Below are 72,089 nucleotides of genomic sequence, written 5' to 3'. Positions count from 1 at the left end.
CCTTTGGCTTTGATTTTCTTCCACTCTTAGGTACGTAACTCTACTAACCACACAAGTAGGTGTTGTACTCTTGCCTGAAAACCAGTGCCTTCTCAGCTTTCTTTCTTTCTTCTTCTTTTCCTATAAATCTCAGCTTTCTTTTGTTCTTCTTCTTTTCCTATAAGTGAAGAGAAAATGACTCCATAAACAAACCCAAGGAATTTGGCTACCTCTTAGGAGACTCCTAGCAAAGTCCATTCCTAAAAAATCGTTCCATACTAGTGTCATCATCCTGTTCCTAACGCTTTAAGTCCCAGAAAACAATGCACTGTGTTAAAAGAGCTGATCATGAGATCAGCATGGAAAAGATTTTGTTTCTGAAATTAATTTTTAAACCAAACCAAAAACTTTTAAGCTGATCAAAGCATCTTGTGCACATATTAGAAATATTTTGTTCCATTGTCAAGTCACTAATAATGCTTTTAAACATAGAATTAATCAAACATAGAAGGCAGAAAGAAAGGGCTTTTTTTTTTTGACTAGAAAATCTAAAGATGGAAGGGATCAGGAAGTCCAACTTATCAACTTAAGTTGGACTTAATGCAATGGTGATGTTAGTTAGACACATCCTTCAGGCTTCAGAACCCTTCAGAATTTCATCATGGAGGGCAGAAGTGCCCAGGTTGTTGTTAAGGTGTGCTGGGTGTCACTGTGCAGCAGCCCTGGCACACAGAGTACACGGACTCAGCTTCATCTCGTTACAAGCCATCAGTGGTTGGTTTACCAGGCACACTGAGACTGTGGCTTCTCCCACCTTTCTTCTCTCTTAGGTACTTAACACAATACTTTGGTCAGCTGCATCAAGTGCAATGTTTTATCCTATGCCAGAAATGGTATTAATCCTTACATCAGATGGAGAAATAACTTCATTCTGAGAGCAACAAAAGAGCAACTGTAGCTGGAAAATGCTTCCAAACGGTATTGCAAAAAGAACAGGAAGCATCATCTCACACAGGAAATTAATGTCTTAAAGATTGAACAAATTATGTCCATTAAAATTTTGCAAGGAAAAAAATCCTTCCAGTGTATCCTACAAAATGGTGTGAAGCTTCAGCTTCAAATAAGGTGAAAAATTGCTAAAGACCATTCCACATCCTGCTAAAGCCAACAGGCTGCAAAGAAAGCATTCACATTTAACATAGGTACCACAGATCCATAATAGTATTCTCAGAGAATCTAAATAGTCCTAGGGGAATGAGAAACTCTAGGCAAAGATCTTCCTGCCACTGGGTTTGAACAGGTAACTCTTGACAAATTTCCAGCCTCCTAGACAGAAGAAAATCCCAACTATCACCTTACTGCTGTTAGACCCAGACTGCCTGCAAGAGATCAGGTAGCAAAGCACTGCTCAAATGAGCCTTGACATTATAGATTAAAAATATTGTGTGCAATTAAAAAAAAGGCTTATTCAGCTAAGAGGCTGAAAGTTTAATTTGAATGTTGCTTCCTAGATTTAAAAGCTCCACTGTCCTTACAGAGACACTTCAGCAAAACTGGAAGTTGATTCTGTGTTTCACGGTGTATCCATATGCACAAGAGTTTACTGTACCAGAGTAACTGTGTACACCATACTAAGACCAGTGTAGTAATAAATTTTAAAGAAGATTAGTTTACTTAGTTGGCATATATGAGATAATAAATACAGAGCATGTTTTCCAAATGAGAACTGGATAATCTCTGATTACATGGGTTTATCCTGGTAATGAAGGGCAGATAGTGAATATCTTAGACAATTAATATGCAAATGTAAAGTCTTATTTCTAGGAACACTGAGGCAACTTTGAGCCTTAGCTCCACTGACTGCAACTCACCATCACCTAACAGCTATAGAGTACTCTTCAACCTGTGCTGTAGTTCAGTGGCTTCCTATTAGACAGCTGCCATCAAACCACAATATTGCCTTCCAGAAAGGCAGCTCTTTATAGTCACATTGAATGGCCTAATTTCCAGATTTCCATGGAGGTGAATGCAGCTAAATTACTCAAGCTGTATTCAGAAGATCACACTGGAGAGGTACTCAACCCAGAGATTTTTATGAGACCATCTTTCTTTACCCAGGAGGAAAGTAATGGGTGTGGTTTTGGATAATTTTAGGTAAATTTGGAGCTCATTTCCTGACCAGAAGCCTGTGTTAATGACGCTTGCAGTGGTAAGGCCATTGCTGAAGGCCTCAGCAGTGTTATGGCTGGCTCAGTTGCACACTTGTAGCCATGACCATGTTCTAGGCTTGCTGCCTTCTCCCAGCTGGCCTGTTCTGCAGCAGCAGTGAATAGTCACAAAAGTCAGCTTCAGAGCTCAGAGCAGACACCTGGGCTGGGGGACCATATTCCCTCTGAAGTTACAGGGACTCAAGCAAGGGAATCAGGCTCCTCCTGGGGAATATTTACAGCATCAAACTTGACATCCTGCTGTTCTCCCCTAGAGATACAGCTACATGTATATTGTATAAAGGACACAAGCACATGGTGTCCTTTGCAAGTATCTGGCATTGTCTATAGAGGCAGAGGTAGAAGGACACAAATTCTCTATTCATAATGCTCAGGTAGCCTGGGATATTTAAAGGGGCACTTTTTCATTTGCACTGTGTCTAGGCAACTAAATCGTACATCTGGGGGTCTAAAGAATGATGTCCAAAATAAGGCTGTGCCTGGGAGTCCCCAGTGCTTCCAGAGGCAAGAAGATAAACTCCTAAGGAACATCAGTTCAGTGAGACCATGAGTTCATGACAAGTAGTCATTCATGTCTTATGAGTGAGACATCTGCTCTGTTCATGAAACAGTGAATTCCCATGGGCTTTGAAATCCCCTTGGACATGGGCAGGCACATCACTGGTTCACACTTGCTGAGCTTTAATTCTCATCACAAGTACAAGCCCATTCCTTGTACAGTCTGGAAAACTCTTTCTGTAGCCCCTGACAGAACCGCAATAGTATCCATGGTCTTTTATATTTATCCCATGAAAATATAAATAAGTTGCATCTACATCAATAAAGCTTGTAATATGAAATTATAAGTATTTGTGAAAAACCAGGTAACAAGCAATACCTTTTCCCTTCTCTTATACCAATAAAATAATAAAAGTCAGTGTTCCAGTCTTTGATAAGTGGCAAATGGAAAAATCAATGAACAACCCCATATGTAATTGTTTTAGAATAATCAGTGGAAAAGGGCTTAAAAACTTTTTATAATGAAATTAAGGTAACTGAAATATTTTTATATTTGGTAAAAAACTGGATTACCTCTCTTTTCAAATGAGAACAGCCCCCTTTTATTTTTTTAATCTGCAGGGCTGCTTCCCTTATTTGGGTTGTGGGGTCATGCGGTTTATGTGATTCGACTCCACCACTATCATGCCTGCCTTTATCAAGGCTGTGCAGCTCACCCCCTGTTTGTACATAAAGCAATAGGTGGTGTGGCTGTCACTTACTTGCTGCACAGCTGCTCCTTGTGGCTTCAAGGGAATGGAGCCAAATAGGAACAACCTTGAATGTGGACTGTGCCAACAGGATGCAAGTGGCCCACCTCCATGGACATCTTCTTTTTTGCTTTTGTTTCCAGAGAATTGATGTACAGTCCATGTTACCATGTTGGTTTGCCACTGGCCACGGGCACAGATGAGCTGACCAACTGACCCCATGGGTTCTGACTGCTGACACCAGCCACGCAGAATTGAATCTTGTGATCTCCCAAAATGTGTCCACCTCCCTGTGAACCTGGAGTGATGGGAGTCCTGTTGGTGGGCATTCCCAGGTGGATCAGCAATAGAGTCCCTGAAAGTATAATGAGAGAGAAGCCTTTGCTACTTAGGACTAAATAGGAATGAGCTCTTATTACTGACTTAGTCAATACTTGACTAAGCTTGAGTCAATACTTCAGAGAGATGACTTTATACAGCTGGTTAAAAAAATATATGAAATGGAAAACTCAAGAAAATTTTTGTCTTCTGGCACCACAGTTCCTGTAATACATTTTATATGCTGTCAGAAATACAGACTTTTAAAACCTGATCTGGAAGCTTGATTTGGGGCACTAGAAAAATATCTGGAAAATGCTAACAATGCTGTTCAGTGTGTGGTGGGTTCATCACCTTCTCTCTCATGGGATCATGTGAAGGGTACCAGGTAGCTTGTGCCCACTCCCATGATTTCCCCAAGCAAGTATAATGTGTTTGAGTGCAGACTATCACTGCTGATACTCCCCTACTTGCTATCAGGAAGGGGCTGAATGGGCACACAAAAAATGGCCTGAGCTGCATTCCTCATTCCCTACAGCACCTGCTTAGTCAGACTATGCTACAAGAGACTTGGGGTGGGTAGTAAAATCATGTAAGTAGCAATGGGAAGTAAAGGGAGGGTTTGAAGAGGGAGAAAATGCAGGCTGTTTGTTTATTTTTTCATGTAGCCAGGGACATCAAACAAATATAATAACTGACCCAGAGATTTGTTGATCTGGGACATCTCCCAGAGTTGGATTTCAGCACCAGTACAGGAAAAAGTCAGATTGAACCAATAAGTTTGAATGGCTTCCCATTTCTCTGGTTATTAACTGGCATCTGAGAACTGCTAAATCAGTAAATTGCTAGCATTTCTGGATCTGAACTCAACAAGCTTGACTTGCTCATCCAGTTACTGTTGCACATGCTTTGACATCAACTTTAGCAAGGAGGAGGATTTGAACCAGGAACTCCTATAAACAATTTTTCTTTGAAATCAGATTAGCAAGTCAGAAATGCCAAGTGATAAGAGAGGACTTTCCTTCACAAGAATTCCTTTAGCAACCCTGAGTCAATGGCATTGGGAGGACGTTAGCCTTCACATCCACCCTACACAGGGTAGAAAAATTGATTCATTGTCATCATGAAAGTTACTTAACTTCGCTTCAGCAAGCTATGGAATATAATTAGAGATGTATTAAAACCACACATACCTTCCCTATTTTAAAAAGATAGGAAAAGGAAAAGGTATTATGCACCTGGATGAAAAGTTTGCCCAAAATCTGGATTTTAAAAAAAGGGTAAATTTAAAAAAAAAAGGGAGAAAATCAACCTGCAGTGTCTTTGCTTGCTAGTTTTCACATTAAGATCTTTTGTAGGCCAAAAGTGAGCCTTCCAAGTGAGTAGATGGAAAGCTACTTCTTGGGGTGAAGAGATAGAGGTGGAGAGATATTTCTTTTTTGGAAGCTGACTGATCACTTGAAAGATCATTTTGGCAAATTTATCCTGGCATAATATTCCTGACTAATTCTTCCAGTAGCAACCCTTGTATAGATTGGAGTAAATCAAGAAGGCCCTTGCTTTTAGGTGTGCACAGCTGCACGTTGGCATCCAACCTACAAAATACACTCTTTGGAGAGTCAGATACACTGAAGCCTGTGGTTCCTCATCAAGCAGGCACGCAAGATGTACTGAGGGAGGAGTACTTGGTGAACTTGTAGGAGAGCAGTTTCTCTTCTAAAAATAACGAACAGTTTCCCTTTCTTTTCTTCTGTTAAACCATAATGATATGGTCTGTCTCAGACTCAACAGCTTTTTTGGGAATAGAGCTCTAGAATGAAAAGTCAGATTGAAAGCAGGGTGATATTATAAACAATTTAGGAACCTGCAAGTATCCAAACTACTACCAGCAGAAAAGTAATCATTAAACCTAAGAGATTTTATACTTAGGTCTGTTCTTAAGGCCATTACCCAAAAGATTTGCATTACTAATATCTTCAGACCATTGCTATTAATAGTAATATTATTAAAATATTACTGCATCACATCATATCTACATCTACAAAACTGGATGGGTTATTCTCCAAAAAGCAGTTTTCAGGTAGGTATTCACATGCTGGTTCACTGATCTAACAAAACCTCTTACACCTAGCATGTAGCTCCTAGCTAAAATAGAATCCAAGGAGGTGAAAAACTCAGTGTGAAATGCACTCACTGGATGTCTTAAATCCAGCAGTGAGTTTCGTGGTCCTTCTCTATTGAGAGTGGAGAGAAGCACCCTGAGAGCATCATTCAGCCCACCTAGAATCTGACTGGAACAGGTAGAATAGCTCCACCTGAGGTAACACCATTCTGTAGCAAACACCATTAAAAAGCAGCATTCAGAAGTAGCTTCTGACAGCTGACCCAAAAAGATCAGTATCATTCCTTTGTCTTGATCAATTTTAATGCAAAAGAAGAAAACTCGTTATACTGCAGGGGAAATGGAGCCAAGCTCTGTACATCCAGGGTTTTCATGCACAGGCTCTAGTCAGGGCTGTGATCTGTCATCACTGTGGTGGGTCATTACCCACAGGTATGAAGTTGCTTCTGTCAATATTTGCTCAAGTCTGCAAATAAATGGATTACCTGAATGTATATGTCTCTGCAAAGATTTACATGTTAGATTTGTCATTATCAGATCACAGAGGGTGTAACACAAATTTGACCACAATCATGTCAAAGAGCTAAGCTTCTTTCTCACCCTGGCATTTTACCACAGGTTTCAGAGTAATATCATCAGCAGGACAGAGACAAGATCAAAATACATAAAATAAATGCAGAGCAAGCAAAAATTCTGCTTCTCTTACTTTTTTTAGGTTTAGTACGGAAGCACAATTAAATTAGTATGACACCACAATTAAAAGATTTCTCATCTGAAACAGTTTTAAAGATGAAAATGGCTTTGTAAGCTAATGTGAATGCACTTTTCAAAAAACACAACTCCAAAGGAAATGAAAATCAAAAACCCCAGGAGAAATGAGTTCTTTTTTCCATTCTCATTTTCATAAATGTCTAAAAGGTCAGGGAGGAGAATGTACTGAAAATTGATTTGACTCTCCTTACATATCTTTGCTACATATCTGGTGGAAAAGTGTTTTTTCACTCACTGTATGAATTTTCTTGCAGCAGTGGTTCCTACTTTAAAGTGGATAAAAGGGAAAGTGCCACAGAGGTGAACAAAAGAGTGCAGATTTTTCTATCATACCTGAAAAATTACCTGTAGCACCTACCTTATTAAGCTGTCATGGAAGCCAAGACTGTGTTGAATCATTACATCAGGATGTTCCAGTCACTGGGAGAGTTCAGGTTCCTTTGAGGTTCATGGTTCAGGGTTCAGCTCAGACAGAGAATTGTGAGGTTTCCTGACTGAAAGGAAGTAAGTATTTTTATTCATAGGCTAGTGCAGGAATAGTATGTTCCACTGATAGGGAGGGAAACTCTTGTTGGACTTGGCTGACAATATTAATTCTTTTGAACCTATAAATTAGACTTTAAGAGATGCTCTCAAACTAAAAGCTTCCTTGAGCAACATGTGTTCATATTCAAAAGTAAAGCCAAGGAATTTGGCTCTTACAAGGCACATGAAATGAGCAGCAGGTTGAGAATTTGAGTTCCAAGTGGGTGATAAGCTCCATTTTTATTGTTACACAGTACTACAGTCAGAGCTACCAGCAGTGGGGATTCATAGCACTGGCATGTATTTGCACTAAATTATAATAGCATTGAATATTTAAAAACCCGACCCGACCTCAAACAGCTATGCATTTCAAAATTAATCAGGTCAAAGGATTGGAGGAATGAGGGATTTTGAAAGTCTGTAAAGGAAAAAGAGTCATAACTCTAACTATCATCTTTACTCCTGAACATTATTTTATATATTTGCTTTTAGTATTTCTTCACTTCCTGTTTGCATGAAAATAATGTCTTTCACAAACCATCTCCATTAGGCTTGTTCCCAAAGGATTTCAAATCAAACTATATTACTGCTCTTTTTACCCTTTTTTCTTCCTCTGTGTGCATTTTCTTTAAAAAAATATTAATTTATATTTTATTTTAAACCCAGCAATTTTCTGCTTGATATTTTCTCAGCTAATGCCAGACAATTTTTTTCTCCTCCTTCTTATAAGTTCCTTATTTTAAGAGCTTCTTGTTTGATTTCTTCTGATATACATACATCTATCTCAAGCCCTTTATTGTAATATTTATGGGTTTCATATACGTGTATTCTACTTTTTTAATATTGTTTCTATGTTCTCTTTAAAGGGAAGTACTACTCTTTAGTTTTCCACACACTGGTAATATTTTTATTGGCCAGTTAGAGAATATAAGCTCACACATTAATGTGTCAGAGGGAAGAGTAACGAGTTTGCTTTTGTTTTATTAGATGTTAAAAAATGGCTTACCAGTTTCTGAGAATTAGTTGACACTTTTTTCCTCTATACCTCATCCCATTATAATTATCTATGAGGTGTCCATGCTGCTCTGGTTTCATATCTCTTCTGGTTTTGGCTGCAATTCTAACATGCAAATGGCCAAACAACAATGGCCAATTTATCCCCCAAAATCAGTTGAAACAATGTCCATGAGGCAGCAAAACTTTTATCTTTTTAGAGATATTTTAGCACATTTACAAAACCAATTACTCAGTGAAGGGCCTAAATGCTTCAAGATTTTTTTTTCTGCTTTCTTCCTTCTCATAACTAGTGATGCAGCTTTCCCTCTTCACTGGGTGCACACATAAAATCTAAGGTTTGCGCAGATGGGGACAAACCTTATGTTTGGGTGAACTCCACAACCTCCAGGACAGCAGGAACCTGTCACTGGATGCTGTATCAGGTAATGGGGCTGACATGTTTCTTCTGCTCCTCTGCACAGCAGACACAGAAATACAACATAGTTCTGCATCCTTGGGGAGCTAAAACTGCTTTATCCAATAGCTTTGGGCATTGGACCTGAATTTTAGGAGGAGCTGCTGGCCATGAGACTCTAACTCTGGGAAGTGCAACTATAAAATCAGAGGTACTTTGGATGAAATTAAACTGGAGAGTGTTATATCTGTTAATGTCTAGCACCTTTTTGTTCCTGGCAGCATTACTTGGGGATTGCTGCAGATTCCAAAGGAGTAAACCATCTCAACTTCTTCCCAGAGAGCTATGTTCGATCTATCACCCATCTGAATAGACACAGGACTAATAGCAAAATAAAGTCCCAAGCTGACATGGAAAAGAGATCCTTATTTTATCCTGGAACTGATACAATATTTCAGAAAGCCACTGAGAAGAGCAAGGATTCCGAACACTTAAAGGTGACCTCGGACTGTATCTCTGTATACAGGGGGAGATGAGCTATTTCTTTGAGTCACTCTCATAATTAGTCTTTACCATCAAAAGATATTATCAGAGCCGGCTGGTCACTGGTGAACATCTCCTTTCCCACCCCAATATAAAACCAGCTAGTTTCCAGCCTTTCTCACTGCTACCATGTTCTTCTCTTTATTCTTGCTCCTTCCAAACGAGTCGCTTCTTCCTTCTTGGTGATCTCTGTGGCACTGCTCTAAGGACCATACTGAAAAAAAATGTAAAAGGGTCATTGTCAAGACTATTCTCTGCTCTGAACACTGCTTCTGTTGCCATGACTGCTGAAGTAGCAATATATAGTGTCTGTCACTGTAAGCAGTGACTGAAAGCCTCTGCCATCAGCACCACCACACAGTGGATGCATCCTGAAGGAGGTTCTCATGGACCTCCTCATGCCCTAAAGAGCTTTTCCTACAAATGGTACATCTTGGGTAGCTCGGGTCTGTCATAACAAAGATAAAAGAAGGAGAAACATTAGCTGTGTGCAACTGACTGAACACAAATAACTAGAGGGTACAGAGGTTTAAAATGCAGCTTACTTCCCTCCTTGACCTAGTCCCAGCCTTAACTGTAACATCTTGAAGGTAAATGTTAGAGGGGGCAGACATTTTTCCTGCAGGGTATTTCCATCTTGCACACAGCTTCATGAAGTTCTTCTTTTATGATCGCCTTGTGCAATGCTGTGAGCCCAGCAGAACGGGCTGTGGCAGGGTGTTTTGGCATTTCAGTCTTGCACTTGGTCCTTCCAGTCCATGGAATGCCTCCAAGAGAACAGGTGAGTAGTGGCTGAGCAGATCAGCTGATTTCACACACGTATCCACTTTCCTTGACCTGGATGAATATCTGCAGTAATTCTTTGCTAATATTTACTCAAAGAGTTGCACTCTGTGTATGTTGTACTATATCCTGCTTCCACACTTTCTGCTTTTTTCCTATACATTATTACCTGGGCCTGTTTTGCTGTCTGTCGATTTGTTCTTTTGTTGCAGTCCACTCTGGAAATATTTTGCCCCATAATTACACTCCTAGAGTGGTTTGGTCTGAGATGAAGATATTTGCACTTATATATAAGGACAGCAGTTCAGCTTCTCTTTATATGTTCATGACTTCATACCACCTTCCACAGTCACCTACCTTCTCAAGACTGGCTTCAGGTCATCCAACACCTTCATTTTTCTTAGGTCATTGTTCCTATACTGGCCCATCTTCCCTAAATTCCCAACATTTCATTTTTACTAACATAAGGTCTGAGCCATGTATTGTAAAATAACAGATTTTGCCTGCTACAAACAGGCAAAGCCCAGTTTGTAATCAGAGGAAAGAGAAAAGAATGTGATCCAGATCCAAATTTTTTCAGGCTTTTGGAAGATATAAGTTATGGTTTTGGTGTTAATGTTTAGATGTACATCTGAGTGGCCTCAGTGGAGGGCAGAGAATCCCAGTTTAATATCTCTTTTCCGGGGAACACCAGTGGCTGTGTGCTCCTCTCTTACAGGTCATCATGAAGCCAACTCATTAAATCAAGAGAGCCACGTGGAAGTAAGAACAAGAGGGCTGACTCACAGAACCCAAGTATTTACCTCTACTAATTTTTGGTAACACAATAGAAATTTTCCAGTTAGGTGTACCCAAACAATGGCTTCCTATGAGACATTTGATGCAAACATTTATTTAAATTTATGTCAAATTTTCAAGGGTTTAGGGAGAATTTGTACCAGACCAGTGATAGAGGACTGTCAAGGGTGTTCAAATAATAGATGCTTTTTCTCATTAGCTTAAATTAAATTATCATGGATAGATAACAAAGAATAAATACCCAGCTAGAATTCTTGCTTTAACTTAAGTATTTAGAGAGTTTAAATGTGAGACTGAAGTGTAGCACAAGCTCTGTCCTGAAACCTCATTTAAAGGACCAATGTGATCCCATTTGAGGACATAATTTACAAGAAATACAGGTCTTTAATAGCTAGATGTTCACATGCACTGATTTTGGAATAAAGGATTCCTATCCCACCTAAAGCATTATATCTGGTTTAAAAATTGTCTATACACTGATATAATGAGCATTCCTCTCTACAGAACAGGCTGAATGCAAACCTAATGCTATGTGTTCATTTATCAAAGTCAGTGGGGTTACGCTCATTTATTAAAATTTGAGCTGGCTAGTAATTACTCCACCAGGTCTATGACATAAGTTTAACTGAACATTACCTCAGATCCTAATTTGACTTACTTTTTTTTCCCTTTTAAAGAGACTTTTCCAGTCTTCCCAAAGGACTCATGCACATTATAAATATCTTTATCTTATTTTTAAGTCTTACATTATTACATAATATTAAAACAAATTAAATACTGGCAACAGAATTTCCTCTAAGTCACTCTCTGTAAAAATTCAGTAATGGCTTCAGAGGCAGCAGCAGCTTTGCAAAGGTTACTGTCTTCTGCCTGGATGGCTGAAGAACTACTGCAGTGGTCAGATACCTCTGGAAGTCTGGTTATCAAAAGATATATTAAGTGAGATCATCAAATGTTTCAGGAAACAGTTTCACAGGGGAGCCAGAGGGTCTGACCTGGCAGAAAAAGCCAGTATTAGCTGGTCCAGGACACTGCCTTCTTTACTTCATCTAGATAATCAAACAGCAGATGAAATCAGAAATATTAAAGAGTTCTGAAAAAAACCTATTTTCATCCCACCATTCATATAAAAAGGGTAATTTTTCTAAGCAATACTTTTCTGTGCTTTCATATGAAAACAGAATTTGTCTAAGGTTTACATATTCACTTTGTATTGAGACCCAGATGGGATTTTTTTCTCCTTCAGCAATAGATCTGCAGATGCACCTCGAGGCAGTTTTTCTTTGGGTGTTTAGAGCTGTCTTTCCAATCCTTTGCACCACTTGTTGCTACACAAAGCAAGAGACACAGATGAAGCACTAAGGACTCCAGCATCCCTGTCCTTAATTGAGTGGAGATGTGTAGCACTTTCAGGAAATTCACCTTTTGACTTGGAAATCTCTGCTGTGCTACTCCTCTTCTTTCATTTTGATCTTGAACTGGCTAATTCTGTTTTCCTCTTAAACAGCTTTATATCTGACTATCCTACATAATCCCAAAATAGCATCACAGTGTGAAAACCATCACTTTCAATCATTTCCCCAATGTAACAATCATGCTGAAAATGCAACACAATTTTTTTCCTACAGTAGGGTAGGTGTTACTTTCTAAACTTAGCAACGCAACTTCCCAGCTGGCCTCTTGAACAAATATGGAAAACCAAACAAGTAGGTTGGATTCAATGATCTCAGAGGTCTTTTCCAATCTAATTGATTCTGTGATTCTGTGAAATAAAAGTAGACAGACATTCTGCAACTCCCAAAAATGGCAGATACAAACAAGTGATCTAGAAGCTGTTTGTTGAAACAAATAATTGTCAGAATAAGTATCTCTAACCACAACCATAAGTCATTAAGTTCATGAAAATGCAGAATTCAACTTTAACTTGTATTTGCATATATTAATTTATATAATAATAATTAATTATAATTAATAATGAGAAGGGTCAAAATCTTCCTCCCTTATTTTCTGACTCTACTAATTCAAAAAATGGGCCTTTCCCCCTCTGTGCACCAAAGAACTCTTTCATCCAAACTGCCTCAGAATCCTCACTCCATTCTCACATTAGCTTTGCTCCTTGAATCCCTACTTTGCTACTTGCCAGCATAGAAAAGGAGCTAAAGGGACACTCTGCCTTTCCTCAGCTGCAGAGTCTTGTTGCCCCCGCTGTACTCTGCTAGGAGAAATAGTCAGGAGTCATCAGCCAAATCTCTGCCTAACAAGTGGGAAATGGGACTTGGAACCAAGCCCTGATTTGGACAGCATCTTAGTATTTTCAGAATATAAAGTATTAAATTTATGAGATGTGAAAATGTGTGGTTTTGTCAACAGGATGTCGCACTTGCAGGTATCCATGGTCTCAAACAGCCAAGCAAACAATCACAAGCCACAGGATAATTGCACAGAAGTTTGTGCAATAATTAATTACAGGGACTACAGGGTCAATATATTTCATTAATTCAATTGAAGGTTCTACTATATAAAGACAGAATATACTTCAGAATCTGGGTTTTGACCTGACTGGAGTGTTTTTGTTCAAAATAGAGTTAAATTTCCTGGCTGAAATGTGTTATCTATGAAAATATAATTATGGAAAGAATCGCATTGGCAACACGAATTTCTGAGGGCTCTGCTTATTTCCTGCTGTTGCTGCACCATAGATCTCAATAAGAACATGCCCTTTCAGGTGTGTTGCTCCCTGTTTAGTGAGTCAAGAGCGAAGCTCTTAGATTCAGGGTTTTTTCCAAGGACCTGTGACAGGTACAGTAATATTTGTCTCTTCCATTATGGAAAAGGTCTGTCTGTCACCTGCAGAAGCCCTGTGTAAATTGGCATGCTCCTCATACGTGCAGGCTGGTGCTCAGCCCAGTATACTTAAACTCCTTAGTACACAGCAACACCCACCAAGAATAAATTACTCTTCTATCCACATTAGATGAACCAGGAGACCTCTCCAGGTGAAAGTGCAATTTTGTTTTTTTGCAGTCATTGCAGAAACAAATACATTCTTTGTGTATTTGGATTTAACCTTGTAGGTCTTCATAGGAAACATTTTGGCTGAACAAAAATTCCAAATTTGGGACCTGTGTGATTATAGGTAAAAAGCTTTGAATTAATCTCAGACAAAATAAAGTGAGAGTTCTCTACTTTGTTCTTACTTAATATGAAAAATTTTCTTTCAGACACCTCTCTGCAGAGCTTAGTATTAAGCATGCACTTCTGGGTGGAAACCAACTACAAAATTGTATTCTTTGCTGTAGTTCTTGTTCTCTTAGATAATGGTTGAACAAACTAGTCTTTGTTTTCGATGATGCTTGACTTGAAGTTGTTCGTTTAGTGTTTTGGCACTAAACAGAACAACCTTTTGGCAATCTCTCTGACTGTGTACTTGCTCAATATTTTGTTTAAAAATACTGTCATGATAAAATCTGCTCTTCACTCTAATAGAAAATACTGACATATTCAAACAGCACAGATTTTGTACTGATACCTAAGAGAATGGGAAATTGCTAAGATAGGAATTCTATACATTAATAGTTTATTAAATTAATATAGCAAGTTATTATTATATATTATATTGATATCACAAATCATTCTAGTTCTTTGTATGAACATATAAATATGTATCTATTGTGGACATAAAGCCATTCAATGTTTCATTCATGGTTTTGGTAACGCTGCTTCTTGACAATATCAACCTTGGATGGGCAACAAGTATTCAGAAATTGCAGAGGGAAATAGATGCCAGAAGCCAGCCAGGAAAGTGCATACAGTTTGCTATAATATCCAGTTAGCAGGTCTGTAAAATAGCATCCTTTTACTTCCTCTTTCACATGAGGTAGGCTTACAAGTCTTATGCTTACAGAGCATTGCTGCACATCCTTATGCATGTCATGTCAGCTGCCAGGAATTTTTACTGCAGTTTCATCCCGATCAGAGAGATTTTCAAATCAGACTTCAGTTTGTAACTACCAGTGGTTCTTAAGATGACTACATTTCCTTCTAGCAATAGGAAAAGACCCATGGCTATCCTCAAATAATGCAGTCAAGGATATGCTAGACAGAGTTTAGGTGTTGAGGATGAAAAAACCAATTGCCAATAACTGGGACAGCTGCAAAACTCTCTAAATACGTAGAGAGGGTAAGTCTTTAAATACACTGTAGAGGATAAAGGATAACCCTTCTCTTTAGGCTCAGTGACCTTGCAGATGATGGTTGTGGCACATGAAGGAAGCACTCTGTCCATAACACTTCCTGCTCAGCCCAGCCCCTCTCAATGCCATTTCCAGCTCTTTTAGCTCACCTTAACCAGAGTTGCAATGTCTTCAAGAAACAGTGAGCTGTAAGCAAATCTGGTTTGGGATTGTGGCCAGAATTTAAGGTGCAGCATTACCATTGTACAGCCTACTACTTACAATTACCATTCCTTCCATTTTTCCTCCTTAATCTCCCAACATTCCCATGAGAGGGGGACAAGAAGATTCTCTGCATACCCACCAGGACACAGTATGGTGGCACTTCCATTGTGAGCAGTTTTATTTTTTGTAATTACTGGAATGAAGAGAAGTAGTAATGCAGGGGAGATCTGTCTGGAGCTGTTTCTCCAATATGCTGTGTTGCACCATTTCTTCCCTGCTTTGAACAAGCACATGTCAAGAAGGCTGCCAACAAAAGCATTGTTTCTGACTTTCAGTGTTTCAACAAATACTGTTTTGACACTATGAAATGTGGCTTTGAGTTTTAAATACCTTGTTTTCAGGGAATGGCATGGGCAGGAATGATTGAACTTGTGCACAGACTGTGGGCACTTAAAATCCTCACCAGTGCCATGGCCCTGGCCTCCACCCTTTCTTTGCACTTAACCTGACATTGTTATTAAATACTGAGCTTTGTTATACACTGCCCTAGACAGTGGCTAGGCTTGTTGTGTATTTAAGATTTTGATAGGATTTGTCCTGGCTAATCTTACATGTTGTAGCTGCACAGTGTAAAACTCACTGCTCTATATACAGGGAGAATGTCCTTAGACCCATTTATTTACTTATTCATGTATAGTTCTGGCTCTGATCTGCTTTTTCAGGCATTTCTATCCTATCCCTTTATTTACCAATGTGGGAACCAGCACAAACCATTGTCCCTTCAATTTCTCTGATTTTTAAACTTCTAAGCTAGGACCCTAATACATACCCATTTTTACGTAAAACACACACATACCAAAAAAAAAAGGGGGGTGGGGAAAGAAACTAAACCCCAAGCCTGCTTATCTCAGTTTAGAAGTTAAAACAATGCAAATTCTAAACCCAAGGAATTGTGCCCTAGCTTCTGTAAAAGTACATTGTCAAAGTACATTGCTTATCAAGGTGGATCATCTCCCAGGACCACTGAATTTAGTGGATTGTACAACACAGAGATAATCATTACTTCATAAGAGTTGAGAGAAATGCCTTTGCTTTGAGAACAGCATAGTAGGTTTTGTGATTATCTGCAAAGGAGTCCTTCAGTGGAAAAAGTTTAATTGAATATCAAGATTTTATAGGTCAGATACACTGGAACCTCTTTTTACTACTTAAGAATCTAGAATATTATAATGTTACATGAGAGAAAATGTACAAAATTTTATTATGAACTCTTAGTGATACTTATCAATTAAGCTTGGAACTGCTAGAAGGGAAAGTGATTTCGCATTATTAATGACAACATTGCATGTTGTATTCCCTCAGCCACCCTAATCAGTGTAAATGTAATGAATTCATGTGACCCACAACAAGCTGGTTCAAATGAGGATCTAGCTTGATGGAGCTTCAAGCCATACTGTGCGCAAAGCGCTCAGTACTAAGTGTTCTACAAATTATAAAAGAAAAAAATAATTTAAACCTTTCAATCTGCAGCAGTTACAGCAAAGTTGAAGTACACCACAGAGCCTAGAGAACAGGCTGAAGTGACTCTTGTATAGCTCCAATGTGGCTACATGCAACCCAAACAATTCCGTGAAAGGCTTCTCTCACTTTTTTCACATGCAGTCAATATCTTCTCTTGATCTGATCCACCTTCACTTGTGTGGGATAAAACTGGACTGATTTCCTGGGAACTGAAACTCCGTATGAAAAACAAGCCTGTCAAACAGATTTTAACCAAATTTTGACATAAATCTTTCAGCAAACTGAGTTAGTGTTCAGCTGGGAAATGCTTCAGCTGCTGATGTATGCAGTGTAGGCTTTCCCCCCTTGATTCTTCCCTGAGAAAAGGAAGACTGTCATTTAGCAATGCTGAGTATATAACAAGGAAAACAGCTTTTCAACAGATGCAGGCAATTCTCTGTCATCGGGAATCTCTGAGCCAAGAAGGGATGTTTGCCTAAATGATTTGCCCTAAATGTAAATTGGACAGTTACATGGAAAAAGTACAGGATAAAATATGTATGAGAGCACGGTCTGGGACATAGAGGAGTCTGATTCAACAAAAGTGATTACCTGATAATTTCAAGTCTTTGAGTCAAGAAATGTAGTGTTTGCAATACCATTGACAAAGCATGCGACTTGCAGGTTTCCTTCCGTGCAGCCCAGCTGAGTTATGCTGAACCGCTTTGAAATTCACCAGCATAAGAGACTTGGATTTCCTGGAGCCTTGAATTCAATCCAAAACCTGCAAGAAAAGAAAGCACTCCCCACCTGTTTGCAAGAATGATTCAGAGAGAACAAATGAGCATACAAAGGAGTTCCAAAACTGCAGGATCCACACCATAAAAGCAAACTTACTTTTCCTGTTTCTCTTCTTGTTGGACAGAAACACAAAATGGAGATGAACAGCCTTCTGGATCATGTTTGTTTCAGAAGGCTTAAGAGCCCACTACATGCTATGAAACATATGTCAAACTTTAGATTGTAGAGAGTAATTTATTTGTTTATTCTTGTGAAGACAGGAAAAAAGTCTCCTCATTTCATGGCAATATTTTCTCTATCAAAAATGTTATTGCATTGATAAGGCTAATAATAGAAAACAGCCCTTTGTGTCAATATTAATCTGAGATAAATTTCAATAAGAAACCCTGCTTCACCTTCAATATCCAAAGGAGTCAGCTTTTTACAGAAATAATTTTAGCATCCATTTCCATGATCATATAATTAGTTCAGTAATGGACAATCTTTCTTCAAATCTCTTCAGCATCCACTGCATAGAGATTGTAAGCTTCTCAGTTCAGATCTGCATTTGATATGTTCATTACTGCCTATTTTAATTGATCCAGTGCAGTTTTCTATCTATAGAAGCCAAAATTCTTCCCAGAAACTTTAACAACATTCCTAAACTATTAAGAGCATATAAAATGAGACAACTGTGCTTTATTGTGTTGTATAAAAGAAATCATAGCTCTTCTACTCCAAATTTGTATAAAGGCATCAGCCCATAAGCATGTATTAGAACTAACCACACTCAGAATGTCACATCTAGCGTGACTATAGACAGTCACTTCTTACTTTCCTAATCAGCAGATAACAAAAATCAGTTTCAGATCTGAAATCTACATGTGATTCTCTCTGTTCAATTTATTATTAATGGTTCAGACTCTACCTTCATTTCATAAGAAATGTTGTTAGCACTCAAAAGAGGTGAAGAGTTAGAAGATGTACACTCAAAATTAGACATCATCTGCAACAATCACTACCAGCTTACAACATCAATCTCCTACTGAAGACTGACAGTGAAACTGCCATGGTCTGCTATTTGCTTGATGATCGCAACAGAAAAGAGCAGAATAATCTTCTTTTCATCCCTAACTCTGCAAGTCATTTCAGGTCATGGTAAGAAAGTTCAGTCCATACAATTCTTATTTTCAAAACATGAACACGCAACACCAGTTTTCAGCCATTTGCAGCAACTGACCAAAGCAGATAAGGATTTTCATAGTTTTCAGATCAATAAAGCCGAAAACTGACTATAAAAAGGTCAACAAGACAATTCATCCACTGACGTGTTGAATGTTCAATACAGTACAAGTCTAGCTGCTCAAGTTTGACAGCATTCTTGTTTTATATCATACTTCAGCACTGCAAAATGATAAGGAGTCTGACAGCTCAGCTTAGCAAACCCTGCAAGACCAATTAGTCATCTCCATGATGCATATTTAGAGAATATATCTAAAACCCATGGTCTGTGATAACTTACAACACAGAGCCCATGAGAATTTCTCATGAGTAGTTCTTCTGTCCCTGCTCAGACTCACCGAGGAAGGGTTACTTACGTGAGCAAGGACCGCAGGCTATCAGAAGTCACAACGTGCCATCTTTGTGCGTGTGCAGGATTGCACAACCCCGAGGCTCTGATTGGATCCTGCTGCTCTCCACTGGACTGTGTGCACATCAGGCTCCTGCTGCAGGCAGCTGAACCCGGATTCGAGGTTCAATGAGAGCAACGCTCCCAGCGTGATGGTTGTCCACAGTCCTCTCTCACTGCCTGGAGAATTTGGCCACGGCAGAGTGAAAGTGGCACACAGATGTCACCATGTCAAAATGGATTCAAATTCTCCCTTATTTTGAATAGTTTTAATGTTGCACAAATTTATTTAAACTGGAATTTTCACACTTGATGATTTTTTTCTTCTAGATTCTGTGCTGGACACTTCAACAGATCAGCTGCAGAATTGTAGGACCTTCACAGTTCTACTTGAACATGGCATACTAAACATGCAACTAACAAAATAAAGTTCAGTATTTTGAAAATTAATCCTAGGGGTGTTAGACCGCTTGCCCCTGAAATTACTATACCTTATTTAGCAATATGTAAAACAAAGATAATATATCCCAAGTACTTAAAAACATATTTTCAAAAGCAATACACTATTGATGAACTTCTCAGGGACTCCAGTCATGGGCACCACAGAAAAGTAAGTGAGGAAATTGCTGACTGTATTCAGTGAGGATTGAATAACACACAGTAACAAAGTGTTAGGACACATAGGTAAAAATAATTGAACACGAAAAACATTAATTATCTATGCTCTGTCTATAAAAAGCAAGAACCCTCTAAGAAACATAAAATTTCATCAATGTAATTTAAAACTATTTAATGAAACTGCACTGATGGTCTTAACATCAATACCTCCTAGTGTTTTGACATTGCAAAATTAATAATACTTTATAAAAATAAAGTAAGGTCTCCTTAAAATTTACTAAAATAAAAATAAAACCATAGATAAAAAACTATGAATACAATAAAGCCTCATATTAATAACTACATAAGTGAGCATCAGTAGTCACTGATTATGTATCAGTAGTCACAAGATTATGATTCTTATCCCTGCTACTGCAATAAGGTCTTATAGAAAGGATAGCAGTCTTTAATCTTAGCCAAATTTTCAAATGAAATTAATTTATGGCAAATTTGTACCTCCCTGCATTGTGTTCAACATTTTCCATTAGTTTAAGTCTTCATGCTGTACCATTATCCAAGTTCGTGAACTGCAATGCTGAATACAGAAAAGGAATTTTAAAAGTAACTTTCAAAAGTTACTTCACAATAGAGATTGAACACACATACACAGATATCCCCATGCAATATGCTCTCCCTTCAAGAAGGATGACATACCAGAATCTTAAATTATTAATGAGAATGGCAATATTTGAACTGAAATACTAAAGAGGTCTCTGCTAACTTTTATACCACTTCTATAAATTTAGTTAATTTCTCTAAGTGTTGAATAATACATGCACCAAAGGATTTTATTTCTTTTTCCATGTTTGTCCTTGCTTTTATGCATTTAATTATATCCTCCATACTTTTTTTTTGGAATAAGAATGTCTGCTACTGATTTAAGATAAGGCAATATACTCAAGGGTCTTATAATAGAACTTCTGACAAAACCTGCTAGTGGTAATAGTATATACACATATCTATCTCCATTTATACGCAGTCTGTAGTTTATATTATTACAAACAAACAAACAAATTTTCATTCAGCAGAATTTTGTCCACCAGAGTATATTAACCTAGATTTTTTTGAGCTTGTGCATCATCAACAGGTTCCTTTGAGAGTTTATAGGTACTGCTCAGCATAGCCCTTCATTTCACCCACTTTTTGACTAGTTGTACCATTTATTTCTCTGAGCCTGCAAACACCAATTGCTTCCAAAGACTGATTTTTGATTTGGGTCACGAAGGCACTGCATAACAGATCCCAGCTTTCAGCTGGCTTTAAACAGTGCTGCAGTGGCCCTATGGCATTGCATAGGTCTAGGTAGAGTTCTGATCCCAAACACAATGCTGCAGTGTCAATGCCTCAGAGAAAAGCAAATTCTCTTAGGTGCAACTTCATACTGATGCAGTGACACTATTTCCTACTATGAATTTACCTTGGCGGCGGCTAGCAGAGGGATCTCTGCAACACGCACCACTGCACAACGTAAATATGCCCTCCAGTATGTGTGTGTACATCAGATTTTTAGTCTATAATACCAATTGCAAATATTGGCATGCACAGTTGTGGTGTCTGTGTTTACAAACTGTAAAGAGGCTTAAGTGTTTATCCCCTTTACACACAGAGATATCCCGGACGTGTTCAGACAACATGGAAACCCTACTCTGGCCCCCATGTTCGTACTTCTCATGGTACAGGGTGCACACTGTTTTTCCTTTACTAACTTTGCATCAGATCTTTACTAGCTTTCTATAAGGAGAATGTCTTAATACATTACTCTAAGTTGTTCTCTGATGGATTTGCTTCCGAGAGGATAATGGTTAAATAATATGAGAGATATTATACTCAGTATCTTTTACTTCCTAATCTTATCGGTATTAACCGGCCTCTTATGTTGCAGCTAGTCAGTCTCTAGTGCCTGATTTAAAATGTTATACTTTGCTTGGGTTCTTCTAAATGACACTTCAAACTTTGAAATGAACAGATCAGTAACAGATCTTTATATCAAGTTACCTATTACTTGTTTCGAAGTAAAACATAGAGATTGCAATGGAGGTTAAAGCATTATGTATTGCACCTCTACAATGCACACGCTAAAAGACAGAAGGAGAACTGCTCATGTTAATGAAATGGCTAAAAATCTCAGTTACAATGTGATTTGATTTTCAATTAATGAGTTCTATCTAAGCACTTGGAAGTAAAGGAAGGAATGGATCAATGGCTCTGTGTTTGACTATAAAAGAGCATTAAAGGAGTTGTATCCCTTTTTTAGTCTTTAAATATAGCTTTACTTTAGATAGACTATGTTGTGTCATACTGTGAAATACTGCAGGTGATTGACATGTACTTCATCTTCACATAAGTAAGAGAACACCTATAATGTTAATGAACAACTTTTAAGCTGAAATTGATCAGTTACCTCACTTTTCCATAGAAGCTTTATGAGAAAAATAATGCATTTGAATTTGCACAGGTCAAAATTCAGGGACAATGAGAATGGTACTTCAGCTGAATTCCATGCCAAGTGTCCCAGCATCACTCTGGAGCTTAAACACGGCATCAGAAGTGACCAAATGACCAGCCAGAGAAAAGTCAAGCAGGCAGTGCCTTTTTAACTTGCATTTTAGCCCTCACACAGAGGAAGTGCTGTAATTCCTGACAATTACATGTTTTCCTCCTTCCCTTGAAATGAATACTCCCTACTCCAGTACGGTACCAGGTGGACTAGACAACGTTTTGCATGTCCCTCTGAGTTCATCATTCTGTCTTTTTTAACTATAAATGGAGACACTGATTTCAGCCATTATTGCACCCAAAAGTTAACCAAGTTTGCTATCACATTTTATTTGCATTCTACAGTGGGTATCTTTGAAGATAAGATATGATGGTCTCATTTTATTTTATGAAGAAGGAGATTCAGAAATCATGAGTAAGATGTGTAAATAGCATCACCACCATGTAGCATTTGATCATGTAAGGTTAAAAAGAATGGATCTGGAAATGCTAACAACTCTTTTGCTGAAATATTTCACTCAATTTAATATCTCGGATGCAGAGAGTAGGAATATGATCCTGTGAAAAAGGAAGAGAAACTAAAGAAAGAAATTACAGGGTTTTCAGATCAAATGCAATGGCAAAATCTTCTATCTTTTCTGTTTAAAAAAAAAGTAGGTACATCAATAAATTCTTCTAACATATTAATATTTCCATTTATGCAGTCAATTATATGGATTTGATCATAAGGAGGTACAGAAATCAGACATGTTACTCCCAACTAATTTTTAAAATATACTCTCCCATGTCACCTGTGTATGTCTATTGAGTGAATGAAGGGGAAATACAACTTGAAGAGGAATTATGTCTTTGAATAATTAATAATGCTACTAAATCAATTTATCATAAATATTTGAGATTAATTTTGCAAGTCTCATACATTTTAATACATTTTATAATAATTTCTGAGAAGGAATAGCACAAGACAAGAAATTTAATATGGCAGAGGTCATATGTCATAATCAATGAATTAACCACCTAGTAGTGTCAGGATAATTGATTCATAACATATATGAGATTTGAAAATTTCAGTCAAAAATACAGATATAGGAAATCACTTCTGATGGTGCCTTAAAGCTCAATTAAAGGGGTTAAACTGAACTGTAAACCAGTTTCAGACTAATTGTGATGACCAGACTGGGAAGTCTCAGAGATCACAGTGCTTCCCTGAACATGCAGGAAATGTATATGAAACCACAGCATAGCAACTGTTGATATTATTTGATTTTTAGTGGTAAGTAATACAATGATTCATAAAGTATATATTTCTTCTCACTAACATAATCTCTTTATAAGCTTATGTGTGTTACCCACATGAGTTTACCATACTATTTTATCATTACTTCAATTACATACGACTTAAATCCATTAATTTTTTTTTCTGAATCTTCATCCTGGAACTTTGATACTAACCATTAGAGACAAGGATACTTCCTTAAATTTTCGCTGCATTTATTTCTGTATGTACAAGTATCTTGTAGGCATCTTCTTTTCCTTGTTAAATAGTGCTAAGTAAATTCTGTAGACTTACACATCCATGAAGTTGCCAAAGGTATAACTCATGACTGAAACTGAACGATTCTTTTCCTCAAAACTTCCAATTCAATTTTGTTATGTCACCTTTATTTAAATAGTTGTACTTTTAAAATGTTCAGGACAAGCAGCATATTTCTTGCTTTTTTTCGCTGCTTAGGTAAAAATTGTGCCTTTTATTTCCCTCTTAGTGTTAAAGTTACTCATTCAAATCTAACAGAAATCAGATTTTTATTAGATATTAGGAAGAAAATCCTTTCTGTGAGGAGTGGGAACAGGTTGCCCAGAGAAGTTGTGGATGCTCCATTCCCTGAAAGTGTCCAAGACCAGGTTTGAGGGGGCTCTGAGCGAGCTGGTCTAGTGGAAGGTGTCCCTGTCCATGGCGGGGGGTTGGAACCAGGTGATCTTGAAGGTCCCTTCCAACACAAACCATTCTACAATTCTATGATTCCATGATAATTTTTCAAAAAACATAATATAAAATAATATTTGAGAGAATTTCAAATGGATATTTAGTCTATTCTCTTGCCCCAGAGCACTATCAACGGCACTTAGACCATTCTCATGTAGGTGTTTTACTAACCTAGTGATGGAAATTGGACAGTATTCCTAGGCAACCTGAGTACTTCACTACCTTTTCAATGCACATCTAACATCCCTCCATAACAGCTAAACTTCATTCCATTTTGAACATTGTTATGACTCCAAAGAATATGGAGACTATACCAGTACCTTCTTCCTTGCAGGAACTGTTTGAACCCATGTGGGATTATGGGATCTGCTCTCTTAGTGAAAGACTGTGTTCCTCTACACCCCAGGGTAAAACACTATAAAAGGTTAATTTCCCAAAGTGCTATAGCTGTAAATAACTATTTTAACATACTTAAAAAGCATTCTTCACTCCCTCATTGCTCCTAAGATAAGGAATATTCCAGAAAATATTCTTGCATATCTGTCCTTTAATATCTCTAGGGCTAGAAATCACATGGATTTTTTTTAATCATAGGTAGAATCCAACTAATTTTTAATGGTGAAATCATGTTCGAAGGAAAACAGCTGAAAAAACCCTAAAATCGCCCATATGAGAAGAGGAGACCCTCAAGGAAAAGGCCATATTACTGACTTGCTAACACAGAAGGGTTGTTCATTGTGTACACCTGTGTTGTGCTTGGCCAGTGGGATAACTGCTGACCTTAAATAGCATTTGATTTTTTCATTCTCACAAGCAAAGTAGCTACACAGGCAGGTGTAAACTCATTTAAAAAAATTTGTATCAGGTGGAACTTCTTTGGAGTTTTTTGAGAAGCTAATTATCATCACTTGCCCTAAAAAAAAAAAAAAAAAAAAAAAAAAAAAAGCAATTCACTCAAACTAACTTCCTGCTCAAAAGTCTCTTAAATTTTCTTTATCCCACAAGAAACAAAAATTTGGGAAGACTAAGCCTAAACAAAAATTCTTCTTGCTCACTTCATGACATTTCATCAAAAGTGTGGAAAGAAGACTCCTCCTAGAGTGTAAATAGCTGAGGGAAAGTCAGAGCATCCTCTATTTACCTCTGCACCTGCAAAAGAAAACGAAAATGTCTGAAGCCCCACCTTTTAAGAGCCTTGTGAAACAATCTGGGAACTGAGCCAACTTCTACTCTCTCACTATATAAGAGTTGGGAACAGACAGGTATTTCCTCAGAGGCAGGTTGTTCAGTGGTTTCTACTGGACCTCCAGAAGATGGGTAAAGGTGGTGGGACACGAATACCACTATGGATATCAATACTAGCCCTGGTCTTCATACAGATCAAAGGTAGGAAGATTCACTTGCTTGGCATTTTTACTGTTTTAAAGAATTTATAACTTGCTTTGTAGTTTGAAGCATTTTTTACTAGGCTTTGTGAAGTTAATGAACCTGTTACCTCTTTGAAAGATTTTATTTTCTGCTTAAAATACTTTCTTTCCTAAGAAGAGAAAATTAACTCTTTTGAAACTGTCATCCTGTTTTTCTCCAGCTGAAATCTGGAACAGCTCCACTGCATTGAGTGGAACTTTCTCTGAACTTGTATGTCTACAAAAATGCCTCAAGACTTGCATTTAGCTTTTAATATCCACTTTAAGGTGGTATAGCATTTCTAAATGTACAAACCAAAAGGTGCAAAGGTATCTCTAGAAAGGAACAAATCAGTGGAGGAGTATGTCTGCATGAATTATTAAAGACTATTTGTCAGGTGATGATAAAGTATTGAAGAAAGGGAGGATTTTGCTTTAAAATCATCAGGCAATAGGTTTTAAAAATTAATTTACTCTTGCTTATGAAGTTGCATAAAAGCTTAGCACACAGGGTTGGTTTGTAATGGGCTGAAAACAAATGGAACTGCTATAAATATTCTATTCACTTAATAGTCACAGATGGCTGGAGACCCCTTTAATTATTTTTTTTCTTTTTTCATCTGATAATTTCCCTTTAAGTTTAATGTAACAACAATGTTAATTTTAAATGCATTTTAATCTGTCATGCAGATCCTACTGCACGATTTCATATTTTTCCAGCTCCTAGGTAGTCCCACAGTAACTTACGTTAAGAAGTGGTAGTGTCAAAGAATAGCCTATGACAGGACTAGCTGTAGCATTAGTAAAACATGCACTGGCAGCAGGATCTGCAGTGTGTGTGTGGCATGAGACAGAGCAGAGTCACGCAGTTCATGGAGAGAGAAGCAGAAAACTCTCTGAGGCAGGGCACTGAAGGAGCCCAGAAGCACTGAATGGTTCCTACCTTAAAAAGGGACACACGTCCTCTAACCCCAGCTCTTTCCCCAGGAGGGGACTTGCAGAGTTCCCACAGCTCTGCTTTCAGCCTTAGCCCCTTCAGTGGTCTATCCACAGACTGCCCTTGTGAGGTGCAGCAGGGGGTGAACCTCCCCTCGCACTTTTCTCTGGCCCGAATAGTCTTCACCTCAGCCTGCCCTCTGATGAACTCTCACTAAACAGTGAGAGCATTGAAAGCCCATCTGGATAATGCATGCATTCTAATTCTGATGCTGTACTGGAATGGAATGAAAAATGGTTTCTTTGCTTTGGGGCAAAATCAACAGGCACAAATGTATCTATTGGAAAGACCTATTTCCATAGTGTGGCTTTTGCATTTATTTTCCTTCTGTGGCTTATTACAATGAATGCTTGAAACTAGAAAATACAGAGTAACTTTGGCTTTGACAAAGATCAGTCCTCTAACCCTAAAGTGAATTCTTCATGTACAAAAGGGACTTATTTGAAAGCCATCTAGCTAGAAAAAAAGGTTTTACTAATGCTTAAAGTACAGAGTGATCATAAAACCTAAGAAATTTAGGTCTTTTATCTGAAAAGCTTCTAAGGGAATCCAGGGGTATACTGTGACAGAACAAGGACCTGCTCAAATCACCACAGGCATGTTTTTGATGGCTTCCCTGCAGTAATTTATTACCCAAAAAATTAAAAAAGGAAAAGGCTGAAGGAGTGGTGTTTGGCCATCATTGCATGTAGCATGGGTCCTGATGCATTTCTGGCCTCTTGTACATAAATGTGTCTTTGATTTTTGATATACGGAATGATGCACATTTAAACAGATATAATTGAGACATTATGAGGGGATTCAAGAAAATTAGACATTCACATTTCCTTTACTACTCTTCTTGATCCAGTTCAAGCCCAGGGTGGTGAACAACCAACAAAATCAGAGTATGTTTCTCCATCTCTCCTGCAGCGACAAAAATGTAGGTATTTTTATGCTGATCTCTTTGTAAGGTTTTTTGTGAATAAAGGTGGTAAACAGTAAGATTACGAGAATATTTTGATTCCTAGCTACACACATACCACACACAATAAAAGAGAAACCCTCTGTAAAATATATCCAGTTTTCAGACAAGCTCTGACTGCTCTAAACTTGGGAATTTCCTCTGAGATCTGGCCCAGTGGATCTGCTCTACTGATATTATACAGTTATCTAATCTTTGACTTCACAAAAGGTACATAATTTATATCTAAAAGTGTACTTTCAGAAGAGGTGTGTGTTTACATACATATCACAAAGGTACTTGATAGTAGGTAATTAAAGGCACATTTTTTTACACTATGTCAAGATGACTGCATCACTCACAAGAGAATAAGAAAGCTGTAACTACCTTAAGCATTAGAATAATTAAGTGCTACAAGATCCTGCATGAAACATAACTGGACAGTGCAAAATAAGGGTGGAAGGATCCAAAGCTGATGGTTGTATTAGTAATGACAGGCTGAAATAATTGATCATTAAGTCTGCCCTGCAAAATGTGTGCCACAGGTTATTTAAAAATATCTGTTGTAATCAGTACTACAATACAGTTCTCTGAGGATCATATTGCTCCTTTTGAGTTCAGAGTATCAGGCCCAGCATCAGATGGGAGTCTTGAACAAATGGTGGAAGAAAGTAGTACAGTCTGTGCAATTTAGCTGTTAGTGAAATTTATAGAAAGACAGAATACAAAGCATTGTGTAAAAACCACCAATAAAACCTTGTGGAAACTTTCCACTAGAGCGTAACTAGTAGTAGGAAATATTCACTAAAAAGACTAGGCAATCTCTACCCATATTCTAGGAATTCAGAAAAGATTAAACCTGGCCATTTTTTCTCCTTTCTATTTTTTACCAGCTTTCAAATCCCAAGGAGTGACAATCATTCCACCTTTTCCAAATGCACTGAAAGTAAAGGGTAAGTTAAGCAATGTCATGGCTCAGATATCTGTGCCCTTGTTAATGACAAAGAGCATGGAGTGACTGAAAAAAAAAAATCAATAAATTGTGTAAGAACCTTTAGCATCATAAACCAAAAAATTAACAGAGAATTAATTAATCAGGTAACAGAGATAATCTAAATGTGAATCCAGTGCTTTTGACTCACTGCTCTATGATGCAGCTGTAAGAAAAAAATTTAATATATACATTTAAACATGTATACCTATTGTACATGTTTTTCCCTGGTATTATATGTTTCCAGTAAAGAGAGGAAAATACTAGTGTGCTGAAAACTGTTGAGACACCTTATCCAAGGAAGAGGGTACAATTCAAGCAGGCTGAGAGTAAATGTGGAAAGGGATGGGGAAGATAAGGGATTATAGAGAGTATCCTTGCAAGGAAAGGAAGACTGAAAAGAAAGAAGAGCTTTCTAAAATGGGCTGGGAGAGGAGTAGGGAGGTGGAACCCCTTCAAGGTGAAGTGTAATTTTGGCACAAGAACAACCAAGGACATGGGATATATGGGACAGGAATATGTTTCAGATGATGTTGACAAAAGTCTTCCAGCCATTTAGAAGTTGTGGGTACGAGTGGGCTTCCCAAGTAGGAGTATCAGCTAGTTTTAAACTAGCTTTTATATGGTTTTATGGTGAAACTTGAAGACTCCATACATTTAGGAAAGGATATATGGCATAGGGCAGTAATCAGAACTAGAGCACTGGATCTAGTGACCCCAGAGGTCTCTTTTGATCCTAGTCCCTATATCCCTATGCAAAACTGATTAAGCACAAAAAGCAACTGAAATAAATAAATAATGACAAACAAATAGCTTGACAAAACAGAAAAAAAGATGAGCTTTTTGGAAAGACACTGGTGAAAGAAGCAGGAGGGATAAAACATCTACACAGAGGGTATTACAAAAAAACTACAGAAAATTCTTATTGCTTATTTTGAATCCACAGCTGGCAACCCCTATCACAATGGCCGTGTTTGCAGCACATGGGGTAACTTCCACTTCAAGACCTTTGATGGGGACATCTTTTACTTCCCTGGGGTCTGCAATTACATCTTTGCATCCAACTGCAAGTCTTCCTATGAGGACTTCAACATCCAGATTAGGCGTGCAATGGTGGAAAATGCTACTGTGATCACTCACGTCATCATGAAGCTGGAAGGAGTAGTGATCGAACTGACCCCCAGCTCTGTCCTGCTCGACAACAAACTGTATGTTCCTACTTTGTTCCCAGTGGGCTCTTTGAGCAAGTGTCCCTTTCCCTCATTTCATCATTGCTCCCAAGCAGTGGGGGGGCTCGGGTCCTTCCTGAGGTAGTAACAAAAACAAAGGAGGGCTTGACAGCAAGTTAAGTGTCACTTGTGCAGATTATCCCCATGGCTGTTTTGTTCAGATGAGCTGTATCCAATATGCTGTCCCACTGCTACAATAGTGTATGTATGCAATTAAATCTATGAGCTGCATTCTTTACACCCTTGGAGTTAGTAGTTTCCATTAATTTTACCATGGCAGAATCTCTACAAGGAATTTTTGACAGCTTTTGTTCTTGTACTGAACAGTGTGCAGTAGAGCAGTGACTGCTCTTCAGCTTGTACCTGAATTAATTTAAAATTATCTGTTCTGCAAACTTGCTATCTATGTAGTAATTATAGCACTGACTTTGGCATAGGGTGTGAAACCTACCCAAAATGCCAGGTAAATATTTGGGCAGCTATCCCACAGTGAGTTGTCTGCTATGGCAGCTATGTACAGTGAACTGGTCTAAAGGTTATCTTGGGTACAGCTTCCTGAATGGCACTCATGCCACAGAAAGCCTGGAGTCTATCCCTTTATTAGCAAATGCTTCAAGGAGTAAATAGCAATATCCTGAAGCACACTGGCTGCAAAACAGAGCCTCCCAGCACTTTTTTGAAAAATACAACCACAGACCTATGCTAACATTTTACCCAGCAAAACACCCTTAATGGAAAAGCCAAAAGGAACAACAGGGAAAGTAAGGCTGATCCATTTGCACAATGAGAGGCAATGCATAGGAAATGGACAAAATATTAAAAACCTGTGTTGTCTGTAGTAGTTACTGCTCTAATTTCTTCACAGATACGTGTTGAAAATTCTCAAAGAGAATGAGACAGGATATCATTGTGAACATTCAATGGATATTCTGTCCCTACCCCTGCTGACTTATGATGATCTTTCCCCAGGGTCCAGATGCCCTACAGCCATATGGGAGTCTTTATAGAGAGAAGTAACAACTATTTGAAAGTTTCTGCCAAGTTGGGACTGACCTTCCTTTGGAATGGACAAGATGCCCTCCTGGTAAGAAGACATTCAAAACACAGCAAAAAGTCTGTATTTTGAAAATAGTCTGCTTACACCTTTGCAGTATTACAGCCAGGCAGGCATTAGTTACTTCTGGATTTGTGTCCATTTTTAGTGTCTTGTTCTGTCTTCTCTCAAATTCCCACTTTTTCCCCACCAAGCTCAGCTCAGAAGCAATAAGCAGTACTGGTATAGGCTGTGATCCTAACCATCAAGAATCAAGACTGTCATTTCTATAAACTTCCTTCCTTTTTTTTTTTTTTTTTTTAAGGTGGAACTAGATAAAAAATATGCCAATCAAACTTGTGGACTTTGTGGGGACTTCAATGGAATTCCAGTCAGCAATGAATTTATTTCAGGGAGTAAGTAATAATAAGCATTATTAAGTACTGGTGCTTTCTTTTTCTTCTTCATGTATTCCTATGATGTCATTTGTGCAAAGTCGGGACTTTGAGATGTAATTAGACTACTTCCATCACTGTTAGATATTTTAAGACCTGCCACATAAAAATTTCTACTTGTTTTCAGTAGTTAGGATCCAGTTTTTTATATATACTGTTCATATTTCCCCCTTCATATTTTAGTGATATATATATATATATAAAATATTTATTTATATTATATATTATTTGGTAATATGACTGTTCATGTCATAGCAGGTAGTGTTACAAAAGAAAATAACTCCATGCAAAATTTAGTAAGCATTATTCTAATATTTGAACTGTTTTTTACAGAGACAAAACTGACCCCCATACAGTTTGGTAATAGGCAGAAGATGGATGGACCCACAGAGCAATGTGATGATCCTATTCCTCCTACTTCTCTGATGAACTGCTCAAGAGAATTTGTAAGAACATCTCTCAAAATTTGTTTTCTCACTATGAATACATTCTCTGTCCTTGGAAAAAACTTTTTAGAAGAGAGAAAAAAATAGAGCATGAATATGACTCAGCTGTAGGTCTCAAAAGAAAAATATTCTTAATTTCATATTGAATTCTTTGCTAAGGTGAATGCCAAAAATTTGCATTCCCCTTCTACAAGAAGACTGCATATTTTCCTGAAAGAGAAAATTACTGAGGATATCTTTATATTAAAAAATTATATAATGCTTGGGAAGTGACCTGAGTTGAGGGTAACTAAGGATATGGAAGCTACTAGAGTTATTCAATGAAGTTCCATGTGGTTTTGCCCTATTGTTATATTTTTCCTTAAATATCAGCTTATGGATACTGTTGGAAGGGTTTCTGGACCAGATCAATCTTTGATTTTTTTTTTTTTTCTGCTCCATGCCTTAAATAATTATTTTCATATGTTCTTAACACTTTGTTTACCTTCTCTCTTTTCCTTCCTAGGCCTCTATCTGTGAGACAGTATTGACCAGCAAAGCATTTACAAGTTGTAACATGCTTGTGAATGTCCAGGACTACATTGAAACTTGCATACAAGACCTGTGCCACTGTGACAGCTCTATGGCTGACTTCTGCATGTGCAACACCTTTGCTGAGTACTCCCGGCAGTGTGCTCATGCAGGTGGACAGCCCCAGAACTGGAGAACCTCAGACCTGTGCCGTGAGTATCTCGGGAAGGGACCTCCACCTGTGCTTACACATCTAGCAAACTTCACATATGTGAGGTTTTTTTCCTGAAGAAGACAGTTTAAAATTGCATGCACTTATAATGAAATCAGTTTTTACCTGGTCACACACAAGACTTTGGGAATATGGAAGATTAGGGGGTTTTCAATATGAATCAGAAAATCTAAAATGTTTCAGCCTCTGCTTGGATCAGGATACCCTGTCATAGCTTGACAGAAAACAACCTAAATTGCAAAAAAAAAAAAAATGTTTTCTCCAGCTTTTAAATGAAAAGTCAGCTTTATAATACTCTTTTTACTTTTAGCCAAATCATGTCCATTCAACATGCAATACCATGAGTGTGGCTCTCCCTGCTCCGATACGTGCAGCAACCCGGAACGATCTGCACTTTGTGAAGATCACTGTACAGATGGCTGTGTCTGTCCTCCAGGCAAGCTCATTTCCTGCTCTTTTCTCATACCAACCACCCTAGAGTACTCACCTGTACACATTTAATAACTTTCTTACTCTGGATCATTCCCATCACATCATCAGCGTGATTATCATGGAAGTAATTGCTACATTTCTCCCCTGGATGCACTATTTCTATTCAAATTACTAAATATGGCCTTTTAAACAACAAATATTCCTTATATATATACTTTTTATGTATATATATAAAATCACTGAACTTAGAATAAGATAATTTGCTCCTAACAACAGCAGAGTCTTCTATTCTCAGCATTCAAACTCAGTTCACAGAAAGTATAAAATGTTTAAGCAGATTTTGCATGCAATCATAACTCCTGCTGCTAGCAAAGCTACATCTGGTTCCACAAATGACCAAATCCTTCTTGTCAAGTGTTATATGTTTAAACAACAAGGAGTTGACAAAGCACTAGGCAGTGTGTTAGATCTGGTCCTTCAGAGAATTATACACAAGAACTGCATATCAGTACAAGACAGATGTATTCTTTGTGCATACTTCTGTGTGTAACTTTTTGTTGCTGTTGTGACTGTATATCACAGGAGCGTCACCCCTTGCAGCTGTTCTGCCCATCCCCATGATGTCTCACAGAATTCACCATCACTTGTTTGTGTAGTAGCATTGACTTCTCTAAGGCAATCCTCTGTCTCTGGGCATAGAAATACTTACTGTACAGATATGTCCCTGGGCAGTCTTATAAATGATTCATCTATTTCAGCTCATTACCTAATAGTTTTAATCCTAATTCCATTCTAATGAAATCCATAACAGAAAGGGATTTTCCTAGAGGTCCCTTTTGATCACGCTAAGATTTTTAAATAGATTTCAATGGAATATAGCCCTTCAATCTCCACATAGCTTGCATTCTATTATTTTAAAGCACAGCAGAAACAGTACATAGTCTCAGGCATCTGCTAGATATGTGTTCAAAGGCAAGTTCTGCAGTGCACAGAATAAATAACAGACCCTTTCTTTCCCTAGGAATGGTATTTGATGATGTTAATGGTGCCGGCTGCATTCCCCGCAGAGAATGCCACTGTACCTATGAAGGTGAAACTTATGCTCCTGGTGCCTCCTTCTCATCTAAATGCAGATCATGGTAATATTTTCTCACTTTCTGTTTTTTTGGGGTTTTTTTTGGTTTTGAGTTGGGGGTTTTTTGTGCATGAGCTGAATATTTACTGATTTCCCCCTAAAAAACAAATGAGCAACTACTTACCAATTGAAGTTCCATAATTACACTGCTTTAGAGGTTGCTTTGATGTCTGTTTTCCCTTCACACTTGGAACAAAAATTTGAGTTTTTGAACACCTGTTCAATTTCAAGAAATACCAGTGAAGGGAGATAATCAAAGTCAAGTACCAGAGGTGTTTAAAAATGTGAATTAGTGCTATACCTTTGCAGCCCTACAGTGTAATGCAAATGTGCTCATATAAATATTATGGAGATCATGACATTTGGGGGCATGTTCCATTTAGTGTGGGAGTTCACATTTGAGGGGCATGTTTGACAAATATATATTTTTTTATTATCCCTATAATTACTGAAGTATTACTGCATAAGTGTATGCAACTGCACCTGCGTATTTATTTATTTTCCAATAAATACTTAAAATATTTGACATGGATTACAAGTTCACCAGGACTGAATTCTGTCCAAAGATTGGAAATGAACAACAATATATATAGAAAGTTATCACCTTAACGTAAATGTGCCTGCCCCATATTTGTCTGAGATTTCTAAGCAATACTGCTTTCTTTGACAGTGTGATCAGTGTTTCAAGAGGAAAACTAGGATATCATCTGCTCTTATTGCCTTTTTATTTTGTTTGCACTTGCATTACTCTGATTTTACTGAATGCTTCCTTCATTTCAGTACCTGTATTGGAGGTGAATGGTCTTGTGTCACTCAGTCGTGCCCTGGGACTTGCAGTATTGAAGGAGGTTCCCACATTTCAACATTTGATGAGAAATACTATTCCTTCTTTGGAGACTGTAGTTATGTCCTAACCAAGGTAAAAATGAGTCACAATCCTTACTAAAGGAAAACGTTTTTATTGCATATAATGTTTTTTGATGAAAACTTCTGGCAAACACATCAGTTTTCTGAGTCATTGAGGGTTAACATGATTATAGGGTTAACACCCTTAAATGGATTTCAGGGGCTTTTCTGTTAGGGTTATGCTAAATAATATTGTAGTATTTTTGTGGGTTTTGATAATTTTTTAGGATTTGCACTGAGTTTTTATTAGATTTCATAACCCTAGGTGTATTCATTGTTTATTTTTACTGAATGACTAAACTATTTTCATAAGGACTTCATATTAAATAAAATCTGTTATCGACATGATCGATCTGAATGTTACCAAGCAAAAGAATCATAAAATCTTAGAAATGAGCTGGAATGAGATGATTTAGAAATCTTATCCAAAAGTTTCAATGATTAAAATCATTGAAACTTTTGGATAAGATTCACAAGCACTGCCTTGATGCACAATGGCAGCATAGGTCAGACTTACACATTAAACTCCTCCTTTTGGTGCCAACATGTAAAATTAGATTCTCAGGGTCTCTGGAGGCAGAGGAAAACCCCTGATTTGTACAAAAAGCCCCAAAATGTAATACTGAATTTCTAGATTGCTATAATTATGCATCTCAGCTGTCCTCAATTTAGTCTTCAATATGCCAAAAAAAGTGATAAGACACATTCAGAATCACAGCCTTCTCTGAGTCTTTCCCTCTTGTGTTTTGGCCATTAGGCACACTTTGAAGATGAACACAGTCCTATGAAAATCAGAACTGAGTAGAAATCTGAACCTTTATGCATTAACTTCCTGAATAATAATTTTAGTTTCATTTTCTATGAGAGGATATTTAAAGAATGTACAAATCACCAGGGTCTTACATTGGAAACAATCTTTTGTCCCTCTGGTAAACCTCATAAGCAGTGGGCAAGAAAAGCACTCCTCCTTCTGCTCTAGCATACTAAACAGGTATTGCCTATACATTAGGAACTCGTCTTGCTAATGCATGAGGAAATTTTAATGTTCAGATTAGCTTTACTAAGAATTTCATTTGCATGTGATTTTTTTTTTAATATAACTATTTCAATATAGAAAATCCTTTTAACAATATCTTTGGTTTTCTTCTCAAGCTCTGTGACAGCAATGAATTCACAGTGTTGGGGGACATCCACAAGTGTGGCCTGACTGACACTGAGACGTGCCTCAAGGGTGTAGCCATCAGCCTAAACGGAGGACAAACGGTGAGCAGCAGATGTACACACCTGACATCCTACAGGGATGTTCTCTAAGATTAACAGACAAGGCAAATGACACCTAACAGCACAGACAAGAAATTTGCACTGCCTTTTTGTTTTATCAAATTTGAACATTATTCTTAATTTTTCTTGTAGTAAAGTAAGCACATTAGAAGAGAAGATCTTATTAGCTTTCTGTTATTTAGATAAATTCTGGTTTTTGCTCTCTTGGACAGTTAGTGGAACACAGCAATAAAGATTACAGAAATAGTACAGGAATCAGAATGTCATCATAGTCCTGCTCCATTTTTTTCCCTTTATCTTGAGTAGTATTGGATAGGAAACATTTGGAAAGTATTTAACTTATCTGCTTGATAATAATTGTCTTTTCTTGTGGACAGAACATTATGATCCAGCCTTCTGGGAGTGTATTTGTGAATATGATCTACACACAGTTACCATTCTCAGCAGGTAAGTTCCTTTGAAAAACTTCTATTTCTCATTTTTCTTTTAAAATGTTATTACATGAGTTAAACTAAAAATAAATTCTACCTATGGTTACACTGCAGCAAACCCAGAGCACTGCCATAGAGCACTATCTCCCATTTTTATGTAATAGGATTTGCCTATTCAACACTAATAACTTCAGTAAGATCATTGTTTATATTTAGCAACATCTAATTAGTTCAAGCAAATTGTGTTATTTCACACTTTCAGATCCAAACATTGTCATAAGAGAGGAAAGAAAAATTCTGATATGCAACGGGACTCCAATTTCTCAAGTCATTAGTTCTGTGTTCCCCCTGTCCTTGTTCTGAAAGCACATTCATCACTGAAGTTTCTCACATGCTGGTTCTTCTCAAACACTACTGCACCTGAACACAAATCAAACCATGAATGGACAGAATAGGTCCAGACTCCATTGGACTCTTCAAATAAGTAGTGCTATAGCGAAGGCAACTTTTTAAATAACAACAGAAGTGTGTGTTCTTCCCTCATTTTAAAACACCTGACAGAAAGTGGAGGTTTTGTATACATTTGTTGCTTAGGTGTTTAGGTTAGACTGTTTTGGTGCTGGATTTGAAATCCTGTAAGGATTATTTTCCCCCCAGTTCTTCAGAAGCTTGGATCATATCAAACACAGCTGTAGAATTCCTCTATTATATTGTTCCTGTAATGAACGATTATTTTCAACTGCTCATCTCCAATGAAATTATAACTATTTTTTTTCCTTATATCCCTAGCAAATGTCACCATCTTCAGGCCTTCATCTTTCTTCATAATTCTGCAAACAACTTTTGGTCTTCAGCTACAGGTTCAACTTGTGCCTTTAATGCAAGTTTTTATAGACTTGGACCCATCACATAAAGGGCAGACCTGTGGTGAGTGACCTTGTCCTAACAAGTGCCTTCACCAGCACCTGTCATCCTGTAGGAGACTTGCACAGACCATCTGCTTCCTTCCAGGTCTCTGTGGAAACTTCAATGATGTACAGACAGATGATTTCAAAACCACCAGTGGTGTGATAGAGGGCACTTCAGCTGCCTTTGGCAATACTTGGAAAACTCGGGCTGATTGTCCTGATGCCAAAAATACCTTTGAGGACCCCTGCACTGTCAGCATACAAAATGGTAAGCTCAGCAATCTCTTCTATTCTCCTTTCAAATGCAAAGATGGAATAAGCTGATCAACTACCAAGCATTTAGCCAAGATAACAGAACTATTTGCACATGCACACAATTTTCCTCAGTTGATCCAAAGGAATATATCTGAAGATCCAAAATATTTCACTAGTTATTAATTAATGGAAGACTTCTAGTATCAAGACAGCAAGTCAACTTACCTAAGGGAAACTAGAACCATACAGCATATTAGGGATTCATTCCTGGAAATGACTAATTGTCGCAGCTGTGCCTGGCCCCTCTGAAGGTTGTAGTACTTCCACTGTTAAACTAAGAACCAGACTTACAGTTCAGAGACTGAAAGCATTCAAGCTGCACTTCAGCCAACAAAATACATAATTCTTGAGTATTCACCAGCTACTTTTCTGTTTTCTGAGATGAACTAGCATAGTTTTAATTTACAGTGTGAACCTTCCTTTTTAAAATTCAGCTAGGGGTATCTTTAGCCTATTCCATGACAATTATCATGAATTAGAAAACATTCAGTTTATGAAGAGTTCATACTTCTACCTAGAGGAAGTGAAAGACTGTGTGCCTCAGCTAATGCAGAGCTTAATTATATTGTAATGTTAAGCTTCTGTAATTTCTCTGGAGGAGGTATAGTTATGTTGAGACAAGAGTTTTGCAAATGCACTGCCACAGAAATCCTTACCATGTTTTCAATTCACAGACCAGTATGCTCAGCACTGGTGTGGACTGCTCTCTGACACCACGGGACCTTTTGCTGAATGTCACTCAACAGTGAATCCAGAAGTTTACCATAAGGTATTTGGCTCTAACTCAATCCATCCAATATAGGAGAAAAAGACTCAGATTTCTGATACTAACACCTGAGAGAGTAGCTTGCCTGTTGTGAGGGGATGAATTCATAGTTCTTTAAAAGCCAAGCGTTCATTCTTATCTATACAATATGAAATTTCTTCCTTTGTGAAACTATCTTTCTATTCCCTGGAGGTTAAGCATACAGGTGTATTCCTCCTGCACCTATTTTTAGGCATAAATTTAAAGACTAAGTTAGGAGTTTGGATTTCCTATCAAAGGATAAAAATTGTCCCTTCTGAGCGATATAACGCAAGCTTTAGCCAGAGTCTTAACTGGCACTTTAATTTCTCTGAACTGCTCTCAGAAGGCTTTTGCATATATGCAAGGACAAGGCAAGCAATGTGCATAAAAAGCAACAATGAGAATTAGACAAGATGTGAATGAAAATGTTCTAGGAATTCAAGGTGATGAAACCCTGTACCAGAGTCCCTGGGTACTTTAAAAAACCTTCCTGTTATTGGAAATTTGTAAGATTATGCTCAATAAACATAATCTGGAATTAATAATATTGTATTATCCCTGCTCAGCATAGAAACCCATCAAATAACTTGTATTCTTTGTTCCTCTGCTGCAGAGAGCCCAGGCTCCTAGGCAAAAGCTCCAAAAGCTGGGTGGCATCAAATAATCTCTATTTATTCTAAATATATATGGCACAATGGCAACAAATTTGAAGTAGTTGGAAAACTGCCAACATGTGAAAAAATAAAAAGAAAAAATAGCTCAAAATAGTGGACCTCTAATTACTCTTTTTTTCACATAAATAATCTCTTTTGAAAGAGCTCAATGAAAATCAGGCTTATACATGTGGATTACTCTCTCTTTAACCTCTAATGAACATAACACACTTAAAAAACTGCAGCATTCCATGGTTTTGACATGACATTCTGGTGATCATATTATCCTCTGTTCCTAGACCTGTATGTTTGACACGTGTAACTGTGAGAAGAGTGAGGACTGCATGTGTGCTGCCCTTTCCAGCTATGTCAGAGCCTGTGCTGCTAAAGGAGTTATTCTCACTGGATGGAGGAGCAAAGCCTGCAGTAAGTTTTACATCCCTTTGCCTTTTGAAAATGGTCACCCAGAAGGCCCCACACAGGAGCTCTCAGGGATTCCACAATAAACTGTGTTAAACTGGGGTTTAAGTGTAGCATTGACTTTCAAGAAGCTGAGTAGGAAAGGAATGCTATAAAAGACAGCAAACAAGGAGAAATGTTAAAAACAGGCTTTGTTAGATTACTTGCTCAGAACCATCAGAAAAAACCTGAAGAGCAATACCTTTGCAATAGGAATAAAATAAGTAGGGTGTTTCTCAACTTATTTTGACAAAAAGTATAAAAACATACAGGAAGAAACATACTGTGTCATAATATAATCAAACTTTGTTCTTTTTTTTTAACATGGGTAAATGTATGACACATTTATAAGGGAAAATTTTGCTCTAGTACTACAAAAAATTACACTGCTGGGGACATCAGTAAAGTATGTGTACATAAAATGCCACGTTTATCATACATACTTTATCTCAAATACTTTATACCTATGTTGATTCTTGAATGAACAACAAATGTGACTCACCTTCTTGCTCTCAAGCAAAATACACCACCTTGTGTCCGAAGTCCTTGAAGTACACCTACAGTGTCAATTCCTGTCAGCCCACCTGCCGTGCTCTGAGTGAGCCTGATGTCACATGCAGCATCAAGTTTGTCCCAGTTGATGGCTGTACCTGCATAAATGGAACCTACATGGATGACAGTGGCAAATGTGTGCCTGCTTCTAGCTGTCCTTGTTACTACAAAGGAACGCCTCTGTCTTCTGGAGAAGTTGTTCATGATAATGGTGTTGTCTGGTAAGAGATTTGTAAAAAAAAAAAAGTGAAGAATTGGATATAGGCAGTCGTGAAACTATATAAATGTCACGAAATCCAATCAAAATGATTTCTATAACAAAAATTTTCAATTAAAAAATCACAGCTTCCTAAATTCTTAGGGCTACCCATGTTTGGAAGATTGTAAATAAATAACTATAGGAATTCAACAAACAGTCCTGTGGTGGGTCAGCCTTTCCTAACAGCCAAACTCCCATCTTGTCCCTTTCTCTCTGCCTCCCTTCCTCCCTTGCCTCCACACATACTTTTCTTACCCATGACTGGAAAAGGCTTGTTCCATGGTGAAAGATGCCTGATAATCCTGTTACAGATTATTCCCATTATATGGAAATCTGAACTATTCTGAAGGACAGCTTTAAACCAGGCATATAGACAGAAAAAACATTTAATTATATGGAATCTACTTGTATTTTGTTCTACTCTAATATAGAATATTAATATTTTTAAATGTGGAAACTATTTATAAAGGACACATTTTATTTGTTTTATCGCACAGTAATTTTCCATTATTTCAAGTTCATTGGGAAATAGGCTGAAACTTAACAAGAAAAAATTTTAAAATATCCATTCCCTGCTTTTTATAGCACTTGTGCCTATGGAAAGCTGAGCTGCATTGGAGAGAAGCCTGAACCAGGTAACATATCACTTAAGATTTTCTTTAACTCTCCCTTTCTACCATCACTCTTTTAATTTCTTTATTCTCCTCATAGTGATGCAAATTGTACAAGTCTGAAATCAACCAAGAAAATTAACTGAGGTCTTCTGTAATGTAGAGGACATTCTCAAAATATAAAGAAACACTGTCTTACCTTTCAGATGGCTGAAACAAGTTAGAACCCCCTGGGTTACCAGGGTAAAAGGATACTTAGTCACCTCACTCAGTGTGAGAGGAAAACTATTCACATTTTAATTAAAATGTAAAAGCAAAAAACCCCAAAGCAACCAAAGAAAAAAAAAGCCCAAACAAGTAAACAAGGATATTTGTTATCCTGCTTTGTTCTGTTTTTCTGAAAGGAAGAGTTTCATGAAGCTAAATAAAAATTCATTTTATTGAGTAGTCCAAGCATAATCACAAAAACCACGTGAATATGAGATCAAAACATTATTTGGTTTCTCTCTCACTACATGCATCACATTAAGGTACACATAATTCACAAAGGAGTATTTCCATTTTTTCTTGGAAACACAAAGATACAAATGCATGATTGGTCTCACATTTCTCATGGCTTTTTCTCTCTTTCAGTCTGTGTGCCTCCTATGGTTTATGTTGACTGTGGCAATGTCACTGCAAATGTGGTAGGAGCAGGATGCCAGAAGAGTTGTCAGACTCTAGATATGGAATGTGTAAGTACAGACTCTTTATACCTAGTTGAAAATATATTAATCAAGATATCTCTTACAATTACCAGCTACAGCTGGACTCTTCCACCAGGGGAATGTTTCAAGACATGTTTTCTTTATGGTCCTTACAGTACAAAACTCACTGTGTCTCTGGCTGCGTATGTCCTCATGATCAAGTGTTGGATGGCAAAGGTGGCTGCATTGCTCCAGAAGACTGTCCATGTATTCACAACGGGAATTCCTACAGTCCAGGAGAATCAATCAGAGTTGGCTGTAACAACTGGTAAGAGCATATTGAAAAATAATATTTTGGAAATAAAAAAATAGAACAGCTTAAGATCTAAGCAAATAACATAATTTCACTCTAGCAGTATCAAGATTTCTAGGAAGGAATCCTGCAGAAAACAATGCACTTAGTGCCTAAAAAGTAAGCTCTGTCTATTTTTCTCAATGGCACAGCCCAGAAATTGCAAGTTGTCAGAAAAACACCATGGTTTTGATGTTGTCATGTTCATTCAAGTCAAAAAATCTTCTTTCTTCCAAGGAAATCCTTCCATTTCAATAGATCCAACAGGATCTGGAAATGTGAAAGAATTGGTGTCTTCTGATACAGTTGATTCATTACATTAAGTAACCCAGTCTTTGCATAAATTCCAATAGTTCTTGAGCTATGTTGCATTTTTGAGAATAAGCAAACCTCATTTTTTCATTAGAATCTTAACACACATTAAAATACAGAAATGTACCTATATTTATATTGTGTATTTGTCTAGTTTTTACATTTGGAGTGCTTTTTGTCTTGTTTAGTACATGTAGAAACAGAAAATGGCAATGCTCTGAGGAACCCTGCCTGGAAACATGTTCTGTTTATGGAGATGGGCATTATACCACCTTTGATGGCAAACGCTTTGATTTTGAAGGAGACTGTGAATATGTTCTGGTCCAGGTAACAGAGTCTTGCCTAGATTTTTGCTCTAAATACCTTTGCTCTAAATACCTTCAATATAGTAAAGAGTGAATATCATTCTCCTGTTTCAGAACTACTGCGGTCAACAAGCTATGAACCAGGGAACCTTCAGAGTCATCACTGAGAACATTCCATGTGGCACTACAGGAACTACCTGCTCTAAGTCTATTAAAGTTTTCCTGGGTGTAAGTATTTTCTTTTAGTTGTGCCAGAAGGATGGAACAAGCTGTCCTAGATAGACTGCATAGGAGAAGTGGCCTCCAACATAATGAAAATGTCACTAGACTCTTTTTTGCTTTCTGCTCTAGAAAGCAGAGGTGGGAAATCTACAAAGAAATTTCTTAACCTGAGGTTGTTGAATAGGATCCTCTTGATGATATTATTTCAAGAAGTTACTGTCAATATATACAGCTACAAAATAGTGACTTTTTAAATTGGCCTCTAACTTTTTCTTCTCCTGTCTTAGAACTATGAGCTGGTACTCAGTGATGGACACTCTGATGTCATCCAGAGGACACCTGGAGGAAAAATGCCATTCCAAGTCCGTTCCATGGGCATCTACCTGGTGGTTGATACTACTGTTGGTCTGATACTCATGTGGGACAAGAAAACCAGTATATTCATCAAACTTAGTCCCAGCTTTCAGGTATACTTTAAAAGTGAAAACATGAATAAAATTACTTCTGTAACATAGTCATATTATCTCTCAAAGAAAGAGGGTGGAAATTCAGGCTGTAAACCAGAAGAGCAGAAATCACATATTATCCTTGTTGTGTTGACTTAAATTGTGTACTATGCATTATCCTTAAATTACATTATTCAGCAATGGCATAACAGCAGCTTTATCAGCAGCTTTCTTCAGGGAAAACCCTCACTGAAGAGACATATTTAGGATCAGCTAAAACTAAATAGCTCAGTACTTAGAACAAAACCATCAGTCTACTTCTTCTTTCTAACAACTAGCTAGAGACATCTCTTCCTGAAAAGTGTTTTATGAAAATGTCCAACACTGTTACTAAATAGGCATTAATAATCTTATATAAGATGGTTACATAAGAGTTGTCTTGAGGTCTGTTACTCACAGATACTAAGAAATTGTACCTTACTGATCTTTGTCATTTTGTTTGTTTATCCTGATGCAGGGCCATGTCTGCGGACTTTGTGGAAACTATGATGGCAATGGAAATAATGACTTCACTACTCGCAGTCAGTCTGTGGTAGGAAATGTGCTGGAGTTTGCCAATAGCTGGAAAGTATCTTCTAGCTGCCCAAATGCCAATCGTACGCAGGATCCATGCACTGCAAACCCATACAGGAAAGCCTGGGCACAAAAGCAATGCAGCATCATCACCAGTGAAGTGTTTGCGAAGTGTCACTCACAGGTATGACAAACAATTTAGTCTTGAATTCTTGACAAAATGATTACATCCATTTTTATGTGGAATAGATTAAAAAATACTCTAAAGTACATTCTGTCATGCTTGACAAAGTGAAGCTTGACCAAGTTCCTGCATAGAAATACTTTCACTTTTATTTTCTCAGCTTTTGTCTTGAGCAAGTACACTAAAGAACTTTGTTTTCGTTGGTTAGCTTGTTTGTTTTAATTGAAGGAGCAAGAGTAGATAAATCTCAAGATATGTTTATTTGCTAACAGCATAATTTCCTACTAATACAAATATCAGCCACCTAATATGTATAACTCTCTACTAGCTTATAGTAATTACCAGTATTTTGCAAATGTCCTCAAGACCAAACAGTTTTTAATATTGCAGCTTACTAGCAATAGCTTTATTCTACATTTTCCTCTTGATTTCTCAAAGCATTCTCATTATTTCTTCGTTTCTTAGCTTTCTCTCATACAGACCTATGAGTTTCAGATATCTTATTCAGCTATTTTAGGACAGTGCAAAGAGGACAAGGGTATGAAAACTTGAATGTTTTCTCTATCAGGTTGAACCAAATGAATATTACCAAGCATGTGTGGATGATGCTTGTGCCTGTGACACTGGAGGAGACTGTGAATGTTTCTGCACAGCAGTAGCTGCCTACGCTCAAGCATGTAATGAGCTAGACATCTGCATATCATGGAGAACCCCATCCATTTGTCGTGAGTTTCAACCCACTACTTTTTTAAGGGGCTCAGAGAGAAAGAAAACAGAAGGGGGGAAAAAACGGAAACAAAGTAGAACAAGAAAGGAAGGATAAAATTGTATTTCTAAGAGACACAGCTGTATGCTTAAAAAAAAAAACCACTTGAAAAAAACCCCAGCAAAGCAGATTGTCTTCTACTGATTTACCCAACTATCTTGGTAAAATGAAACCACAGCTAATAATTTTACAAGCAGTGTGATTAGTGTCTAATTAACTTAACAATCATGATATACTACTGGTGAAATATGGTATTTTATTACACTGCCATATGTCTACATGAGGTTCCTTGTAAATAAAAACTAGTGTATGCTAGCTAAGATCTGTGATTCAGTCAACTGATTTTTCATGTTTAATGTGTAACTCTGTTCTATGATGAATATATTTATTGGTGTTAAAACATTTTAGAAATTTAACAATTGTATTGTATTAGCAATAAAACGAGATATTGTTCACAACCTATGAGGTTATGCTGAGCCCATTGGATTTTTACCTAGCAAAATGGAAACAGTATAGAGCTAAAACATCACAGATTTTTTTTTTTCTGGCATTTCTTCTTCTAGCTCTCTTCTGTGATTACTATAATCCACAAGGGGAATGTGAGTGGCACTACAAGCCATGTGGAGCACCTTGTATGAAGACCTGCAATAATCCAAGTGGGAAATGCCTTCATGAGATGAGGGGTTTGGAAGGTAGACATAATTATGTATATCTCATTCTACTTGAAAGGTTAAAAAAAGTATGGTGAACAAAATTTGTATTACTCAGTGTATGACATGTTTGCACTACAAATTATAACAAGAGATTTTCTAATTAGTATTGTATTCTCTAATGGATTATGTACTTGTTTGGAATGAAGATGAGGACAAAATACTCCAAAGCATAATGTGCTATCAAAGGAATAGCAGTAAAAGGATCTGACATTCCACTTACCATGTAGCACATTTTGGGAAAATCAGATATGAGTGTAGACTTATTTATACTTATGAAAGGCCTACTGTAAATTTGACTGTCTTTTTATTGCAGGTTGCTATCCACAATGTCCAAAGAATAAGCCCTATTTTGATGAGGAAACCATGACCTGTGTTTCTTATTGTGGTTGTTATGAAGATGGAAAAAATTACAAACCAGGAGTGGAGATGCCTTCAAAGCAGAATTGTGAATCATGGTAGGATTAGAAAAGAATTTTAAAAATAGAGTTTAAAATTGTGGAACATAATTCATCATGTTAAATTTGTTAATTACCAACAGCAACTAGGCCAGTCAGAGGCTGATGAACAATGTCTAATTTTCTTCCCTTCCCAGGAAATTAAATGATAATATTAGTGAAACATTTTATCATCAAGATATTAATTTACTATTTATTTTGTATATCTATTAAAGTCCTTTAAAGTTATTATCATTATTAAATGAAGTGAAAACAAGCTAAAATAATTTTAGTTAGGGAATAGTCTGAGAATTTTTAAAAATATATACCTAAACTCATTATGTGAAATTCATTAGAAGTGAGCAGCCAACTAATCTACATTGTTTTGAGCTTGTTTCTGTTATGGCACTGATACTTGCATAGTTGCAACAGTCAGCACGCATTCTCACGCATTACCGGTGACAAGTGCTGCTAAGCCTTCTGTAAGTCTTAAGTACAGAGTTAGCAAATCCAATTGTGAAGCAGCTGTCTTAAGATACCTTTAAAGTAGCTACACTTAAATATTGTAAGCAATCTGAATAGCAAAAATCCTAAGCCAAAGCCCATTGGAGCTAAACCAACATCCTTGGCAGATTTTGCACTTCACAGATGCCTTGGACTATATAATCTAGGCCATTAACAGCACTAAACCTAATCCATTAAACACATGTCTTAATTTCAGTTTATTCAGTGTATAGATGTCCTTAGTCCCTGTAAATAAATACATCAAGATTCAGTTCTTCACAGGTAAATTGCCCTTAAAACCAGAATTCTTCTTGCATATTTTGGAAGCCTAATGGTAATTCACTGTGTGGGTTATCTCAACATCCATGGTAGTAATCCTTTGTATATATCCTTTTAAATGCAAATGATACATTCACTGTGGTTTTCTCCTCCAAAAACCAGACCTATTGGGGAGATAAGATTTCAAATCATCCATCTCACATCTTTCGTCCTGTTCCCAAAAGCACTGGTAGGGATGCTGCATGTTCTATATGCTGGCTCAAAGAAGAGCTACCTTTCTTGCCCGAGAACTTGTAGCCTGAATATAAATACCTAGCCTGAATTTGTATAGCAAAACTGACTAACTCACACAAGATAGGATCATTGTACATGTAAACACATAATGAATAGCAAAGGATTGATATAAGAAAAATTATAACAAATAAATTATGTCATGAACCAGTATGTCCACACTCATAATCTGCTTTTTTCTTTTTCAGTGAATGTACAATTCATGGCAAAATATGCAGATATGATGAACATGGTATGTTGATGAAGACATTTTGATATGAATAAGACACATTTTGGGTACTCTCTGTTTCAGGTAGCAAGGAATAACATCCTGTTTTAATCTACAGAATGTGTCTGCATTTATGAGGGGCAGAAGTACAACTACAAAGATGTGGTCTACAACACTACAGACGGCACAGGATGGTGTATTGTTGCAACCTGTGGTCCCAATGGAACACTTCAAAGGTTTATGTATGATTGTCTAACATCAACATCACCCACAACAGCAACAACATTTCACTTCACGTCTACACCACCTACCACTACTTCCACAGGTACGTCCTTTGTAGCCACTAAGATTGTATTCTCTTGTTTAGTGAGAAAAATATATTTTACAGTACTAAGTGGATTGCTCAGATATTGGCATTGAGATAATGAAATTTTGGTTTATAGAATTCCTGTACAGCATTCTTCAGGTTGGGAATCTCAAATTACTCTGGGCATATGTTGTTTTAAGAAATCAGTATTCAATAAAATATATATAAGTTTTGAAATTACAGAAAACACCAGCATTGCTGGAATTCAGTAGCTATTTTCCATCTATTTCATAATGGAGTTAACCTGCAAAACCTCTCCAACCAATAAATGGTTTCTTCAGATCAGAGCTAAAATACAAAGTGTAGAAATGTTTGTTTCTCTATTTCAAAGACTGCTCTGCACTGAGTGAGGAGCCAAGATTTGGAAGAAAAAAGTAGCAATGGATTTTGATGCATACTATAAAAGTTACTCTTTCCACTGATTTCAATACATTTCAGAGACACTAGTACATACTGAAACAAGATAGAACCAAAGCAAATACACTGAACCAAATGCAAAGCAATTGAGACTTGGGTTTTTTCCAGAGTGTATAAATTATACCTGAGCCTTATTTCAGCACCTTGTAACACAAAATTAGTATTCTCTTGGGAAGTGACAGTTTGAAACATGTCAGTACCTTAAATTGCTGGGTGATGGATTTTCTGTTCTACAATATACTAAAATAAACTGAGGCGCTACAGGAGCATAATGCAAGACAAATGACATTAGGAAAACTGTCAGCCCATTTAAAACAAGAAAAAAGTTACAAAATTTTACATTTAACAACAAAAAAAAATAGTATCTACAGGAATTAATTCTTAATTTCATGGTCTCTTCCTATTCATTGTCTCCTTCACAGTGTCACCAACTACATCAGTATGTGTTCATGAAGTCTGTAAGTGGTCCGAATGGTATGACGGGAGTCTACAAACCCCTGGCTATGATGGGGGAGATTTTGAAACTTTCAATGATTTACGAGCAAAAGGTTATGAAGTTTGTGAAGCCCCAAAGGCTGTTGAATGCAGAGCAGAAAAGTTCCCTGATATACCACTGAAAGACCTTGGCCAAAAGGTAGAATGCAGTACAACACGAGGGCTTATATGTTACAACAAGGATCAAATTTCAACAATGTGCAACAACTACGAAATCAGAATCCTCTGCTGTGTTTTTGTACCATGCTCTTCCACAGCACCTTTCAGCACATCAACCCCAGTCACAAGGCCAACTCTGACAGAAACATCTACTGAAACAATGTATTCAATTACTACTGAAAGTACAACACTCATACCTTCACCTACTGAAGAAACAACTAGAACCACAACACCTGTCACCACATCTCCTTCAACAATTCCTCTTTGTTTCAAAGAACAATGCTACTGGTCAAGATGGTATGATGTAAGTTATCCAGGGTCAGGTTATGATGATGGAGATTTTGATACGATTGAGAACATTGAAAATAATGGATACCAAGTCTGCAACAATAGAAAGGATGTGGAATGTAGAGCAGTAAGGTTCCCAAATACACCATATCCTCTACTAGAGCAACACATAACATGTAACACAGAAGAAGGGTTGAAATGTTACAATAAAGATCAACTGCCACCAATCTGCTATAATTATGAATTAAGATTTAAGTGCTGTGTGAATATACCAGTGCCATGTGAAACAACGCCTGAAATCCTGACTCCAACAACACAACCAACTACAATGCCAACAAGTACAATGTCCATACCAGAACCAACAACTCTAAGTTTGCAAACAAAACACAAGACAACCACCAAATACACAATTGAACCAAAAACAGACTACATACACACAAGAATAACATCAAAACCAACGACGACAACTCAGAAACAAACTACAACAACACCAGTGCAAAGCAGCACAACTAAAACAACATATTCAACTACAACCCCCTGTGAACCCGAAGTGTGCACCTGGAGCGAATGGTTCGACGTCGACTTCCCCTCCTCGGGGCCCAACCAGGGAGACTTCGAGACCTACCAGCACATCCGTGCCGCCGGCAAGCAGGTCTGCCGGCAGCCAAAGCAGATCGAGTGCCAGGCGGAGGACTACCCCGACGTTGCTATCCAGCAGGTGGGGCAGGTCGTGCAGTGCGACGTCCACTTTGGACTGGTGTGCAAGAACGAGGACCAGACGGGCAAATTCAAGATGTGCCTCAACTACAAGATCCGCGTGCTCTGCTGCACCCCCAACTACAACTGCTCACTCCCCGTAATCCCTGTGACAACAACCAGCCCCACCACCAGCACCACGACCACGTCGATCCCGTCCTCCACCACCACAATCACCACCTCCACCTCCACGCCATACATCTCCACTACGACGAGTCCCACCTCCACCGAAATCATCACTTCCACCAGCACCACCATCCCCACGCCGACGACCTCTACCACAACTTCCTCCACCACCCCCTGTGAACCCGAAGTGTGCACCTGGAGCGAATGGTTCGACGTCGACTTCCCCTCCTCGGGGCCCAACCAGGGAGACTTCGAGACCTACCAGCACATCCGTGCTGCCGGCAAGCAGGTCTGCCGGCAGCCAAAGCAGATCGAGTGCCGGGCGGAGGACTACCCCGACGTTGCTATCCAGCAGGTGGGGCAGGTCGTGCAGTGCGACGTCCACTTTGGACTGGTGTGCAAGAACGAGGACCAGACGGGCAAATTCAAGATGTGCCTCAACTACAAGATCCGCGTGCTCTGCTGCACCCCCAACTACAACTGCTCACTCCCCGTAATCCCTGTGATAACAACCAGCCCCACCACCAGCACCACGACCACGTCGATCCCGTCCTCCACCACCACAATCACCACCTCCACCTCCACGCCATACATCTCCACTACGACGAGTCCCACCTCCACCGAAATCATCACTTCCACCAGCACCACCATCCCCACGCCGACGACCTCTACCACAACTTCCTCCACCACCCCCTGTGAACCCGAAGTGTGCACCTGGAGCGAATGGTTCGACGTCGACTTCCCCTCCTCGGGGCCCAACCAGGGAGACTTCGAGACCTACCAGCACATCCGTGCCGCCGGCAAGCAGGTCTGCCGGCAGCCAAAGCAGATCGAGTGCCGGGCGGAGGACTACCCCGACGTTGCTATCCAGCAGGTGGGGCAGGTCGTGCAGTGCGACGTCCACTTTGGACTGGTGTGCAAGAACGAGGACCAGACGGGCAAATTCAAGATGTGCCTCAACTACAAGATCCGCGTGCTCTGCTGCACCCCCAACTACAACTGCTCACTCCCCGTAATCCCTGTGACAACAACCAGCCCCACCACCAGCACCACGACCACGTCGATCCCGTCCTCCACCACCACAATCACCACCTCCACCTCCACGCCATACATCTCCACTACGACGAGTCCCACCTCCACCGAAATCATCACTTCCACCAGCACCACCATCCCCACGCCGACGACCTCTACCACAACTTCCTCCACCACCCCCTGTGAACCCGAAGTGTGCACCTGGAGCGAATGGTTCGACGTCGACTTCCCCTCCTCGGGGCCCAACCAGGGAGACTTCGAGACCTACCAGCACATCCGTGCTGCCGGCAAGCAGGTCTGCCGGCAGCCAAAGCAGATCGAGTGCCGGGCGGAGGACTACCCCGACGTTGCTATCCAGCAGGTGGGGCAGGTCGTGCAGTGCGACGTCCACTTTGGACTGGTGTGCAAGAACGAGGACCAGACGGGCAAATTCAAGATGTGCCTCAACTACAAGATCCGCGTGCTCTGCTGCACCCCCAACTACAACTGCTCACTCCCCGTAATCCCTGTGATAACAACCAGCCCCACCACCAGCACCACGACCACGTCGATCCCGTCCTCCACCACCACAATCACCACCTCCACCTCCACGCCATACATCTCCACTACGACGAGTCCCACCTCCACCGAAATCATCACTTCCACCAGCACCACCATCCCCACGCCGACGACCTCTACCACAACTTCCTCCACCACCCCCTGTGAACCCGAAGTGTGCACCTGGAGCGAATGGTTCGACGTCGACTTCCCCTCCTCGGGGCCCAACCAGGGAGACTTCGAGACCTACCAGCACATCCGTGCCGCCGGCAAGCAGGTCTGCCGGCAGCCAAAGCAGATCGAGTGCCGGGCGGAGGACTACCCCGACGTTGCTATCCAGCAGGTGGGGCAGGTCGTGCAGTGCGACGTCCACTTTGGACTGGTGTGCAAGAACGAGGACCAGACGGGCAAATTCAAGATGTGCCTCAACTACAAGATCCGCGTGCTCTGCTGCACCCCCAACTACAACTGCTCACTCCCCGTAATCCCTGTGACAACAACCAGCCCCACCACCAGCACCACGACCACGTCGATCCCGTCCTCCACCACCACAATCACCACCTCCACCTCCACGCCATACATCTCCACTACGACGAGTCCCACCTCCACCGAAATCATCACTTCCACCAGCACCACCATCCCCACGCCGACGACCTCTACCACAACTTCCTCCACCACCCCCTGTGAACCCGAAGTGTGCACCTGGAGCGAATGGTTCGACGTCGACTTCCCCTCCTCGGGGCCCAACCAGGGAGACTTCGAGACCTACCAGCACATCCGTGCCGCCGGCAAGCAGGTCTGCCGGCAGCCAAAGCAGATCGAGTGCCGGGCGGAGGACTACCCCGACGTTGCTATCCAGCAGGTGGGGCAGGTCGTGCAGTGCGACGTCCACTTTGGACTGGTGTGCAAGAACGAGGACCAGACGGGCAAATTCAAGATGTGCCTCAACTACAAGATCCGCGTGCTCTGCTGCACCCCCAACTACAACTGCTCACTCCCCGTAATCCCTGTGATAACAACCAGCCCCACCACCAGCACCACGACCACGTCGATCCCGTCCTCCACCACCACAATCACCACCTCCACCTCCACGCCATACATCTCCACTACGACGAGTCCCACCTCCACCGAAATCATCACTTCCACCAGCACCACCATCCCCACGCCGACGACCTCTACCACAACTTCCTCCACCACCCCCTGTGAACCCGAAGTGTGCACCTGGAGCGAATGGTTCGACGTCGACTTCCCCTCCTCGGGGCCCAACCAGGGAGACTTCGAGACCTACCAGCACATCCGTGCCGCCGGCAAGCAGGTCTGCCGGCAGCCAAAGCAGATCGAGTGCCGGGCGGAGGACTACCCCGACGTTGCTATCCAGCAGGTGGGGCAGGTCGTGCAGTGCGACGTCCACTTTGGACTGGTGTGCAAGAACGAGGACCAGACGGGCAAATTCAAGATGTGCCTCAACTACAAGATCCGCGTGCTCTGCTGCACCCCCAACTACAACTGCTCACTCCCCGTAATCCCTGTGACAACAACCAGCCCCACCACCAGCACCACGACCACGTCGATCCCGTCCTCCACCACCACAATCACCACCTCCACCTCCACGCCATACATCTCCACTACGACGAGTCCCACCTCCACCGAAATCATCACTTCCACCAGCACCACCATCCCCACGCCGACGACCTCTACCACAACTTCCTCCACCACCCCCTGTGAACCCGAAGTGTGCACCTGGAGCGAATGGTTCGACGTCGACTTCCCCTCCTCGGGGCCCAACCAGGGAGACTTCGAGACCTACCAGCACATCCGTGCCGCCGGCAAGCAGGTCTGCCGGCAGCCAAAGCAGATCGAGTGCCGGGCGGAGGACTACCCCGACGTTGCTATCCAGCAGGTGGGGCAGGTCGTGCAGTGCGACGTCCACTTTGGACTGGTGTGCAAGAACGAGGACCAGACGGGCAAATTCAAGATGTGCCTCAACTACAAGATCCGCGTGCTCTGCTGCACCCCCAACTACAACTGCTCACTCCCCGTAATCCCTGTGATAACAACCAGCCCCACCACCAGCACCACGACCACGTCGATCCCGTCCTCCACCACCACAATCACCACCTCCACCTCCACGCCATACATCTCCACTACGACGAGTCCCACCTCCACCGAAATCATCACTTCCACCAGCACCACCATCCCCACGCCGACGACCTCTACCACAACTTCCTCCACCACCCCCTGTGAACCCGAAGTGTGCACCTGGAGCGAATGGTTCGACGTCGACTTCCCCTCCTCGGGGCCCAACCAGGGAGACTTCGAGACCTACCAGCACATCCGTGCCGCCGGCAAGCAGGTCTGCCGGCAGCCAAAGCAGATCGAGTGCCGGGCGGAGGACTACCCCGACGTTGCTATCCAGCAGGTGGGGCAGGTCGTGCAGTGCGACGTCCACTTTGGACTGGTGTGCAAGAACGAGGACCAGACGGGCAAATTCAAGATGTGCCTCAACTACAAGATCCGCGTGCTCTGCTGCACCCCCAACTACAACTGCTCAATCCCAATCCCCGTGATAACAACCAGCCCCACCACCAGCACCACGACCACGTCGATCCCGTCCTCCACCACCACAATCACCACCTCCACCTCCACGCCATACATCTCCACTACGACGAGTCCCACCTCCACCGAAATCATCACTTCCACCAGCACCACCATCCCCACGCCGACGACCTCTACCACAACTTCCTCCACCACCCCCTGTGAACCTGAAGTGTGCACCTGGAGCGAATGGTTCGACGTCGACTTCCCCTCCTCGGGGCACAACCAGGGAGACTTCGAGACCTACCAGCACATCCGTGCCGCCGGCAAGCAGGTCTGCCGGCAGCCAAAGCAGATCGAGTGCCGGGCGGAGGACTACCCCGACGTTGCTATCCAGCAGGTGGGGCAGGTCGTGCAGTGCGACGTCCACTTTGGACTGGTGTGCAAGAACGAGGACCAGACGGGCAAATTCAAGATGTGCCTCAACTACAAGATCCGCGTGCTCTGCTGCACCCCCAACTACAACTGCTCACTCCCCGTAATCCCTGTGATAACAACCAGCCCCACCACCAGCACCACGACCACGTCGATCCCGTCCTCCACCACCACAATCACCACCTCCACCTCCACGCCATACATCTCCACTACGACGAGTCCCACCTCCACCGAAATCATCACTTCCACCAGCACCACCATCCCCACGCCGACGACCTCTACCACAACTTCCTCCACCACCCCCTGTGAACCCGAAGTGTGCACCTGGAGCGAATGGTTCGACGTCGACTTCCCCTCCTCGGGGCCCAACCAGGGAGACTTCGAGACCTACCAGCACATCCGTGCCGCCGGCAAGCAGGTCTGCCGGCAGCCAAAGCAGATCGAGTGCCGGGCGGAGGACTACCCCGACGTTGCTATCCAGCAGGTGGGGCAGGTCGTGCAGTGCGACGTCCACTTTGGACTGGTGTGCAAGAACGAGGACCAGACGGGCAAATTCAAGATGTGCCTCAACTACAAGATCCGCGTGCTCTGCTGCACCCCCAACTACAACTGCTCAATCCCAATCCCCGTGATAACAACCAGCCCCACCACCAGCACCACGACCACGTCGATCCCGTCCTCCACCACCACAATCACCACCTCCACCTCCACACCATACATCTCCACTACGACGAGTCCCACCTCCACCGAAATCATCACTTCCACCAGCACCACCATCCCCACGCCGACGACCTCTACCACAACTTCCTCCACCACCCCCTGTGAACCCGAAGTGTGCACCTGGAGCGAATGGTTCGACGTCGACTTCCCCTCCTCGGGGCCCAACCAGGGAGACTTCGAGACCTACCAGCACATCCGTGCTGCCGGCAAGCAGGTCTGCCGGCAGCCAAAGCAGATCGAGTGCCGGGCGGAGGACTACCCCGACGTTGCTATCCAGCAGGTGGGGCAGGTCGTGCAGTGCGACGTCCACTTTGGACTGGTGTGCAAGAACGAGGACCAGACGGGCAAATTCAAGATGTGCCTCAACTACAAGATCCGCGTGCTCTGCTGCACCCCCAACTACAACTGCTCACTCCCCGTAATCCCTGTGATAACAACCAGCCCCACCACCAGCACCACGACCACGTCGATCCCGTCCTCCACCACCACAGTCACCACCTCCACCTCCACGCCATACATCTCCACTACGACGAGTCCCACCTCCACCGAAATCATCACTTCCACCAGCACCACCATCCCCACGCCGACGACCTCTACCACAACTTCCTCCACCACCCCCTGTGAACCCGAAGTGTGCATCTGGAGCGAATGGTTCGACGTCGACTTCCCCTCCTCGGGGCCCAACCAGGGAGACTTCGAGACCTACCAGCACATCCGTGCCGCCGGCAAGCAGGTCTGCCGGCAGCCAAAGCAGATCGAGTGCCGGGCGGAGGACTACCCCGACGTTGCTATCCAGCAGGTGGGGCAGGTCGTGCAGTGCGACGTCCACTTTGGACTGGTGTGCAAGAACGAGGACCAGACGGGCAAATTCAAGATGTGCCTCAACTACAAGATCCGCGTGCTCTGCTGCACCCCCAACTACAACTGCTCAATCCCAATCCCCGTGATAACAACCAGCCCCACCACCAGCACCACGACCACGTCGATCCCGTCCTCCACCACCACAGTCACCACCTCCACCTCCACGCCATACATCTCCACTACGACGAGTCCCACCTCCACCGAAATCATCACTTCCACCAGCACCACCATCCCCACGCCGACGACCTCTACCACAACTTCCTCCACCACCCCCTGTGAACCCGAAGTGTGCACCTGGAGCGAATGGTTCGACGTCGACTTCCCCTCCTCGGGGCCCAACCAGGGAGACTTCGAGACCTACCAGCACATCCGTGCCGCCGGCAAGCAGGTCTGCCGGCAGCCAAAGCAGATCGAGTGCCGGGCGGAGGACTACCCCGACGTTGCTATCCAGCAGGTGGGGCAGGTCGTGCAGTGCGACGTCCACTTTGGACTGGTGTGCAAGAACGAGGACCAGACGGGCAAATTCAAGATGTGCCTCAACTACAAGATCCGCGTGCTCTGCTGCACCCCCAACTACAACTGCTCACTCCCCGTAATCCCTGTGATAACAACCAGCCCCACCACCAGCACCACGACCACGTCGATCCCGTCCTCCACCACCACAGTCACCACCTCCACCTCCACGCCATACATCTCCACTACGACGAGTCCCACCTCCACCGAAATCATCACTTCCACCAGCACCACCATCCCCACGCCGACGACCTCTACCACAACTTCCTCCACCACCCCCTGTGAACCCGAAGTGTGCACCTGGAGCGAATGGTTCGACGTCGACTTCCCCTCCTCGGGGCCCAACCAGGGAGACTTCGAGACCTACCAGCACATCCGTGCCGCCGGCAAGCAGGTCTGCCGGCAGCCAAAGCAGATCGAGTGCCGGGCGGAGGACTACCCCGACGTTGCTATCCAGCAGGTGGGGCAGGTCGTGCAGTGCGACGTCCACTTTGGACTGGTGTGCAAGAACGAGGACCAGACGGGCAAATTCAAGATGTGCCTCAACTACAAGATCCGCGTGCTCTGCTGCACCCCCAACTACAACTGCTCAATCCCAATCCCCGTGATAACAACCAGCCCCACCACCAGCACCACGACCACGTCGATCCCGTCCTCCACCACCACAGTCACCACCTCCACCTCCACGCCATACATCTCCACTACGACGAGTCCCACCTCCACCGAAATCATCACTTCCACCAGCACCACCATCCCCACGCCGACGACCTCTACCACAACTTCCTCCACCACCCCCTGTGAACCCGAAGTGTGCACCTGGAGCGAATGGTTCGACGTCGACTTCCCCTCCTCGGGGCCCAACCAGGGAGACTTCGAGACCTACCAGCACATCCGTGCCGCCGGCAAGCAGGTCTGCCGGCAGCCAAAGCAGATCGAGTGCCGGGCGGAGGACTACCCCGACGTTGCTATCCAGCAGGTGGGGCAGGTCGTGCAGTGCGACGTCCACTTTGGACTGGTGTGCAAGAACGAGGACCAGACGGGCAAATTCAAGATGTGCCTCAACTACAAGATCCGCGTGCTCTGCTGCACCCCCAACTACAACTGCTCACTCCCCGTAATCCCTGTGATAACAACCAGCCCCACCACCAGCACCACGACCACGTCGATCCCGTCCTCCACCACCACAATCACCACCTCCACCTCCACGCCATACATCTCCACTACGACGAGTCCCACCTCCACCGAAATCATCACTTCCACCAGCACCACCATCCCCACGCCGACGACCTCTACCACAACTTCCTCCACCACCCCCTGTGAACCCGAAGTGTGCACCTGGAGCGAATGGTTCGACGTCGACTTCCCCTCCTCGGGGCCCAACCAGGGAGACTTCGAGACCTACCAGCACATCCGTGCCGCCGGCAAGCAGGTCTGCCGGCAGCCAAAGCAGATCGAGTGCCGGGCGGAGGACTACCCCGACGTTGCTATCCAGCAGGTGGGGCAGGTCGTGCAGTGCGACGTCCACTTTGGTCTGGTGTGCAAGAACGAGGACCAGACGGGCAAATTCAAGATGTGCCTCAACTACAAGATCCGTGTGCTCTGCTGCACCCCCAACTACAACTGCTCACTCCCCATAATCCCTGTGACAACAACCAGCCCCACCACCAGCACCACGACCACGTCGATCCCGTCCTCCACCACCACAGTCACCACCTCCACCTCCACGCCATACATCTCCACTACGACGAGTCCCACCTCCACCGAAATCATCACTTCCACCAGCACCACCATCCCCACGCCGACGACCTCTACCACAACTTCCTCCACCACCCCCTGTGAACCCGAAGTGTGCACCTGGAGCGAATGGTTCGACGTCGACTTCCCCTCCTCGGGGCCCAACCAGGGAGACTTCGAGACCTACCAGCACATCCGTGCCGCCGGCAAGCAGGTCTGCCGGCAGCCAAAGCAGATCGAGTGCCGGGCGGAGGACTACCCCGACGTTGCTATCCAGCAGGTGGGGCAGGTCGTGCAGTGCGACGTCCACTTTGGTCTGGTGTGCAAGAACGAGGACCAGACGGGCAAATTCAAGATGTGCCTCAACTACAAGATCCGTGTGCTCTGCTGCACCCCCAACTACAACTGCTCACTCCCCGTAATCCCTGTGACAACAACCAGCCCCACCACCAGCACCACGACCACGTCGATCCCGTCCTCCACCACCACAGTCACCACCTCCACCTCCACGCCATACATCTCCACTACGACGAGTCCCACCTCCACCGAAATCATCACTTCCACCAGCACCACCATCCCCACGCCGACGACCTCTACCACAACTTCCTCCACCACCCCCTGTGAACCCGAAGTGTGCACCTGGAGCGAATGGTTCGACGTCGACTTCCCCTCCTCGGGGCCCAACCAGGGAGACTTCGAGACCTACCAGCACATCCGTGCCGCCGGCAAGCAGGTCTGCCGGCAGCCAAAGCAGATCGAGTGCCGGGCGGAGGACTACCCCGATGTTGCTATCCAGCAGGTGGGGCAGGTCGTGCAGTGCGACGTCCACTTTGGACTGGTGTGCAAGAACGAGGACCAGACGGGCAAATTCAAGATGTGCCTCAACTACAAGATCCGCGTGCTCTGCTGCACCCCCAACTTCAACTGCCCATTCTCCACCCTCTCTACCACCACTAGCACATCCACCATTAGTACCCTTAGTGAACCATTCTTTACAACAACTTCTCCCATTTCGAGCACGCCATGTTTCTGCAAGATTGGTGATGCTATTTTTTCACCTGGTTAGTTTGCATTTTTTTTGGCTCCTTTTTATTTATTTGCAATTTGTTTTCGTTATGGATTTTTTTTCGTGTTTCTTTTCTTTCATTATCTTTTTTTCTTTATTCCTTCCTTTTTTTTGTTTGTTTTTTTCTTATTCTTCTAATATTTCTTTTGTCTTTTTTACAGGTGACTTGATTTACAACAGAATTGATAGTGATGGATGTCGATTTTATGCCATTTGTAGCCCAACATGTAATATTGAACGACACACTGTACATTGTCCTGTCACTACTTTGCCAGCCACCAGTTCCTCTGAGTGGTCCACAATAACAACAGCAGTTCCTCTGCCTCCCACTTCTACACGTCCTGCTTTTCATGGTTGTGTTTCCAGTCTTTACCCTCCGTTACAAGTATGTTATTTTTGTCTTTGTTTTTGACTGTTGAAATAATATCATTTATTGCCTGGTATCTGATTGGTAGACTTTGTAGTCTTTAAAACTTACATGTGCTGATTGTCTTAATTATTTTGCTAATGATGGGCAATGTATAGGACATAATATTTGAATTTTTCCACTTTCTGACTTTCAGATTTTTATACTGCTAAAGCAAGTGACAATATTATTTTCTTGTTACTTAATTTTTAGTAAAACTCTTTGGTGCATTGCTTATGTAAAGTATCTTCTCACTGACAGAATAGAAGGAGTATGTATCTTATTTTTTCACTAAAGGGAAATATTTGAGATTCAGTAAAGGCTTGTATCTGTTTCCCTTCTCCTGCCCTTTTATATATACTCCTTTAAACTTTTTTATTAAGTTCTCTGATGACCATGAAGTACGCTATACACAGAATATAGGAAAGCAGTTCCTGTAACCTGTGTCCCCAAGCTCCAGAAGAGTTCCTCATGCAGAAGTAACAGGTGGTGTTAAGGTTTCCACCTCCTTTTAACATTAAAAAGTTAATCCTGTATTATATTGACAACTTTTTTCTCTCAGTGAAAATTTTCATTTTAGTTTTCTTTTTAGTTTCAGTAAAGTAAGTCTAGTTTATTCCCCATAACATGGTCAGAATTTTGAATACCTGTAGTTCCCATTAAAAGTAATTAATACCAAAATTGAGGAGAAGTAACACACATTGATTTCCTTTCCAACACTACCATTACTGGAAACATAGCATAAATCTAAAAAGAGCAGTAAAGGTTATACCTGTTTACAGAGTTTTTTGAAAAAAGCTTTTTCTTCATTTTGCAGCCTGGAGAAAGATTCAAATTATCCAACTGTACAGAAGTCATCTGTAATGGAGACAACAATATAGATGTAGTACCAACGTACTGCCCACCAGTAAAGGAAATTACCTGTGCAAACAAATATCCACCAATGCTGGTACCTGATGAAAATGGATGCTGTTACCGATATGAGTGTCAATGTAAGCATCATTAGATACGAGAATAACATTTAAAAAATAGAAAAAAAGGCCAAGCTTTACACAGGTTATATGGGCATTTTCATTTCTTAGGGTTGCTCTATAAATTGCAGTATCTTCAGGTTTTAAATTTTCTTCTACCTAAATTCTCATCCTTATCTTCCAAATATTTTCTCTGTACAGGTGTGTGTAGTGGATGGGGTGATCCTCATTACATTACTTTTGATGGAACCTATTATACCTTCCTTGAAAACTGCACTTACGTCCTGGTGAAACAGATTGTCCCTAGATATGACAACTTCCGTGTTTACATTGACAATTATTACTGCGATGCAAAAGATGGACTCTCCTGCCCTAAATCTATTATTATTTTCTACAAATCTGCAGAAGTGGTGCTGACTCGTCAGCTCATGAATGGTGTGATGACCAATGTGGTAAATACTTTTTTTCTATTTTTGCAAAAAAGAAATAGTGTCTATGAGCCTTACTGATGCTATTTTGAGATACAGTCTGTTAGAATATCACATCATGGAGGTGATCAGGGCAGAGGGTGTCACTAGGGTGAAAAAAAAGGGTTGCACTGGATGCTAAGAACAAAATTCGTATTTCATGAAAACTGGTACATTGTGCCATACACTTATGTAAAAAAGCACACTTTGAAGAAACACAAATGCAAATTGCAAGCAGGAATCTTCTCCCAGAGGGAAGATGGATATGTATCCCTTATATGCTGGATGACTGCTTTCTCTCCATATGGAACTTTGGCACCAAACAGCCTTGACACAATTCCCCCTTCAATTTCTTACAGTGAAGAGAGGTATAGCTGAAGAAAAGGGGTAACTTAGACTGTCACCTGACCTTCATGATCCAAAGTAGTGTTGGCAAACCAATGAAAATGAAAAGATAGTCCCACTCTTACACTGGAGAATCTGTTCATTGATTAGTGAATCTTTAGAAAGGGAGAAAATTTTGTCTGAATAGGCACTCTTGCCTTAGAATGCCATGCCAAATTCTCAGTCAGAAATACATGTTGGTTCCCTGTGAAAGAAAGCAGTAACTGACAATTTTAACTCGTGCTTTAGCCTGATTCAGTGAGAAGAGAGCTGCAGAATAACTTCTGACAAAAAACTATTAGGCAAATAATTTGCCTTTATTAACTCATAAGATACTGGCTGCAAATTGAAAATTTTAACAAATAAATATGATCACTACTAAATAAAACTGGCACTAAGGGCATCTGACTTAATTTTGAATTCAGACAGCTCTTCCTATGTCAATTACTATCTAATATGGAGATGGTGTGACTATCTGGCAAAGTTATCACATAATAATGGCAGGGATGTTTCTGTAGCTAAAGAAAACTACCACACATTTTCCTATGAAATGTTTCCAAGGCACATAATCATGAGGGATACAATGAAAATACTTGGACTTATATGCATAGAATACTGTGTATTAGCATACAATCATCACAAACACAGTATGTAGAGGCCACTTGGATTATTATCACATTTTAGCAATATAGCAATACAAGCCAAGATAGCAATGCAAATATATGCTGTCATTAGGATGCCAATGGGCACTGGATGTGATGAACAACAACATGGACTTATCCATAATTATGAAGATTAGAAAATATATTATTTAAAACAATCAGGCAGAAGCAGTGCTTATTCTGATGTGGTGTTTTGGTTTGGTGTTTTTTTTTTAACCCTGCATTCAGATGTACTTCAACAAAAAGATTGTTGGACCAGGCTTCAAAAAAGATGGCATTTCTTTCTCCACTCTTGGCATCAATATGATTGTTGAAATAGAAGAAATTGGTGCAGTCATCACCTTTAGTGGTCTGATTTTCTCTGTCAAGCTCCCATACAGCAAATTTGGCAACAACACCGAAGGACAATGTGGTAAGAAGGCTGCACAGATTGGAGGGAGTCCTCTTTCCCTACCCCTACCTTTGTTATGCTCACCCACTCTGGCTTTGCAGTCTTACAATTGACAGAGATTTTTAAACAGCAGTAAATGGAATTGAGTACAGTTTTGCTCTTCAACTTCTGTAGGATGTCAAAAGCTCAATATATCTTTGAGGCTGGGGTTTTACATCTGTTTGTTTTTCCACAACCTAAAGTTCAACCTAGAGAAAGTGTTCCCTAGGAAGCAAAGCAAAATATGCATTTCATGAGCACATCACACCTAAACATATCAGCCCAGGAATGTATTGTGCATCTCTGATGTGGCTTAGGAGACTTACTCACCTTGTCTCTTCCAGGAACGTGTACAAACAATAAAGAAGATGAATGCCGCTTACCAAGTGGTAAGATCATTTCCTCCTGTCCCCAGATGGCTCATCACTGGATTGTTGACAACGACAAGTCATGCCATGGAGTGCCAATACCACCAGCTATAACTACACCTCCACCAAAGCCGCAATGTCAAACACCTCCACTCTGCAAACTTATCTTGAGCGAGTAAGAAAACAAATTCATTTTTTCTAGACACAACTGTCTCAGTATCTTACAAGAAGAATAACAGCTATAGCTTTAGCATGTGATAACTGAAAATGTCAGCTTAGTGACAGAATATATATAGTAAAAGGCCTTTGCAAAAGAAACTGGTCTGCCTTAATGATTTGCATGCCAAAGATAACTGAGCAAGGAGAGGTAAAGTCAGAAAATCAGGGATGCAGCGAGCACTAAAATCAATACTCCCTGGCTGCAATACTTCCAGAGTTTGTTCATTAAGTATTAAGCAAAGACTGAACTCTAAATTTGAAGTGGGTCTTCAGTACAAATCGTAGAGAAGCCATTTACCAAACAGGTGAAGAGAGCAGATGCAAACAGATGAGAAGTGTCCTTCTTTCTTTGTATGTTTTAGCTAAAATATGGAGTTCCAAAAGTGCAAAGGCTTGTTGCCTGAAGTATGTCCTATACCTGTGTAGGCTGACAAGGTTACTTATAAAAGCCCTCTTATATATGCTTTCTGTAGTATCTAGTAAGTTTGGAGCTATTTTATGCGTGAATTTTCTACTGCTACTTTTTTCATTCCTTTTTTTCAATGTAGTGCAGTTGCCTTTTACACTATATTTCTGATGTCAAGCCACTAAAAAGTTGCCTACACATACAGAAATACTATGACTATTAACATCTTTAGGAAAAAAAGGCACTACAGATTTCTTAATCTTTCCTGAATCTATCTCCCAGCTTACTGGCCATTCCTAGGGTCTTATTTCTCATAATACCTTCCTTTCTGAAGCAGAGTCACATGGTATGAACTGGAAAGTGTTGTCTGACAGGAACAGACTTTGTATAATGGCTCATTAATATAGAAGGGGGTTGCTTTCTTTACTATCTGCAGGGTTTTTGCAGAATGTCATACTGTGATACCACCAGAACCATTTTTCAAAGGCTGTGTTTTTGATGGATGTCGCATAGATGATGAATCCATGCAGTGTTCCAGTTTGGAGATATATGCTACAGAGTGTGCTGCTAGAGGTGTCTGCATTGACTGGAGAGGAATGACCAACAACACATGTTGTAAGTGTTGCAGGACCAAAATGTGTGTGATAAATGGTAGAAATTAGTGCTTTATTCACTAAACAAGTCTTATATCTGACACTTGGTTACTGTCTACAAAAACCCAGTGGGGTCCTTTCTCACAGAAGCTGCAGATTAAGAAGGCAAAGCTGGAGTAATTTTTTTTCTGAAAAAAATGCATCTACTGTTAATTTTTAATCTTTTTTTTTGTCTTTTTTCCATGCAGCATTCAGCTGTCCATCAAGCATGGTATACAAGCCATGTGGGCCCATTAATACAGTTACTTGTGACCAAAGGTATGGAAAAACAAAACACCCCACCCTGAGGCACCTGCTTATATTTTTCTACTATCTACTTTCCTCAGAAATTTGAGTTATTTCACAATGAAATGTGTTGTGAATTTCACTAACTTATTCAAGATTTATAAATACCGGTCAGCTCTAGGAACAGGTGCTTCCTGTTGCCCTTCAGAAAGTGTACATTTTTTGTCTCTCTTGTATCTGACATGATACGCTGCTCTGCCCTCTGCCTCACCACAAAAGTGTTGTACTCAAGCACATATATTCTTCCCATTCCAGCTATGAGCATCCTGGCTATGGAGTAACTGAAGGCTGTTTCTGTCCTGAAGGAATGACACTCCTGCGTGCAGAGAGCAACACCTGTGTCTCTGAATGCTGTAAGTAATCTGTAGCTAATTTGGGGAATTAATAGAGATGGGGATTGTTAGTCAGGAGGCCTGAGTTCTATAGTCATCTTCTACATGGTCAGATCATTGTACATCAGCTTCCCTAAGTGCCACCAGTTACAAATTGAATAATAGTCAATATTACCCTTTTTTCCCATCATCCTTCCTTACGTAAGACTCACCAAGATGGTAGAACCCTACAGTTCAGCAAAATTAGTCTGCATGTTCATTTTCTTGTTAGCTTTATCTTCACAGTATTTTTATTTGAAACTGCACGTATGTATTCCTTTGTCAGTTTTCAATGGTGTAAATACCCATTCATTTGTTTGTCTCTTTTTTTCTTTTTCTCTCTAGCCTGCAGAGAACCAAATGGAATGTCCAGATGGGTGAGTATCACAATAAGTATGGCTTAATGAGCACAGACAAATGAAACAAGATGATATTTAGTATTCCACTAAACCAAGGCTTTGTCACAAACGTTTGTTCACTTTCAGTCTTAAAAATAATGAGTACTAGAGCACCCCTAAGAAATTTAACAATAAGTGATAAAATATTCTTTCATTAAACTCACAGGAAAAAAAATGTAAAAAAAAAAGAGAGTGAAATGGTAGTAGTGGAAGATAGGCATATATGCTTATTTTATTTCCACAAATTTGGCTTGCTAAAATTACTAGAAACGAAGGGAGAGATGGATAACAAAGTTTACCTGTTGCTTATCATGTTCATATCTTGCGTTCTTAGTTCCTCAGCTGCACAGAAATCAGCAACCTAATGTGAAAATGAGTATGTCATATCTCTTATTAAAAAATGGATGTGAGGCTCAATCATTTCTCCTTTAAAACTCCTGTAACTCTCATACTAACACTATTAACAAATAAAAAGTAATAGCTTTGTGAACTCAGAACCTTTAGCAGTCTCCAGTGTCTTCCCGGAATAAGCAGTTTGAGGGTCTCCTATGAAGTCTAGAATATAAAAAACCTGATATAATCAGTTATCACTATATGCATGAATATGTTAACTAGAAGCAAATAAAATTATTTTGGTTTAATTTTGTATTTAATTTTTTTTCTTTCCTTTGTCTGTGTTTTTCTTTTTTATTTAGCCAGGAGAAAAATGGACAAAAGATTGTCGGGAATGTGTCTGTGACAAAAATACTCTTAAGGTGAAGTGTACAAAGCATGAATGTTCTCTGACACAGCAAGTATTTTGTGAAGAACCAGGTTACATGCCTGTTGAGATACCAATACCAGAAGATCCATGCTGTACTAGGACTGAGTGCTGTGAGTACTGTCTTAACCTATTCCACATGATAAAGAATTATATTAATTTTAGGAAACTACAGCAATAATTTTGCATTTTTTAATACTTTGCATTGATGTCATAATGCTTTTTAGAGCCTTCTTGCAGAGCATACAGTAAATGCCTAACGATAACAAATTTAAAGATTAAAAGATTTTATATAGTTAGACATAGAAAAGTAACTGAAAATCTCCTATAAGTTTACATTGAAAGCCTTTAATACTGCCACTACCTGAAATAATATTCAAAAAACATTTTTGATTTCATTTCAAAGACCAGTATTAGGAAAATTAACTTTAAAAAATAGTCCTGATTATTTAAAAATTGCTCAGGAAAGTTCCAGAACCAGTTATCAGACCAGAGAGTCATCAGATTTCCCCACTGGTACAAATTTCTCTTTGAAATTATCTCTTTCCAGCAATTATTACTCTGTTTTTCTCAGTGTTTTGTTTCACAAAGATTATGGGAAAGCCTAATCACATTGAAAACACCTTGGCACATAGAATGAATTAGTCATTAAACTATCTTGTGTAAACACCATATCTACCCCATGGGAAGACTTCAGAAGTTCATGTAAAACAAAATTGCTTTAATTGAAAAATTCTGAGCTCATTATTTTCCATATTCTCTTACATGAAACAGACTGCAATACAAGTCTCTGCACTGACATCACACCCCAGTGCTTAGAGGGACAGGAAATAATCACAATAATGCCACCTGGAAACTGCTGTCCTATCTTTGAATGCAGTAAGTATTGTGCACCCTCCTCATGTGGTATTTACCTCTGTATTTTTCTAGGTTACAAAAAACTTATAAGAGAGAGATGCAAGATATCTGTGGTATCATATTGGGCCTTGTAGTGAATGAGTGTTTTAAGGCCACTGCCACAGCTTACAAAAAGGGCCTACAAAGCTATGAAACAGAAGTTTTTTCATATGTTTCTGTCTCCTAAAACTTACACCTTTCTTCCTTCTTTACAGGACAGGGCTGTGTAGTCAACGAAACCTATTATGCAGTAAGTACACAGAGTTACTCACTATAAAAATATACCCTCACATAGTTCACAGTGCAGTGTTTTTGAGACACCTATCATGGTCCATATTTTGTAGGAAGGCCTGAGATAAAACATTATTCATTATTTCGCTGAGATTAACACTCTCTGGACAAGCAAAATCTTATTCTGCTCTCCTTTCTACATTAGCAGAATTTGATTCCAAAATCGATATTACCAAACCAGAAACTCTGCTTAAATAAAACAACCAAAATTGTATTTATGGATAGTTTAGCCTATACATAGTTCATCTTTGTATTTTCTGTAACTTGTATACACGGAGCAACTTGTTTTAACTGACTAATAAAGGGTTTTTCCAACTTCTCCTAGCCTGGAGCTGCCGTTCCATCAGGCCCCTGTGAAGAATGTACCTGCTCTGCATCCTCTCCCTCAAGGCCTCAGGACCTCATGGTCACATGCCAGCCTGTTATCTGTGACACATACTGCCCACTGGTGAGTGCTGATCTGCTGCCAGAAATTCCTACCCCTCTCAGCTCTAATAACCACCCGTTCAGGTCAGTGACATTAATGACTTAATGCCATTGTCTCTCCATTTCTTTCAAAACAGGGCTATAAATACACTGTGGAGCCCGGACAGTGCTGTGGCATGTGCAAGGCAGCGGCTTGTGTAGTGACTGTGGGAGACAACATTACACACGTGCTCCACGTAATTACCTCTGGTTTACCTCACTTTTGGGGAACTCTGCTAGTCTTTCCATTCTTTCCTCTCCTTGTTGTTGTCACATTTATTTCCTTCATCTTTTCTCATATTAGACAAATGCTTACTCAGGCAGGGGCTGGACAATCTCCACACAGCCTAAACAATACCTTACACCACAAAATGCCAGTTCTAAGACTTCTGGAAGCAACTGCGCTATGATACTGAACAATGGCTTTCAGAAATCAACATAGGAAAATACATAGGTGGAGGCAAAGGGCCATTGTTTGCCTCTAGTTCTGAAACTGTAGCATCCATTTTGCTCAAAGGACAATTTTATCTGTGGAGGCATTTTAACACATCCATATATTCTAATGACAAAACCATTGAAATGCAAATCATTCTTTCCAAATGAGGCCATGTACTTACCCTATTCACACAAAAAGCACCTCTATATCCATATAAAAATAGAACCTCTTCACTTGGTCAATGAAAAACACTTAATAGCAGTATGATAATGTGGCAAATAATTAACAGCTGAAATTCAAGGAAGTTGTTTGGAATAATCAAACTACTATAGACAGCAACAGTAAGACATCGGAGGGCTTTTGTTTCATTTTTATATAAGATGATCCTAATTTGTTTTAATTTTGACTACTTTCAGGAAGGAGAACATTGGAATCCACCTGGTGATAACTGTACTGTTTACACATGTGAAAAACATGCTGACCAGTTCATTCAAGTCATCAAAGAGGCAAGCTGTCCTGCCTTTAACCATGATGAGTGTGATCCAGTAAGTACTGTCCTTCCAGTTCTCATTTCTGGAAAGGCTGCAGTGCCTAACACCAGTGATAGAAGGATCAAAGTGTCCAATGAAAATAACTAGCAGACACATCATGCAGGAAGTAACTCTCCTTTTATCCTCTCTGAACCTAGTCCCAGTCAAATTTTATCTCAGAAAAGCAACTAAAAATTAAAATGAGTGATATAAAAATCCTCACTGAGGATCAGACATGAGAGAAAAATATACAGCATGATATTTTGGATTGTGTGTCAAGTGACCTAGAAGCAAAAATCAGCCTCTGGCAAGTCACTTATTTCATTCATTGTGTTACTCTGTCTGTTTTAATCCTTCACCTTTACTGACTTTGGTCACAATATTTTGACTTACATGTTCTAGGAGCTTTATTGCTTGCTGAAATTATACTACTAAACTGAGGGTTTTCCTCCATTTCAACTTTCAAATCATGTCTTTAATATTGATAAAAGTTATGTGCCCTTAATATTTAGCCTTGCTTGAAATTAAATTCCATGGCAATACAAAAATATACACAGTCTCTGGTGCCAGAGAAAATCAGAAAGCAGGGAAAGTCTGCTTTAGCATGCAGATATGAAACCTGAGTTATCTTTTTATGTTTTCCCACTTAAGGATGATATCAGGCTATCTGATGATGGCTGCTGTTTAGTGTGCCGAAGAGTACCGAAACGTAAGTAATAATAATTTTGTTAAAAGTATTGATTATATGTGCCTGGTTAGCTATATTAGCTCATTTTGCACAATGGGTGCATAGACAGATGAGGTGAACTGACCAGGTTTGGGTTCACTGCTTCACTGGGGTGAGAAAGGAAACAGGTGGAAAAGAAACAGGACATTTGCATTATGCATTTTAAGTCCCAGTAAAACAGATAAAACAGTAAAACTTTCCTATTCCCTACTGTTAAATGCTGGCTTTTTTGTGGGAGGGTGAGGACAATGACTACTCTCCAACTTCCATAGATAGACTCTCTTCAAGGAGGAAAGTGAAGCCAGTTCTGAGAGATGGCTGTGCATCAAGCAGTTACCACAGTACTGCTCTTAATTTCTGCATTCTGAATCAAGTTGTCTAAGAAAAAGGGAGAGTTTCATCCACTGATAACACAAACACCAAGTCTTCATTTGGCCCTCAGCAATTAAAAGAAAAATGCATTGTGACTTAGTTTTCTATTTCTGTTCCATCCTCCTTAGTTTTCAGTTACAAATTGTCATATCATAGACAGCTATCTATTTATATGCACATGTATTTTAACCTGTTTTCCTTTGCTTTGTGATGACCTCAGTTTGTATGAAGTACAATACGACTACTGTCATCAACTACAATGGCTGTGTGTCTCCTGCACCTGTTGAGATAACATACTGTGAAGGCAGCTGTGATGCTTACTCACGGTAAGTGGCATAAAAGATAATGGTGGCCTCTTGTCTTCTACTCTTTACACCAGTTACATCAAGCAAATCACAAGTGTTTTTCTGATGTGTCCAACATCCACCCAGCCATCAACTGTTTCCATTGTGCTAATGAACATGATATTGTGCTAGCTTGATTATCTCGAGATTCAGTGCTCAACAGCCTGTTCAGCATCATAGTGAATAGATCAAAATTTTGATTTTGCCCATTTAAAACTGAGGTTATTTGTTTCTCATTGTTATCTCACTGGACTGGCTCACTATGTGATCTGGAATAATTCTTTACTTTTTCTGTGCCTTAATGAAGACTTAGAGTCATAAATTTTTACAATGAGGAGCAATTTACCCGTATTTCACCACAATACTGTAAGAATGCTAATACTGACCAACAGTCCCACATGCAAGCACGCAATTTCTAGTTATGTTTTGTAATGTTTGGGAGGGGCAGCATTATATCTCACATAAATTCTGAATCTTTCTTATTGGTTTTTCTATCAGATATTCTCAAACGACAAACACCATGGTGCACAAATGCTCGTGTTGTCAGGAACTCAAGACCAGCAAGAGAAAGGTGACTCTGATGTGCAGTGATGGAACGTCCCTTGATCACTCCTACACCTACGTGGAGAAATGCAGCTGTGTGGATGCTGAGTGCGTTACCCAAGGCAACACCCAACAGGAGACACAGCAGATAAAGACCTCTCAGGAGCAAGCAAATGTCAAAAATTAGAACTAGAGAGAAGTCGTCAAACAAGGGCCGAGCATAAGACTAAATAAAGAAACTTCAAAAAATACAAAAGTGTCAAGAGCAGCTAAAATTTTGGATGAAGAGATGATATTTTCTGCATAAACCCTCAGTCTGTCTGTCTACAGAATTTCAGCTTTCATTATCAATATATCTTCCATTGGTTTTTACGTCTGTTCTTTTACACCTTGAGAGGTCTAAGTTCATCTTGACATTTTCTGTTCATTTGTCTTCTGAGGAGTGCTGGACTTCTCATAACATTTTCATTCCAGTTCACCGAGAAAAATCAAAAGACAAATCCAGAAAACAAACCAAACCCAAGGAAAACTGTACCCCTCTGCTTCTATAAGTTTCTTTTTTTTGTTGAGGAAAACTTAGAGGGCAGAAAGCCATATCTTTTCAAAACTATAAACTTCAATATTTTGAATAATTTATAATGGACATAATTCCCTACATGTTTTTGTGAGGAAAAGGAAAAATCCTATTGTGAGAAGCTGCTGCACACTACTTTTTGTTTACATAACACCATCAGCATAGTAGCTGTATGAAAATATGGATTTTTTTATTTTGTTTTGTTATGTGGTTAACTGTTTACAGAAGAAATATATATATATTTGCCAACAGAGGCATATGAAGGATTTTTTTAAACAAAAGTATAATAATATTATTAATAATAATAATAATTGTAAATTCTTTCCTATGAAGCTTTAAAAAGTTGGACCACTACTATTTATTACTTTTTTTTTTTTTGAAAACTGATTTATTGGGTAATTTCTTTCAGAATTAATGTTATCCCATTTCTTACTCTCAGTCATGTTGTCTGGGTATGGCATATTTTCTTTTGTTTTTGAATATTACTTTATTTTTGTTCCTTAAGACACTAAAAAGCAATTATGATTAATAAATTTTGAGCATTTTACAGCACATCTGCTTTGACTTTTCAGTGAATCCCTTGCGTGAGAGTTGCTGGGTCCTTAAAATATAGTTCCAGGTCAAAAGTCAATGTGGTACCTAACACCCTATAGAGCTTTGATACTGCTTTAAAT

The 72,089-nt window shown here is 40.4% G+C and overlaps 1 protein-coding gene across 1 annotated transcript; it reads left to right on the top strand.

Moving 5' to 3' along the window:
- The first annotated feature begins 25,482 nt into the window (after positions 1–25,482).
- Positions 25,483–71,028, top strand: MUC5AC (mucin 5AC, oligomeric mucus/gel-forming). The gene is made up of 45 exons (XM_066552529.1): positions 25,483–25,555; positions 28,409–28,468; positions 29,453–29,714; positions 30,705–30,819; positions 31,094–31,184; positions 31,557–31,669; positions 32,175–32,391; positions 32,722–32,847; positions 33,865–33,982; positions 34,759–34,897; positions 36,037–36,147; positions 36,543–36,612; positions 37,386–37,523; positions 37,608–37,772; positions 38,494–38,588; positions 39,559–39,685; positions 40,236–40,491; positions 41,115–41,164; positions 41,774–41,874; positions 42,003–42,154; positions 42,679–42,817; positions 42,910–43,023; positions 43,305–43,484; positions 43,981–44,220; positions 44,789–44,945; positions 45,550–45,678; positions 46,013–46,154; positions 47,396–47,439; positions 47,534–47,740; positions 48,622–56,416; positions 56,750–59,451; positions 59,618–59,841; positions 60,680–60,854; positions 61,035–61,285; positions 62,575–62,758; positions 63,121–63,319; positions 64,206–64,384; positions 64,611–64,680; positions 65,424–65,455; positions 67,349–67,383; positions 67,750–67,872; positions 68,742–68,870; positions 69,507–69,564; positions 70,175–70,280; positions 70,797–71,028. The coding sequence occupies exons 1-45, from the start codon at positions 25,483–25,485 to the stop codon at positions 71,026–71,028; spliced, it is 16,425 nt and encodes a 5,474-aa protein (XP_066408626.1).
- The last annotated feature ends 1,061 nt before the right edge of the window (positions 71,029–72,089 follow it).

The sequence above is a fragment of the Molothrus aeneus genome, chromosome 6, assembly GCF_037042795.1.
Source record: "Molothrus aeneus isolate 106 chromosome 6, BPBGC_Maene_1.0, whole genome shotgun sequence".
Classification (NCBI taxonomy): domain Eukaryota; kingdom Metazoa; phylum Chordata; class Aves; order Passeriformes; family Icteridae; genus Molothrus; species Molothrus aeneus.
This window is presented reverse-complemented; position numbering and strand designations above follow the sequence as displayed.

Coding starts and splice junctions, on each gene's coding strand:
- MUC5AC (XM_066552529.1), top strand. CDS start 25,483: ATGGGTAAAGGTGGTGGGACACGAATACCACTATGGATATCAATACTA. Junction 31,185..31,556: donor CAATGAATTTATTTCAGGGA/GTAAGTAATAAT, acceptor TGTTTTTTACAG/AGACAAAACTGACCCCCATA. Junction 42,155..42,678: donor AGAGTTGGCTGTAACAACTG/GTAAGAGCATAT, acceptor TGTCTTGTTTAG/TACATGTAGAAACAGAAAAT.